The 72,089-nt window shown below is 39.5% G+C and overlaps 2 protein-coding genes and 4 pseudogenes across 7 annotated transcripts; 1 reads left to right on the top strand and 5 right to left on the bottom strand.

Annotated features, from left to right (window-relative positions):
* Positions 1–8,631: 8,631 nt before the first annotated feature.
* On the bottom strand, positions 8,632–10,074 carry LOC121774166 (annotated as a pseudogene).
* A 5,355-nt stretch (positions 10,075–15,429) lies between these two features.
* On the top strand, positions 15,430–17,871 carry LOC121761478 (GTP cyclohydrolase 1-like). Its single transcript, XM_042157126.1, has 2 exons — positions 15,430–15,941; positions 16,520–17,871. Exons 1-2 carry the CDS (start codon positions 15,761–15,763, stop codon positions 17,677–17,679), a joined length of 1,341 nt encoding a protein of 446 aa, XP_042013060.1. The 5' UTR covers positions 15,430–15,760; the 3' UTR covers positions 17,680–17,871.
* Positions 17,872–18,254: 383 nt separating this feature from the next.
* Positions 18,255–22,159, bottom strand: LOC121789031. 6 transcript variants are annotated; one of them, XR_006047968.1, is made up of 4 exons: positions 21,114–21,971; positions 19,666–20,443; positions 18,661–19,496; positions 18,255–18,561 (listed from the first exon to the last, which is right to left on the bottom strand). XR_006047968.1 is itself a non-coding variant. In XM_042187577.1 (4 exons), the coding sequence occupies exons 2-4, from the start codon at positions 21,189–21,191 to the stop codon at positions 18,739–18,741; spliced, it is 1,614 nt and encodes a 537-aa protein (XP_042043511.1). In that variant the 5' UTR covers positions 21,192–21,477; positions 21,993–22,159; the 3' UTR covers positions 18,255–18,738. The 6 variants fall into 6 exon arrangements, 4 of the variants coding, with proteins under 4 accessions (XP_042043511.1, XP_042043515.1, XP_042043517.1 ...); XR_006047966.1 differs by having other exon boundaries at positions 18,255–18,557; XM_042187577.1 differs by adding an exon at positions 21,993–22,159 and having other exon boundaries at positions 18,255–19,496; positions 21,114–21,477.
* Positions 22,160–26,173: 4,014 nt separating this feature from the next.
* On the bottom strand, positions 26,174–29,854 carry LOC121774157 (annotated as a pseudogene).
* Positions 29,855–54,671: 24,817 nt separating this feature from the next.
* LOC121774149 lies at positions 54,672–58,165 on the bottom strand (annotated as a pseudogene).
* An 8,393-nt stretch (positions 58,166–66,558) lies between these two features.
* LOC121774137 lies at positions 66,559–69,260 on the bottom strand (annotated as a pseudogene).
* Between the last annotated feature and the right edge of the window lie 2,829 nt (positions 69,261–72,089).

The following is a 72,089-nucleotide window of genomic DNA, read 5'->3' as shown; positions in this document are numbered from 1 at the left end:
CCTAAACCCTATTGGACAAACAGAACAAGTCCTTAATGTACTATTTTTTACTAAATTTGTTTATTTTTATGGCCAACCACGTTATGGCTATTAGGCATCACTCTTGGTTAAATCTATTGACGTGGTCAATTGTATAATAAGTCAAAATCTAGAATCAAACACTTAGGGCATGTTCGCTATTCAAGAAATGAGCAGAATTGACCCCAATTCTATGCATTTTACCGTGTTCAGTTTGCATTATATATTTCTTGGTGGCCCTAGAAAAAAGTTAGGGCCCGCACTGTTCATCAGAATTACACATGATACATTTCTCTCAAAAAGGGTGGTTTTCAAATCAGTGTTCTTTATTGTAACCAAGAATTGAGTGCAGGATTACTTTTTTACCCATTTCTTTTTCAATTCCCCTTATTCCCCTTTCTCTTTCATAAGGGATTTTTTGTCCTCACACACTCTTGCAACTCTTAAAGCTGCGTTCATTTCTTGCAAAGTGAACACATATGCCCAATTTCAATTCAGTGGGCCATACCCACGTAAATCAGACCATTATTTCTCTTTCATTCCCTAACAAGGAAAGTGAACACGTCCTTAGCCTCTGCCAGTGCAAACTCTTGTGAAATTCATCTTATTTTCTTTTTAGAGAACTGAAAAAATGATATTCGAGAATTATATTGAAAACATGAATGGACACCCCTTGTTTTCAATTGCATGGCCACTGGTCTCATCTCAAACAGTTTCATGCGCCACTGGTCTCATAAAACTGTGCATTAATTAATTATACTAATGTGAAAAAATTGATTGCGCCATTGGTCTCATTTCTCATGAAACTGTGTGATAAGTTTGTTGGTTTCTTTTGCTAGAGAATAATAAAATTAAAACGCGTGTACAAGAATATTGGAAACAAGCCTGTCTGTCACACCATTATTACACCCATAGAATTGAAGAAATTTCCAAATCAAAACAAAATTAAAATTAAGTTATCCTATAATTTTGTAAGCCCAATAAATAATAAAAGCCCCCACAAAAACAATCCACACAAGAAAATGAAGTGTAAAATCTTAGCATCAGGCCAGAAATCAGCCATTTACACACTCCCAAAGCCCAATCAATCGACCGAAGCCCGCATTTCCTTCTCCTCACAGGTATCGAGCGCCAGAGTGGCCATCAAGGGCTCATGCGGGCTGAACAGGGCCCAAATCCAGGCCCGCATCGAGGCGTCCAGCGCAGTAACCGCAGAGTCACTGTACGAAGTGCTGGGAATTGGAGAGAGCGTGAGTTCGGTTTCCGACATAAAAAAACGTACAAGAAAATGGCCAGAAAGTACCATCCGGACGTTTCGGAACCGGAGCGAGTGGACGAGAACAGTCGGAGATTTATTATGGTGAAAGAGGCTTGTAGGAATATTTATTCCTATATGTGACCTATGTAGATATTGGTTTAATATTAAAGATTAAGTTCAAAACATATCAATTGGATTCTAATATAAAAGACGATACCGTGATGGATCGGTTTCGATTAAAGAATTAGAATCGGGTGTATTGATAACCCTCCTCTCCTACCTCTAATTATAATGTTATAATATATATATATATATATATATATATATATATATATATATATATATATATATTATATACTAATAGAATAAGTATATGTATGTATAAATGAGTTGATTATATATGTGTGTTGTCGTACATGCATTAAGTTGACCATAATTATGGCAGTTAATTATGAATTAACTGTAATCATGTATAAGTATTGCATGTATATGAATATATATAGACGTGCATATGTGTAATGTGAGGAATCAGTTTCTAATCAGTTTCAAAAACTGATTCTACCGAATCGATGTGTCGATTTCCATATTAGATCAGTAAAGTTTCCAAATGGAAAGACACCTCCGTTGATCCCTTCACGAAGAGTCACTTCTCGCCTATATAAAGAGATGGTCTGTGCATGAAATAAACATCATCAACAAATGCTTACAGTGTACAGTTAGCATTACACATATTTATACACATATATATACAAAGTGCTCTTGATTCCTTATCCATTAAAGGGATCAAATAGAAGGCTTGAGGTCAAGGAGAGGATAAACATCAATAGCAGCTTAAGGGGAAACATCAAATAGTGGATCCAACCCTACATCAAATTAATAAGCATGGACGGAGGTTGGTGATTCTATCCCCACTTTATAGTATAAATGTTATGGTAGAATTAATTCAAATCTAGAATTAGATTTCATTATCGAAACTGGTAAAGCATCGAAAGATGGCTAACAATTGGTATCAAAGCCAATCTAGATTTGGTTAATTCACCAATTTTTAAGTGTTTCAAAATGAAATATGAATGTCTTTATTTCGTTTTGATGTTATTTGATTCCGCTGCGCATTGGGTGATTGTTTCATGGAATGCTGAAACATGAAAATCGAAGGGAGAATTCAGAATACAGAGAAAACGCCCGACCCGGGCGTTGTCAAAAAATGCGTCGGTTTACAAACGCCCGACCGGGCATTTAGACGGTATACAAACACCCAACCGGGCGAACTCTCTGGAATCATCGATGCTAACGCCCGACCGGGCGTTTAGACGGTATACAAATGCCTGACCGGGCGAACTTTCTGGAATCATCGATGCTAAACACCCGACCGGGCGTTTAGATGGTATAAAAACGCCCGATCGGGCGAACTCTCTGGACTCACCAATAACAATTCCGTACATGTTATTTTTAATCCTTTTAAGTTGCATATTGATGTTATATGACATGTTAATCACCAAAGTGGTCTTGTTATATAATATTATGATTATGGAAAAGGATGTAAATTTATTTATTTATTGATCATGATTAAAGGATGCTAAATGACATGAAAGTTGATTGGTCAATAACTTTATTATCTATATACTTGGAGATCACCCAAAGGTGGATCATTGTATATAAGTTAATAAAACGAAAAGGATTAATCTTGTCTACAGTATCACATGTAGTATGTATACCCAAAGGCAACATGCTTATTTGATATGTGTATGATACAATTGATCATTAAAGTATATTCTAGCATCGATGATAGTATGTGTGTTTAAGTATTGCCCAAAGGTTGCTTGAATGCATGTTGTTTAAAGGTTATTACAGTTATCTGAATCGGTGTTTTAAAGTTCAAAGCACTAATTGTAAGCATGTGTAAATGTTGCAGCTTCGTCTAATATATATGCATCTGCAAACTCTGTCGTAAAGTTCAATGGGCAGAACTATGGTGAATGGTCAGAACAGATCCGGTTTTCACTGGGTGTTATGTCACTTGACCATGCCATACTTACGGAAGATGAGCCTGCAGCCATTACGGAAGAGAGCTCCGAAACGGACAAGTCTCGATATGAGACTTGGGAGCGCTCTAACAGGCTAAGTCTCAATCTTATGAGGATGACGATGGCGGAAAGTTTTAAGCCATCTATGCCTAAGACAGAGAGTGCAAAGGAATTCATAGAAAAGATAAAGGAGTGTTCACAATCGGAATTGACCGACAAGTCAATTATAGGGAGCTTAATGAGTGAACTCACTACAAGAAAGTTTGACTGGTCACAGCCTATTCATGATCATGTAACACACATGTCAAACTTGGCAGCAAGGCTCTCGACCTTGGGAATGGAGGTTCACGAACAGTTCTTGGTTCAATTCATCATAAACTCTCTTCCTATTGAATTTGGCCAGTTCCAGGTGAATTATAACACCATAAAAGATAAATGGGACCTTAAAGAACTAAAGGCCATGTTGGTACAAGAGGAAGGGAGACTAAAGAAGGTGGGTGGCTAAGTTGTGAATCTAATGGGTCATGGAGGAGCAAGCACCAGTAAGGGAAAGACAAGTAAAAGGGACAAACGCAAGGATTCTTCTTATCCTAAAGGTCCCGAAAAGAAGATCCAGAAGGAAAGGAAGTGTTTCTTCTGTAGAGAAATGGGACACTTCAAGAAGGATTGTCCGAAAAGAATTCATGGTTTGATAAGAAAGGTAAACATAACAGTTTCGTTTGCTTTGAATCGAATCTTATTGAAGTGCCTAATAATACTTGGTGGTTAGATTCTGGTGCTACTACTCATGTGTCTCATATTGAACAGGGATTCAATACAATCCGGCCTATAAAAGGAAGTGAACAATACTTGTTCATAGGAAACAGGATGAAGGCACAAATTAAAGGCATCGGGACCTACAGACTGATCTTAGACACAAGATGTCATATAGATCTTAAGGAATGTCTCTATGTACCAGATTGTGCTAGAAATCTTGTATCTGTTAGTAGGTTGGATAGATTAGGTTTTAAAATCAAGTTTGTAAATAGTGTATTCACATTGTACAGAAATGATTACTTCTATGGAAGTGGTACTTTGTTTGATTCACTCTATAGTTTCAATCTTGATGCAAAGTTTTCTGAATCCTTATTTAATATTGAAAGTAGAGGCATAAAACGTGGTATGTCAAGTGAATGTTCGGCTTACTTGTGGCATCAAAGACTAGGTCACATATCCAAAGAAAGGATAATGAGGTTGGTAAAGAATGAAATTCTTCCTCAATTGGATTCTAGTGAACTAGATATGTGCATAGATTGCATAAAGGGAAAACAAACTAAACACATAGTAAAGAATCCAGCCACAAGGAGTTCTCAACTTCTTGAGTTAATTCATACTGATATATGTGGTCCTTTTGATGCACCTTCATGGGATGGTAGAAATTATTTTATCACATTCATTGATGATTTCTCACGATATGGTTATATATATCTATTGCGTGAAAAGGCAGAATCGGTGAATGTCTTGAAGATATTCATAGATGAAGTGGAAAGGCAATTAGATAGAAAAGTAAAAGTTGTGAGATCAGATAGAGGTGGTGAATTCTACGGAAAATTTAATGAGTCCGGACAATGTCTGGGCCCATTTGCAAAGTACCTCGAAAGTAAGGGCATTTGTGCACAATATACAATGCCCGGTACTCCGCAGCAGAATGGTGTAGCGGAAAGGCGGAATCGTACTCTTTTGGATATGGTTAGATGCATGTTAAGTGGATGTAATTTACCTCTTTCGTTGTGGATTTATGCATTAAGGACTGCAACGTATATGCTTAATCGAATTCCTAGTAAGGCAGTTCCAAAGACCCCTTTTGAACTGTGGACAGGAAGGAAACCGAGTTTAAAGCATATACGTATTTGGGGTTGCCCTGCAGAAGTAAAGTTGTATAATTCACATGAAAAGAAATTGGATTTAAAGACGGTCAGTGGATTCTTCATTGGCTATCCAGATAAGTCGAAGGGATATACATTCTATTGTCCTAACCATAGTACGAGGATAGTTGAGACGGGAAATGCTAGATTCATTGAAAACAATGAAACTAGTGGGAGTGATGAACCTCGAAAAGTGGACCTTAATGAAGTTCAAGAAAAGGTTGTTCATCCACCTTTTGTTGCACCTAAGATTGTTGTTCCTATTGAGCAACATGAAGTGCATAACCCACCTGTTGAGATTGAAGATGAATCAGTCATAATTCAAGAACGGAATGATGAACCAATAGAGCCTTTAAGGCGATCAGTAAGGGAACGTCGATCGGCCATATCGGATGACTATGTGGTATATTCCGTTGAAAGTGAATGTGACTTGAGCATTGATAAAGATCCAATCTAGTTCCAACAAGCCATGGAAAGTGACAATTCTGAAAATTGGTTAAATGCAGCAAAGGATGAGATGAAATCTATGAGCGATAACGATGTTTGGGACATAGTAGAATTGCCTAAAGGTTTTAAAGCCATTGGTTGTAAATGGATCTTTAAAACGAAACGTGATTCAAAAGGTGACATTGAAAGGTACAAGGCTCGCCTTGTCGCCAAAGGTTTCACTCAAAAGGATGGCATTGACTACAAAGAAACCTTCTCTCCAGTTTCAAAGAATGATTTTTTAAGAATTGTGTTGGCTTTGGTGGCTCATTATGATTTAGAGCTTCACCAAATGGATGTAAAGACGGCTTTCCTAAATGGAGTACTTGCAGAAGAGGTATACATGAAACAACCCGAAGGATTCATGATAGAAGGACAAGAAGGTTTAGTATGTAAGTTGAGAAAGTCAATATATGGACTCAAACAAGCTTCTAGACAATGGTATATAAAGTTTAATGATATCATTGTTTCATTTGGTTTTGTAGAGATCATCGTTGATAGATGTATCTATATTAAAATCAGTGGGAGCAAGTTTATTATATTGGTCCTATATGTTGATGACATTTTGCTAGCTGCAAATGACATGAGTTTACTACATGATGTAAAGAAGTATCTCTCTTTGAACTTCAAAATGAAGGATATGGGTGAGGCATCTTATGTGATCGGAATAGAAATATTTCGGGATAGATCACAAGGATTATTAAGTTTGTCTCAGAAAAGTTATATCAATAAAGTCTTAGAGAGATATAGAATGGACAAATGCTCCGCAGGAATTGCTCCAATTCAGAAGGGAGATAAATTTAGTAAAATGCAATGTCCGAAAAATGAATTGGAGCGTAAGGAGATGGAAAAGATTCCCTATGCATCAGTGGTTGGGAGTTTGAACTATGTTCAAACATGTACTCGACCAGATATCACCTTTGCGGTTGGTATGTTGGGTCGATATCAAAGTGATCCCGGAATGGACTATTGGAAGGCTGCAAAGAAAGTCCTCAAGTACTTGCAAGACACCAAAGAGCACATGCTTACGTATAGAAAATCCGATCATCTAGAGGTCATTGGATATTCAGATTCAGACTATGCCGGGTGCGTTGATAGTAGAAAGTCAACGTTTGGCTATTTGTTCCTTTTAGCAGAGGGAGCAGTATCATGGAAAAGTGGAAAACAGTCTGTCATTGCTACTTCCACTATGGAGGCCGAATTTGTGGCATGCTTTGAGGCCACTGTTCACGGATTATGGTTGCGGAACTTCATTTCAGGGCTTAGAATTGTCGACTCTATAGCTAGACCGCTGAAAATTTATTGTGATAATTCCGCAGCTGTCTTCTTCTCAAAGAACGATAAGTACTCGAAGGGTGCTAAGCACATGGAGTGGAAATACTTATCGGTTAAAGAAGAAGTGCAGAAACAAAGAGTGTACTTTGAGCATATTAGGACGGATATGATGGTAGCGGATCCGTTAACTAAAGGACTACCACCCAGTATGTTTATTGGCCATGTAGAGCGTATGGGTATTATAGATAAAGCTTTGCTATTTTAGATATGTGCTCATGTATTGTAAAACACTCTTGTGAATTCAATAAAAGTTATGTTTCTGCTTGTTTATATGTTATCATTAAAGTTTGTATACAGTATGGATGTTTAGATAACATATGTTGAATTGAGAATTAAAGTTCATCTCAATGAAAGGTTTATTCATATAAAGTTAGAATTGATTTGTGATACATGAAAGGAATCATGTCGACTAAATGATTGTGTGACCGCCATGATTCAATCAAGTCTAGCTTATAGGTATTTAAAGGATATATGAACTTGATTGTAAAGTGCGCATAAAGGATTATTAAACCATTTAAAGCTACAAAGGTCAAGTGGGAGAATGTAGGAATATTTATTCCTATATGTGACCTATGTAGATATTGGTTTAATATTAAAGATTAAGTTCAAAACATATCAATTGGATTCTAATATAAAAGACGATACTGTGATGGATCGGTTTCGATTAAAGAATTAGAATCGGGTGTATTGATAACCCTCCTCTCCTACCTCTAATTATAATGTTATAATATATATATATATATATATATATATATATATATATATATATATATTATACTAATAGAATAAGTATATGTATGTATAAATGAGTTGATTATATATGTGTGTTGTCGTACATGCATTAAGTTGACCATAATTATGGCAGTTAATTATGAATTAACTGTAATACATGTATAAGTATTGCATGTATATGAATGTATATAGACGTGCATATGTGTAATGTGAGGAATCAGTTTCTAATCAGTTTCAAAAACTGATTCTACCGAATCGATGTGTCGATTTCCATATTAGATCAGTAAAGTTTCCAAATGGAAAGACACCTCCGTTGATCCCTTCACGAAGAGTCACTTCTCGCCTATATAAAGAGATGGTCTGTGCATGAAATAAACATCATCAACAAATGCTTACAGTGTACAGTTAGCATTACACATATTTATACACATATATATACAAAGTGCTCTTGATTCCTTATCCATTAAAGGGATCAAATAGAAGGCTTGAGGTCAAGGAGAGGATAAACATCAATAGCAGCTTAAGGGGAAACATCAAATAGTGGATCCAACCCTACATCAAATTAATAAGCATGGACGGAGGTTGGTGATTCTATCCCCACTTTATAGTATAAATGTTATGGTAGAATTAATTCAAATCTAGAATTAGATTTCATTATCTAAATCGGTAAAGCATCGAAAGATGGCTAACAAGGCTTACGAGACTCTCTCCAATCCGCAGAGGAAAGCTCTCTATGATAGGAATCTCGCCGTAGGCCATGCCCAGCTACTTTTCTTTCCGATTAATTTTCATCTCCTATTTTTTTAATTGCTTTTAAATTGACGATATATTCTGTAATTCTGCTTTTAACTGTGAAATGGAGTTCTTCTTAGTTTCATTGTTTGGATGTAAAACTAACCATGTCGATTCCAGAAAGAACACCGGCTTGAACAGAATAAGTGTAGTTCAGGCGGGTGGACTTGTGAGCATATCAATGCCCTCATAATCTGATATGACAAAGCCCTGCAATGAGCAATCAGAGTAGGTGATTTGAAATTGTTTCATCATGATTTTAGGGAAGTTGATAAAATTTTGATAGTTACCTCAAATTTTAGTATGTCCTTGAGGAAGCCAGTGATGAGATCGCGGTTAGCATGCATCTTCGTTCCGTTCCAGCTCGAGAAAGAGATCATAATTGTGGCAACGCCTTTACTGATGGAATCATAGTAGGCAGGCATGTGGATGCTAAACAGTTCTTTGGCGTCAATGACAGTGTCGCTTTGGTCTATTCCCCTCGTTGTGCCTCCATCTCCCACGAAATGCTTTGCACAAGCTGCAACTTTTTCCCTATGAAATGAGGATGAAGTTTAGTCAGCTAATTTGCAAGATAAATAGTGAGAAGAAGAAAAGGAAACATACTTTCCAGCAATAAATGGAATGCCCCTCTTAGAGTCAGCTGGGGGATCGCCCTGCAAACCGGGGATCATCTCGGTCATGCTCTGAACAATCGTGTGATCCTCGCTGTAGCTCTCGTAGCAACGGCCCCATCTTGGATCCCGGCAGACCTATTAAATTATACAAAAGACCACAAATCAAGAAACACGATAAAACTGAATATATAGAAGCAGTGGATAAGAGAGGGGCAATGCTCAGCTTACAGCTATGCAGGGAGAGAAGGCGTATTGAATTCCGGTGGCCCTAACTTCAAGTGCAGTAGCTGCTCCAATCCTCTTTATAAGTTCAGGATCCCTATTTACAGGTACCAATATTAGTGATGTAATAAAGACTAAAATGGTCGCTTTATAGATGCAATCTTACACACAAATGCAATGCCTTAACTATCTATGTATATATGTATACCTGGTGGCACCAAGGCCAACATTGTGAGGAAAAATGGTAGCTTTATAGGCAGTGTTGTTGCCATGAACAGCATCAATCCCATAAATCATAGGTATCCCAAGCCGCGTTGAAAGAGACGCCTTTTGAATATTATTCACCATTTCCATCCAATCTGCAGGAGAAGCCTTAGGCTTTGGAACACTTCCTCCACCACTCAACACACTCCCTGCACAACAAAATTCCTTCCAATGTTGCAATAAATGAGACAAACAAAAATAAGAACTTGACAAAAATAAAAATGCATCATTATACCTATGAAATATTGCTTCATTACTTCGGGGGCGGCTACATTCCTTTCAAGTTGTATCATTTGTCCAATCTTCTCTTCAAGAGCCATTCTTTGCATCAAATCATTGATTCTTACATTTAAAGGTTGTTTGGGGTCTTTGTATTTGAGGTACTCTGCTTCTGAAAACATACTCATTTTGTTCATCCCCATAGCTGCTGTTGTTTCCATTGAAAATTGCTAGAAAAGAACTACACTTGCAACATACAAGAATACAGTAGCTTACAGTGTGTGTAAGGGCTGAAATATCTTTTCAATGGAAGCTATGGTTATATATATAGTTTGTAAAGAAGAGCTGAAATACTAAACTTTTATGGAGTATTTACAATATACATGGCTATTACATAATTTATAATATTACATTACACGTGAGTAAATTTAACTAATAGGAGTTAATTCTAGTAATAAATAAAAATAACCAAAATATCTTCAAATCTTATTAGAGTGATACAATTAAAATATCTTAAAATCTTACACTGTAGTACATACATATTTCTATCACAATTATGATTTAGAATATATTACATGTGAGTATTCAAAATATTACTTCATTTATTTCCTATTTCCTAAAAATAAGAACTTTTGAGATGACACAGATGTTAATATATGCCAGTTTTACTTCAAATATTTAATATTGAAGTAGTTGTATGAGGCGTGGTCTTTTCACAAAATTATTTTGATACTCCACTATCAAATCAAGTTTTCAGTTTAGTCCTTAATTGGAATTTTCTTTTTGTTGGTAATTTTTAGTTTTTTCCTTTAATTTTTTTCAATTTAATTATAAAAAACTTTTTCTACAATTATTTATAATTATTTTATAAGGAAAAATTAATAGTAAAAACCCTTTAGGCTTAGAAAGGTAGGTCTTGGGGAGAATTAGAACTCAATGCATCTGTCGCACGAACTCAGCTGACCGTTGACGTTGTCTCAGCGGGTTGTTGACTTGCTACTGGACTCTCAGCATTGAGCTAAGTGGACCGCTGACTACATCTCGGCGGACTGCTTGGTGGGAGGTCGACTCTGGCTTAATTTTTGCAATGGGCAACTGAACCTCCATCGACTGCTGGCACGCTCAGCGGCCACTAGCTTTGGGTTAGCAGAGTGCTGACATGGTCTGAATCCTCCGAGTTTCAATTTCAACCTTTTCTTGCATTTTCTTAGTCTATTTTGCACATTTCTTACAAAGACGTCAAAATACAAAATTGTACCAATAGTGCAATTAAAAAGGATACATTTTTACATAATTGACATTCAAAACCAACCAAATCTATGACTTAAAAATATGCAAAAACCTCAAACTTAACTATTTGTTTGTTCTCAAACAGACACATGAGAGAAACAAAACACGAAACACGGATGCTAAAGACTAGATTTCCTTGTTTCCCCGGAAACATGGATAAATAAATTGAGCATAACAGAACACAAATAAAATCAAGTAAGGTTATTAGTACAGTTTCATTATCAGCTCGTTGATCACCTTGAAAACATGCACTCACAATCCCAAGTGTTTTGAAATGAATACATGCTCTCAAAGTGTATAAAGTAATAAATAGAGACTCTCAGATCATTAATCATATAAATTTGTCATAAGCTTGCTCCAAATTTAATCCCTCGTCATACTTGTTGTGATTAAGTATTAAAATTTCATAATATTTTTGTTATTTTTGTGATATAAGTTACTCCCTCTGTCCCTTAAATTTTATCATAATTTGATCGGGTACGAGTTTTAAGAAATGTAACAGAAAGTGAGTTGAAAAAGTTAGTAGACAGTGGGTCCTACTTTTAAAGTAATAGTTTTATAATAAAATGTTAGTATGAATGAGTTAGTGAAATGTGGTGTCCATTACCAAAAATAGTAAAAAGTGAAATGTGACAAAATTTGTGGGACGGGCGAAAATAGAAAAATGTGATAAATTTTCCGGGACGTATTTGGTATACGAAAAATATTTAATAGTGGTTAAAATCCTAAAGCAACAGTAGAACTAAAAGTACTTTTACTCGGCCCCAATTAACTTCATGATACAAACTCTCTAGTGATTAGCCGTTTTTATTTTATTTTTATTTTGATTTTTATTTTTGTTTTTATTTTTGAGCGCCAACAAAAGTGTTATAGCATCCACATCTGTGCTCTTGCCAACGAGTATGGATGTGGGCCCGACCCCACTTTTTCTGCCTGCTCTTAGGTATGAGCACAACACCCACATCCGTGCTCTTCCGCAAGGACGAGCACAAGGGTCCCACCATTCCATTATTCAATTTAAATAAAAACATTTCCACAAAATTAAAATGCATTAAAAATACTCGGAATAATATTACAAAATACATTAAAAATTAAAAATTACATAATTAAAATCCTAAAAAATAAAAATTACATAATTAAAATCCTAAAAATTAAAAATTACATAATTAAACTCCTAAAAATTAAAAATTACATAATTAAATTCATAAAATTTAAAAACCCACTACTCGTGGCCGAATTTCGCCTACATGTGTTTGATTAGGTCTTCTTGTAGCTCAACGTGGATTCGAGTATCGTGCATTGTGTGCCTTGTTTCGATTCTCTCACCCACTGTCGTATGCACACCTCGGCGTGGGGGAGACCTCGCGCTTGAGCTTCCGGCTTCATCCTCGTCGTAAAAGCTAGCCGCCCTCGGTCCTTCGTCGGCTATAATCATGTTGTGTAAGATAATACACGTGTACATGATTTTGGTGATATTTTTCACGTACCACAGCCTAGACGGGGCCTTAACAATGTTGAATCGGGGTTTTGAAGGACCCCAAAGGCTCTTTCGACGTCTTTCCGCGCGGACTCTTGACGCTGCGCAAAAAGAACCCGTCTCGAGTCTTGCGGGTTGCTGAGCGTCTTCACGAAAGTCGACCACCTTGGGTAGATACCATCGGCGAGATAGTAACCCATGTGGTATACATTTCCGTTGACGGTGAAGTCGATCGCCGGTGCTACACCATTCAACACATCATTGAAGAGGGGTGAAGAATAGAGCACGTTCAAGTCGTTGTTGGATCCGGCAACACCGAAATATGCATGTCAAATCCATATGCGGTAGTCGGCGACCGCTTCAAGGATAAGTGTTGGGCCGCCGCCTTTGTGGCCGCTTATGTGTTGCCCCCTCCAAGCAGTCGGGCAATTCTTCAACCTCCAATGCATGCAGTCAATGCTGCCAAGCATACCGGGAAAGCCATGGACTGTTTCGTGAAGAGGAAGCAACCGTTGGCAATCATCGGTGGTGGGTGCAGGAAGGAATTCATCACCGAAAGCTGAACGAACCCCCTCGTAAAAATTTTTAAGACAAAGGATTCCAGTGAACTCATCGACATGCAAATACTCGTTGAAGAGGTCGGTCGTTTGCCCAGTAGCGAGTTGTCGGATGGCACAGGTACACTTCTGCAACGCCAAGAGACTTTGCTGACCGGCTGCATTTGGACCTGTTTGGAAGTATTCAACACGGGCGGACAATGTGTTGACAATACGCATAAACAAGCGCTTTGAAATGCGAAAACGGCGCCTAAAGTAATCTTACGGAAACCGCGGCTGGTCGGAAAAATATTCGGCAACGAGCCTTTCGTGGGCTCCCTCCCGGTCACGATGAATGTAGCGGCGAGTTGATCTAGTTGGTTGAGGAGGAGGGGCGGGGGTATTCGCTGCGACATATGCTTCATAAGCGGCACGATGTTGTTCGTAGTATTCTTGTTCTTCGTGCTCCGCTTCCGCAATGAGATGGGTGAAATCCATTTGAGGTTTTGAATGAGAGATGAAGGTGTAGATAAGTTGTACGAAAAATATGAATGAGAGATGATTTGATGTGAAAAATGGATGATGAATGTGTGTATTTATAGATGATTTTGGGGGAAAAAATTTAAAAAAATACAGAAAAATGGGCAAAAAAATGGCCATTTTTGGGAATTGTGATTTTTTTTTTTATTTCTTGGTATTATTTTAGATTTTTTTAAAAAATAAATAAATGATTTTCCAACGGATATGCCGTTGGCCAATCAGAACGCGCCACGTCGCCTACTCGCTGGCACGGACGTGCTCGATGCATCGAGCAGCGCCGTGCCAGCGGCGCGAGCGCAGCGACAGCGTCTCCGTGCCGTTGGCACGGATGGACGGACGACTGCATGCTCGCCGATGTGGATGCTCTTACACTTCACCAACCTAAATCCAGCGGCGGTGGTACAAAGCAACGTCACCATCAAATCTATGAAGCCTTTTCATTTTCGGAGAAAAGGGTAAAACAGGATACTCCCTACGCCCACATTCCAACGCTTAACCGCAACCCTACAATTTTTTTGTTATTTTTATATAGAGTTAAGGCCAAAATTGGTCCTAAACATATGATCATTTTACGATTTTGGTCCTAAACTTTATCTTTTGGATTTTTTGGTCCTATACATTTCAAATCGGATCACATTTGGTCCTGAACTAACAGTTCCGTTAAAAACTAACGGTCAACGAGTTTAATCTCGATTTTGACCAAATTGGATTTTTAATTCTGATTTTTTACTCCCTAATTAATTCCCTAATTATTTTAGTAAATATTCATTTAAAATATCAGAAATAAATTAATAGATTAGGGCTCCCACAGCAAATCCACCAGCATTCCGTCCACAAAAATCGTCTGATTCCCCTGAAATTCCACTACACCTTCCTCACCTTCATCACCGTCTTCTTATCCATGCACACCCACAAAATCGGATTCTGCTCCATCTCCCCTCCGCCGCACCAGATCGAGACATCGTGCGCGCCGCCGCCCTCGCTGAATCTCGCCTTTGTCGAGTACACCGCGCTCTCGGAGAAATGCTCCTGCCGCGACACCAGCGCGAATTTATTTTTTTGGTCAGAAACAAGTGTAGTTGAGAAATTAGGCTTTCCATGGCTTCAGAGTTGCGGGCATAGGAGTCGGAGTTCTAGTCAAGCGTATCGGGCAGTACACTGCTAGAGCAAAAGTATCGGGACGGGCAGAGGGGCAAATTCTGCCTCCACCGCCGTGAAATTGATCGGCTCGAAGCCGGTAACTGAATTCTTCTAGCTAAAGTGTCGTAGCATTTCTGATCTCTCTCTCAACACTTGTTTCTGATCTCCATAACTAGGGTTTGAGAGGAAGAGGAAGGAAGGAGATGAAAGATGAGAGGAAGGAAAAGATGAAAGAAAAGGAGCGATGTGAGGAAGATGAAATAAGCTCTAATCTATTATTTATTTCTGATATTTTAAATGAATATTCACTAAAATAATTAGGGAATTAATTAGGAAGTAAAAAATCAGAATTAAAAGTCTAATTTGATCAAAATCGGGATTAAACCCGTTGACCGTTAGTTTTTAACGGAACTATTAGTCCAGGACCAAATGTGATCCGATTTAAAATTTATCGGACCAAAAAATCCAAAAGATAAAGTATAGGACAAAAATCGTAAAATGATCGTATGTTCGGGAACAATTTTGGCCTTTAATCTTTTATATATCCCTTCTAAATATATACACACGACACACACAGTGCTTTCAACAATTCGCAAGCACATATCCCTCATCACCACCACCTCTTCTTCATCCCCTCTCCGTGATTGCCCTCCACTTCTCTCCCTCTCTCTGATTTCTGTAGGTGGGTTTTTTGTTTGAACGTTTTCTTTTGTAATTATCTCTACCCTTTCTCGGATTTGCTCCATTTCTGTTGTGGTCACTGTTCTGATCTGGGGTGCGCTAAAGTTTGAATCTTGGTGCTCAAAAGCTGCATCTTTGGGTTGAATCTGAACTGTTGTGTCTTGGATCTCGAGTTTTGAGGTGGGTTTGGGGTATTTGTCTTCATATTCGCTGTGTTAACTGTCAATGGGCGTTTTAGATGAATGCCATTACAACGTGGGAGTAGAGAATAGAGTGAGTGTTGGGTCTGTGGCCATTGAGGATGCTGTGAGAGTGTTGTTGCTGGGCTTGGGTGAGGATATCAATCGCGAAGGTCTTCGTAAGACGCCTCTTCGTGTGGCCAAGGCCCTCAGAGATGGGACTCGAGGTCAATCAATCTTCATTGCTCTTTTGCATCTATTGTTTTCTAACGGTTTCTTAGATTCTGGTATTTGTGTTTTCCTTTGTAACTGTGGAACATTGAAAGAACTGGATTTTGATGTAGAAGAATGAGCTTTCAAACTGTTTTACTAGCAGTTGGAAGCATGCGTTTTGCACTAGAGGTGTTGGTGGGAGTAGAACTCATATTTTTTTAGTATAGGAGATTGTAATAAGATTATTGATTCCAGGATGAAATTCAAGTTTATTTTTATGTGTGGCTAATAACAAATCCCTGGTCATATCTTGGCTTGGATGTGATCCATCAAGTTAATTTGCCTTGGAAAATCAAATTGAGATACAATAATTACAATACATACGGTTTGTTTGATCTGAGGTTGCTTTTATATGGAATATCTGCAGTCCTCATTGTCTCCAGCTGATTTTGATGCACATCTCTTACACTTTTGATCTGTTGATCTTGAAAACTCATCTTGAAGATGTGACCATTGTTATTGGATTCGAACACAATCTACCGTGTGTGTTTCTTGTTTTTAACACAATCCTCGCTTTCTGATTCATGTCCAGGCTATCTTCAGAACGTGAAGGACATTGTCAGCGGCGCTTTGTTTCCCGAGTCTGGGTTGGAAAGCAGTGTTGGTTCTGCTGGCGGAGCAGGCGGGCTTGTCATTGTACGGGATCTTGATCTCTTCTCGTATTGTGAGTCTTGCTTGCTTCCGTTCCAGATCAAGTGCCATGTAGGTTACATCCCATCTGGCCAGCGTGTTGTGGGGCTGAGCAAGCTTTCTCGGGTTGCTGAAGTCTTCGCCAAGCGCCTTCAAGATCCACAGCGACTGGCCAATGAAATCTGCGCAGCTCTGCAGCACAGTATCAAGCCAACGGGCGTTGCTGTCGTTCTCCAGTGCTCCCACATCCATTTCCCGAACTTCCAGACTGCCCTATTCGACCCGAATCACCAAGGATGTGTGAAGTTATCGGTTATGTCAGGATCAGGAGCGTTTGACGACGAGAAGGCCAGTATCTGGACCGATTTCCTTGGCCTTCTCAGATTCAGAGGCCTAACTGCAGATGACGCCCATTCCAGAGGCTCGCTCGACAAATCCTGGTGCCCTTCTCGCACCATCTGCAAGATGGCTGCATCAGACCCGCCTCTGCTTGCCGCAGTTTCCTCAATCCTGTATGCCCTGGGCGAGGACCCGTTGAGAGAGGATCTGGTGGACACCCCTGCTCGATTCGTCAACTGGCTGATGAACTTCAAGAACTCAAATGTGGACATGAAGCTCAATGGGTTCGTACGAGGTAGCAAGAGGGAATCGTCTCTAGCACCACCCAGAGATTTCAGCCACATCTGCTCCGAGCTGAACCTGCTGTTCTGGTCACAATGCGAGCACCATCTGCTCCCGTTCCACGGCGTTGTGCACATAGGGTATTACAGCTCGAGCCGTGTCATCAGTAACGTGGGGAAATCGCTTCTGCAGTCAGTGGTGCAGTTCTATGGGTTCAAACTGCAGGTGCAGGAGAGGCTAACCAGACAAGTGGCCGAGGTAGCTTCTTCGATCTTAGGTGAAGACGTGATCGTGGTCGTTGAAGCTAGTCATACTTGTATGATATCTCGAGGGATCGAGAAGCTAGGAAGCAGCACTGCCACCATTGCTGTACTAGGTCGATTCTCCACTGATCCCACAGCGAGGGCCAAATTTTTGCAGATAATTCCGAGTTCAGCTTGATTGTGTTCTTGATTTGCATTAGGAAAGTGTTTTTAGTCTATATACCATTTTTCCGTTTTTCTTGATAGCAATTCTCTCTCTCTCTTTCTAAGCAATCTGTATCTCTCTTTACTCCCAGCCTGTAGCAAGAATTTGGCTGCTAAAATGTTTTTGGCATTCATTAAGTTTCGTATATTGAGAAATCTACTTTAATGGAGTGTCACGAGTTTTAACATTGACTCGAATTATTGGATTAAAATGGTGCAAATTTGCTACCAAATGTTGTACTCCATAATATAACATCAATCAAAACACTACGCCGTATCCACTTCACAAAATGTGGACTAATGAATATTCAGGTAGACCGTAGATCACTGAATATTTCCTCGTACTGAGTGAGGATGTTATTAGAAGCAATGTTATTGTGATTTATTACTTGATTCTTTTTTAGTTTTAACAGTTGTATTCTCTTTTTCCATTTTAACGATTTAATTTCGGTATGTCAAGAATATTACGGTAAATATTTTCTTTTCCTCATTTTTCATCAATGATTTTCTATACTATACTACTTTATTCCGGTTGTGAACCGAAAAAACTTAAGAAAATCAAGGCTAAAACCTAGTATTAGCACAACAATCAACAAGCGATCATCACACACATGTTTTCTAACCATATTGATAAATTATAGTACATGTAAGTAGTATTATGTATTGGCCCTACTAATTGCCGGCGGCCTGGGTAGGTAGCTCCGGTTTCCTCACGGTCCAGCTGGCACAACTCCACCACTGCATCCATCGATAGCTCCTCTTAACTCGCTTCTGCCAAGAATTCACAGCAAATAGAGCTCCTCCCATAACCAAGATTCAAGAACATGAGAGTTTAGAAATGGGCACTTGGATCTGTCTATGCAGATGTAGCATGTCAGAAATGGCAAGACTGCTTCCCAGTCTTCACCTAACATTAGCAGTTAACAGCACAGCAGAAACCATGAACGCAACTCACCCAAAATCCGGTGCAGTGCAGATGCTCTCTCTTCGACAATTTGAGGTGATCAAAAGAAGCAAATTTTCTTGATCCCATCTAGTAAGGAGTGACATATGGCAACGCGGGCACATCTGAAGACTTCAAATGTATGGCTTCTGACCAGACATGTTTCGTCTCCGGGGATGCTAATTTGGGCCTCTTTGTTTCTGAATGTTGGCGGTCAAACAACCATTCTTGATCATGGCTTTGTGGCCATTCTACCTCAGGAACAGTTAGTATCTGGCTCAAGTAGTTCACGTCAGGGTGAGGAGGCTTCGTGTTGGTGGTGGTGGTGACCTTCAGCTTTCTTGATGAAGAGTGTTTCTTACCTTCTAAAGAACCACTAATACTCGACTCATTTGTATGCATCCTCATATGGCTAGCATCTAGCGCTTGCACAGCCATTTTTCCTCCAATCTCCACTTGTGGATGTGAGGATGGAACTTTTTGGTCAAAACTGCTATTGATCTGCTTGGCCATTGCAACGTTCTTGCTAGTCTGGCATGGTTCCATCTTTCTTTGAATACGGACAATGTGAGGGGAGATAACGCCATTACTCACAACATGAGAATTAATATGAACCCTACCATTCTCGGTTTTTCTGTTATATGCTGCGGCCTGGCAAGGTCCAATATTCCTTACGTTATCAATCACCGATTGAGGGGATGAAAGCTTGCCATTCACCTTCTTCTCATCTGTAATAACAGCTCTTTTACCCACCACGCCTATGTTAATAGTATTTTGACAAGGACGAATACTAGTTCCGGTTTGATCAACTTGATCAGACGCGATGAGACGAACTCCACTGTCTTTGGCTAAGAGAGCATAAAATATATTAGGTAAAAGCACAACAAACATCCTATAGAAACAAACTTTAAAGAATATTTATGTAAAGCAATCAGGAAAGTTATTTCCGTACCTATCAATCACTGCAAAAACACAAAGAAAGAAACTTTCGCATGTCCAAAAGAGAAAAGAACTCACCATGTAAGAAGCCATTCAACTCCTTCAGCTTTGGAAGCTTTCCCTGGCAGTCAATGTTCTCCTTCAGAAGATCTGAGGGAAAATGTAGAAGATTAACATCACTTGTATTTTCCTTGACCTTGCAATTCATAAACCCAGTTAACTCTCTTTTATACTCCTCTTTTCCTTTCTTGCCCTTTACTTTCTCATTCTTATTTCGATCTGCATTCATGCTAGTACCCCCTTCACCTGTGCCAATCCTGTATCCGTATTCATTTCTTTCCTTTCCCTCCTCAACCTTAATTTGATTTTCTCCATAACTATTCCTGCCATTTTCCAAACTTCTTGAATCAACTTGGAAACTTTGACAATCAGCCATTCTGCTGCAATCTCTCAGATCCTTAATACCCAACCTGACATTACCATTCTCTTGCACCTTATCTGACAAGTTGGTCTTTTGCCTTTCCAAAATTGTGACTTTCTGAACCATTTGGACACCCATTGATCCGTCATTTTTAACTCTATTTCCCAATTTGACGGCAGTTCTCTCGCCCTGGATTCTATCCGTTGGTTCACTATCTGGAACAGGCATATGATCATTTTGGCTCTCCAAGGGCCCTACACTCTTTTCTTTATCTTTATTCTTATCCTTCTTGTCTCTGTGTTTCTCCCGCTTTCGTTTCTTATCCTTCTTGTCTTTGTGTTTCTCTGCGCCTCTCTCCTTTTTCTTTCTTTCACCGTTTTCTTTCTTATCATTCTTCCCCCTCTCATCCTTGTGCTTCTTGTGCTTTTGTTTCCCCTGTGAGGATTTACGTGATAGCACTTTAGAGAAAACAGCAAGTAGCTTATAATGAAACAAGAACTGAAATCGAAAGGCGATTTTTATATAACTTCAAAGGAGGAGTCCAATGATTTCTAACTAACTCATTCTATATATTTTAGTGTTTGAAGAGCAGTTGGAAAAAAAATCCCAAGATACAGGAAAAATTCATGAAATATTTAAATAAGGTCTAACACATTTCGCAAAACATCTAACCATTATGTTTCATGGAACTTTCAACAGAATAAGAACAAATATATAGACAGAACAGACAGATAGGGAAGCAAAAGAACGAAGGAAATCCCCCAACCGGGAAATTACTTAGTGCCGAATAAACTTGCATCTTTTTAGTTCGCTATAGTTACCATCTTAAATGCTTCACCATAAATCATCCCAACTATTATCCTAAATTTGCTCAAACTATACAAGTTCATAGCTGTCTAATCTATTCTACTGATCTGTGAATCAATCATGCCAACTAGCTTACTCTAGATTCAATAGTCACAACACTATCCTCACATTGTTTCAAAAGAAACTTCAATGATTCAATCACCGCATCTCAACAAAGCAACATCATTCAAAAGTTGAAATCCAAATAATTTGTTCAACATACAGCTACTTGATCAGATCATCCACACAAACTACAAACCTTTATGATCGCATCCACATCATCGGGTCTACCCTTCAACTCATATCCAGGCGGCGGAAAGGGAAAACAGCGAGACATTGCAATTGACGAGAAAGGAGATCCTGTGACTTATACAAGTACAGATTTCCTATTTTCTGGCCAGAACTTGCCAATGCAGGAGCTGACCAGATTGAACTATGCTGCCGAAGCACCATGTCCTTAAACTCATTTCCCGTATCCCGTCACACCCTCACTGTCAAACATCCAAAACTCAGCAACAGATATTGCTGGACAAGGAAACAAGACAGCGCATATACTTAAAATAATCATTATGATCAACTGATTTCAACTCCAATAACAATGCCAGTTCACATAAGAAGATCACCTGAAAAAAATGTCCCAAGCTTCAACCAACTATAGCATAACATAAATGCATCAGAAACCTTCCCATGACGCAAAACTCTATTAATTCCGCCATAACTATCCAAAATCACAAATAACAAAGACGTTGTAGCACTCAAATGTAGACTCTCTAATTCCAACCCTAGAATTCCATCTCAATCAATAATATTTTTGCGACCAAACAGAGCTATATAACCATCAAAATTCAAAAGCAACCAAATTACATTAAAAATCCAAACAATGTTGACATTCACCTTGATATTTTTGGGAACGATAATCAGGCACTAAATGCAGATCAAATCAGTACATATAATAAAAGAAATACTTCAACAAACTGATTGAAAAAGAAGATAGGACAGCTGTTGATTGGCTGTACATTTGTACAAAAAAGGTGACGATTAGCCACATTGAAAACTAGAAATATGAATCGAGAGTTGGTTTAAACTTGTGTTAAAAAAAGAGAGAGAAATCAGAGGAAGGAATTCTCTCATCCCATACCTATCGTTCTCTGCGAAATTGTTTGTGTATAAATAAATAAGCATAATAAATTTGTGGTGATTTCTGCTACTAATTGTGTTCACTTCGTGATCCTGGCAGGATTTTCAATTTTTAAACTCTTTTTTTTTCGTTTTTCTGAGAGAGGAAAGGAAACCCCAAAGAAAAGAAGAAAAATGAGATGGGGCGAGGCTTGTATTTATAGCGGAAGAAGGGTCATAAAATGATGTGAGAGAAAGAGGCATGAGAGAGAAACGTGTTTCGAGGAGTATAAAATGGAAACAACAATTTAAGATGGGATGGCTTTCGCTTTCAAATTCAATCGGCTGATCTAATTGAATAATTGATGGAGTTCTTTTGTTCACTTAATTTATTAATTATTCATTTTTTAATCTCTGTTAAAAAAAGAGTAGTACTCCGTAATGGAATATTCTTATTTTTTTTACTACTTTTAGTAATGGATCTAACTGCATTTCACTCATATTTCACTCATATTTCATTATAAAATAAATTATAGTAGAATTATCAAAAGTTTCACGGATTTAGCCTTATAGAGAAATCTATTTCACCGACTAGAATATATACAAATAAAATTATTTAATTGTATTTGCATATTTTTAAAGTAGAAATAAATGGAAAAAAAAAGAAATAAAGGAAAAAAGGACTTGATGTCAACTTAAATTTAAAATTTAAGTTGAGGTGTCTGCGTATCCCTAATGCTCATTTACATTAGGGAATCAAAGTCCACGTAGTTCTCTTACCTTACATACCTATTTGGGTTGGCCGACGGTTGACGGTTGGCCTACGATTCATCCCCGGTGAATTCTTCTTGTGATTCCTCCTGGCGATCATCCCAATCATTTTCTTGTTCTCTGACGTCAGCTTTGGCCCAATCATCAAGTAACATCACGGCTTCCATATTTTTCGCTGAGAGCTTACTTCTTGATTCATCCAACACACGTGATCCAACACTGAAATCGGACTCGACGGCGACAGTGGAAGCCGGAACCGAAAAAATCTCCTTGGCCATTGACGCAAGTATGAGAAAATCTTTCTCGCGTGTTCCCCACCAATCGAGGACGTCGATTTGGGCGGGAGGAGTAGGACCTTCATCACCAAAGGAAAAGAGTGAATCGAAATATAAATCTAACTCACTTACCATACCTGAGGACGACCTTTCGCCGGTGTTGTAGCTGTATAGATTGGCTAATTGGGATTGCGCATCGGGGTCATCATAACCGGTTTGAAATGCGAAGCCAAAGTTATGTTGTTGAGGAGGGGTAGGTCTTCTGACTTGGTGGGTACTGTTATACTTGGTTTCATATTCGGTGTAGCGAGCACGCAAGTTAAACTCGAAGGTTTGTTGGATAATTGACCGGTTCGGGAGGTTTATTTGAAATGTTTCGGTTAGGTTTACTCCCCATTGGTCATTGGTATCCGCTTGCAATGCTTGAAGTGGAACAAAATCAATAGAACTCAAATTGTTATAATAAAAATCTAAAATCCTAGAGGTGTACCGGCTAATTTCCATTTTGGATCCAAGACCTTTGCAAACAAAAACACCGTTGGAATCTCACTGAACTACTTAAGCCATTTTTCAATCATATAATATAAAACACACATCAATTCAGGAGAAGAAGAAGCATTTTTCATCGCAGTTTTAAAACCAAGTGATATAAACATGCAATGCTCTAAAACACGAACAAGAGTGCAATAATAAACACCCGATAATTCAACAGTCGCATTTTTGAAATATTTGAACAATTTAAATAAAGCCACGCTATGATCCCAACAACTATGCGACAGATATAAATCAGAAATGGGATAGGTTCTAAAAAAATCACACAAAGAATCTTTATGCGTCAAAGTAGAATTCAGACAATCATATGTCGAATTCCATCTATGAGACACATCCATGGTAAAATTTGTATATCTTACCTTCTTTTGATGGCAATACTTCTTCCAAGCTTTGTCAATAGGCGGCTTTTGATGGATTAATCTAACTGCAGTTCTAATAGGACTAACATGCTTTTGCCATAATTCAAGCGCATCTTGTACACATAAATTCAAAATATGACATATGCATCTTTGATGAAAATACTTACCACCAATAACCGGAGCACAAGCCGCAATCAAGTCATTAATACTTGCAGTGTTAGCAGTTGCATTATCAAAACCAACAGAAAATATCTTATTGCATAATTGAAATTCATTCAAAACTTGAATAATTAAATAAACAATTTCGGGTGCAGTATGTGGTGTCTCAAATTCTCTAAACCCAATCAAATGCTTGTTCAAAGTCCAACTATTGTCCACAAAGTGAACCGTAATGCCCATGTATGAATGTCTATTAAAACAATCAGTCCATACATCTGAGCAAATGTTCACTTTGTGTCCCAAGTTGAGTAAATACCGTGATAATTCAACTTTTTTCTCCAAACATTGTCGAACGGTAGATAGTTGAACGGTCATTCGACCTACTCTTTTGACAGCTACGTTCAAACCACTTTGCATAATAACCTCAAATTTTTTGTCATCATAAACATTAAAAGGAAAATGCTTCATTGCAGTCCATCTAGTCATAACGTCAGCAAAATTTTTAGGATCATATTTAAAAAGAGGCGTACCTGACGAACCTGAGCCACCGGGTTGGAAGTTTAGTTGGGTTTGGGTAGAGGCAGTGCCACATTCTACCGGATGCTTTGTCACCAAATGACGACGGAGGGTGCCATATCCCCCACCACTCGCAAATTTGTAGACTTTATCACAATAGTTACAATATGCATGAAACGCCGATGTCTCTTCTTGAGAGAGCGGATCATTATGACTTGGAATTACCACCGGGACCTTCTTGTAGTGTTTAACAAAAATATCAGATTTCAATGCTTTTTTAGTGGGCCGAGGGGGAGGCATGTCCTCATTTCCGCCTGTGCTAGACGGAATATGAGAATGAGATCTATCATCATTGTTGTCCGAGTCCGACGATATAGACACGTCGTCCTGTTCATCTTGTTGTTGGGAAGTACCACTGCCCCTCCCCCCACCTTGATGCATTTCAGCGAGTAGCATGGATATCCTATGATCTTCTTCTATCTATAAATATTATATAAGTTGAAGTTTTAATTAGGACCAAATTTTTAAAAAAAAACTCAATCTTATGAAATTATGAATTGTAAAAATAATTTTATTTTTTAGAACTTACTTGCATGCATTCAGCCGCCACTCGGGAAACCTCTTCCATAACTTCTCGACGACTAGGTCGCTTTGATCTTTGGGGACGACTACTTTGATCTTGGGCAATTCCTTTGCCCCGATCACCACATCCCGGTAAATGAAAGTAGTATGTAATATAGAGTATTGAATAAATGGTAAATTACGAACACAAGAATAAATATAGTAGTAAACAACGTGAGCAATTAGAGAGAATGAGGATAGAGAATAGAGAAATTGATATGGAGAAGGAAATCCTTGTTAACACAAGAATGGGGTGAGTAAAAATGATGGGGGAAGTGGGGTATTTATAGGAGTAAAATTGGAAGAAATAAAAAAAATTCAAATTTCAAATTTCGGCCGGTTTACCTCCTGAACCGGCGGTTCAGTCCACTGTTTCTGATGGAAACCGCCGGTTTACACTGACCGGTTTTCAGGCCTATACACTGCCACCTGAAAAAGGTGCTGAACCATCGGAAACCGGCGGTTCAAACTGGAGGTTTACGTTAGAAACCGCCGGTTTCTGATGTAAACCGCCGATTTTTCTGCACACCTAGCCTGAAAACCTATGCTCTAGCCGGAATCCTACCGTTAGAACCGCTGAAGCACCGGTTCAAACCAACGAACCATCGGTTTTGAACCACCGGTTATGGTTCACGCTTTTTTTGAACCTGAACCGGACTGCTTGAACCGCCGAACCGCCGGTTCCGCTTCTGGTTCTGGTTTGTGAACCACCGGTTAACTGGTGGTCCGGTTCGGTTTGTGCATGTCTAGGTATTAGGCAGGAAGCTTCAGAAAACATCGGCTGATAGACGCAAGAGATATAACCATAATCCTTATAAATATTGATAATTGGTAAGTCTGGTAAGTTGCATGCCTACGGGTCGGGTTTCGGGTAGAAAAATTTTTAAATTTCAGGGTCGGGTACCCGCAAAATCGGGTGCAGATACCTGCGGGTACCTGTTTCGACACCCCTAACTCCAAGCATGCTTGGAGTCAATAACCGTCTTAAGCTTCCCTTCCTTCATCAATCCCACAAGAAACTTCAAACCTTCATCATCATTCGGAGTCAGCATAAAAGTGAACAACTTCTTCTTCGAGAACGTCAGTTTCTTCACCGCGGAAGCCCACATAGTTCCACCACTCGGAATCAAATCGATTATGATGCCGTTTTCGGCCAGTTTGGCTCGAACACCGACCACGCAACCGTGGGCGCGCAATGCACCACCGCGTCGTACTTCCTCCCAGAGGGGCTCCTGAGCGAGGCCGCCCCCTCGCCCACGGCCTTGTAGTGGATGAGCACGTGCGCGTTCCCTAGCTTTGCTAGCTGGACGGCGTATTGCCCGACCCCGCCCGAATCGGCGGTCACCAGAATGTTCTTCTGAGGGCCACTGCCGGGCTGGTCGAGCTTGAGGTCGGCGTATTGCGTGAGGGATATGAGGGCAGTGAGGCCGGCGATGGGGAGGCCTGCCCCCTCGGCAGCGGACACCTCCGCCGGCCTCAGAACCGTCACTTTTTCCTTTGCCACGCAATACTCGGATAGGCCTCCAGCAGTCTGTTTTGATAAAACATTATTAGTAATTAATCAAAGGGAAATTAATTTAATTATATTTGTGAGCACTTACGTAAACACTCAAAACAGTAATGACTTTATCACCAGGCTTGAATTTTTGGACTCCGGATCCAACCTCGACTACCTCTCCGGCCACATCGTTACCTGATTGATTACCCAAAATATTGAAAATTAGTGTAACTAATTAGTACTCCCTTCGTCCCTCTATAGTAGATACATTTCTTTTCGGCACGAGATTTAAGAAAAATTGTTTTAAATGAGTTAAATAAAAAGAGAATAAAGTAGAAAGGAAAAAAAGGTAGAGAGATGAAGATAGAGTAAAATACTTTTTGTCAAAAAAATAAATGACTCAACTGTTGGAAATATTGCATCCTTTTAGACGGGCAAACTCTTGCTATTACAAAAGAACCAAAAACTGGAAGGTAAGTAAAACAAAGTAAATACAATAAAAGGAACAAGATACAAACTATAATATTCTTTAAGTCGAGTCGAGGTATCCCTCTCTCCGCAAGACGAAATACGCCCCGGCTAGTGCTCACGGATTGGCGTAATGTCCCCAAAGATGAAACGACTTTCCTCCTATCGAGTTGAAGCACCTCAGACTCGTAGGCTCCGGCGAACTTGAATTGGATGCGAGAACCGAGCAATGCGATGCTCCTAAGATGCGAACTAGAATGCTTGAGCTAGAGAGAAGAGGGAATGATTGTTGGTTGTGTGTTCTCCTCCTAAAACTCCATCTATTTATAGGATATGTGAGCCTACATGAAGAGTCATGGCATTAAGGCATCACATAATGTATTTGGAGAAGAAAGGCCAAAGGCCTAGCCTTTTCAAATTTTACACGTTTTCAACATCAACTATAGTGGGACAACCCAAAAAGACATACGACTCAGCTAGAACGGAGGGAGTACTAATTTTTGTGACAATCTGAATTAATAAATAACATACCGGGAATGGGAGGGTGGGAGACTGTGGAGAGAAGGGGGCGAACCAGCAATCTCAAATTGTAGATCTTCCAATCCAGTGGATTTATGCTAGCTGCTTCCACTTTGATCACAATTTCACCTTTTTCGTGCTTTTGGAATTAGAACTTCAACATGCTGCAAATCAACATAGATACAAATTCACTACCACATTAAAAGCATAATTAATTCTGCTGGTTAGAGATGAGATGGGAGCATCCACAGTGCGGCGGAATGCATTATCGTCCGTCACTGTAGCCATGTGGACGATTTCTGATGCATCGTCCGCGGACAATGGCGTCGGAACACGCATCGTCCTCGGTATCGTCCGCCCCACTGCGGGTCACGCGGACGATACCGCGGACGATGCAACGCGTTTTCCTTTTTTTATTATTTTTTCGAAATTTTCATCTATTTAAACCCCTATTTCTCTTCCATTTCCCACACCAATAATTCCCTCTCATTTCTCACTTACCCCACACACCAATATTTCACTCCCAATCTTTCTCACTGAAAAAAAATGAGACTCGGCGACGACTGGAGTACCTCGGAGGGCATTACTCGGGCCTTATTCGATTGCGTTCATGAGGCTGCGGCGGAATGCTTGGCCGAAATGGAGTGCGAAGCGGCGGAGTAGACCTAGGCGGCGGAGCTGGCCCAGACGGTGCGGATCCCACGTCCTATTCGACGTCAGACGTTTGTCCGCCGCGAGCACGACGTAGCTAACCAACGTCTGTTCGCAGACTATTTTGACGAGCAACCACGGTGGGGCCCGACGGTTTTTCACCGCCGTTTTAGAATGTGGCGAGATCTTTTTCTCAGCATTGTCCAAACGTTGGAGGCACGTGATGAATACTTCCAGTATCGAGAAGATGGCATCGGCAGACCCGGACTTACGCCGTTGCAGAAGTGCAAGGTTGCGCTCCGGCAGTTGGCCTACGGCACCACGGCGAACATGTTCGACGAGTACCTTCACGTCGGGGAGACAACTGGCCGCGAGTGCCTGAAGAATTTTTTTAGGGGAGTTGTGGAGGCTTATAGCAATACCTATTTGCGAAAGCCGATTGTTGAGGATTGCCAGGCCCTGCTGAAGATGCACGAGACGGCGCACGGCTTTCCTGGAATGCTAGGGAGCATCGATTGTATGCACTAGGAGTGGAATAACTACCTGACGGCATGGATAGGCCAATTTACCAGTGGATACAAGGCAGCCACCCGACGATGATCCTCGAAGCCGTCGCTAATCATCGGCTCTGGATCTGGCATGCTTATTTCGGTGTAGTGGGGTCGAACAACGACATCAACGTCCTCAACTCATCCAACCTCTTCACCGAGCAATGCAATGGCAACGGCTCGGCCATCGACTTCACTGCCAACGGAGGCCAATATCATATGGGGTACTACTTGGCCGATGGCATATATCTGAGGTGGCCTGTTTTTTTGAAGACGACCAGCTGCCCAATAGGTGAGAAGAGAGTTTTATTCGCGTGAAAGCAGGAGGTTGTGCGGAAGGATGTGGAGCGGACATTTGGTGTGCTCCAAGCGCGGTGGGCAATAGTGAAGGGTCCGGCGCGGTTCTGGTACAAGGACGTCATCGCCAATGTCATGTATGCGTGCATCATCTTGAATAACATGATAGTCGAACACGAAGGTGGAAGAGTCACCGATTGGGGCGATGATGAAGGTGAATCTAGCTCCAGCACGACGGCCCACCCCACGTTCGAGGATTACCGATGGGCTTCAATGAGGTTCTATCTGGACAGGCCTCAATGCGCAACCAACAAGATCATGCTCAGCTCATGAACGACATAATTGAAGAAGTTTGGGACTGTAACCGCCGTTGAGAATTTGTAGTTTTTTTATTTCGTAGTGTAATGTTTGAATTTTAATGAAATGGAGTTTTTTTCAAAATTTTATAGTGTTTTAAATATTCAAATAAATAAAATGCTTAGGGCGGCCTATAGGGTATCCCACTGCAGGTGGAAAGGTAGGAGGATGAAATGCTGATGTGGCGGACTATAGGGCACCCCAGTGTTGATGCCCTGAAGATTTACCTTCAAACCGACTGCTCCGTCGACGAATCCACCGTAAACAAGTGCGTGCATAAGCCTCCTAGCCATGTCTCAACAAATTTAAAAATTACTCTTAACAAACTATAGAAGCCAATATTTTAATGGAATGACTAAAAAAGATGACTTGATTTTATGAAGAATGATTAATTTGGTCTGACTGGGTGAAATGACGGAAATGCTCTCTTTGAAGCCTTGGTGGCAAATTCGACAGCACTAATTGCGATGCGTATGTTTTAGTGGTTGTGAGCAATTTCACTTTTCCAGAAAAGTCTCAAGTTGACGGATTGATTATTCAACAATGTGTGTGGAAAATTCCTACGAGATTATTATTCAGGCAACATCAATATCTTTTGGTCGATTTATTTTGTTTGAAGAATGATGTCTTCAACCATAATCAACCCAAACACCTCTGCTAAATACTAGTACAGCTAATTTAATGCAAGTTACTCCATAATAGGACTCCCCACGAGACTTTTTTCTCGAGCCATCTCATAACTTCAGCCAACCCTACATCTTTAAGTCCCTTCTACCCCATGGCCGTAGGTATGGTAATGTCCTGTACGATAAACAAAAGTTTTCAAGGTTTTGGCTCGTGAGCTTCATACTTTCTTCAAGCGATCCACTCACCCCATTCTCTCCTTTTAGGGTACTCTTTTTTCCTCTTAGAGATTTTTCCAATTTGGGTTTTGCCTCAAGAGGTTTTAATAAGGACCGCCCTCTACCGATGGAGGGTCTTTGTTGTGGTTTCAGGATAGACCCGGACTATTCCACATAGGTATGCCTATGTTTCTGTGTAAACTTTCCATGGCAAGGACGTTTGATTAAGTCATTAGGGTGGCTAGGGTCCTCTACTTAACCTCTGGGTTTTCATGTTTGCTATTGTAATCTGGCTTAGTACAAGCCCTTGGGTATGCCCAAGTTCGTGTGTATTTCGCTACTTCTCCCTCCCCGGCTCGCTAGCCTAGGCTAGTTGGCTGTATCCCTCGGGTATGCCCGAGTATTGGTTGTTTGTTTCCCTCTTTTATAACATTCATTGATTCATAAAAAAAACGGACTTCATATACATTAATTTATTTACCACTTATAGTCTTATACCATTAATAAAGTGGACCCCATAATCCACTAATATTAATTTTTCTATCCCTATCTCTTACTTTACCACTTTTTTCTTTCATTCTCTTTTACCTTACTAATTTTTCTCTCCATCTCTCTTACTTTACCAAATTGTGCATTAAAACCTGTGCCGTTTAAAATGTTTCTATTTTTAGAAAACGGAGGGAGTATCAATTAAGTGTACAAGACGTAAAGATTTGGAAGTAGAATTTCCGAAATGTTGTAGATTTATATTACAAATAATATGATTGAATTTTTACGCCATCGCAAAAAATTAAATGTTTTTGTTCAGATGAAAGTATAGAAAATAAGTCTATGTTATTGCGAATAATAGATTTAGACATTAGATTGTAAAGAACAACACAAGATTCTCCATCTTTGTATCATCCCATTCCCCACAAATCATCAATCCATTATAAAAATGTGCAAGCCCAAAAGCATTAAAACCATTTAAAAGCCCAATCCGGGTCCGCATTTAATACCTAAGCTGTTTCTTTTTCATTTAGAGCCGTGAATTGCCCGAACCAAAATAATTTTGAATAGATTGTATAAGAGCATCCACTACGCTGTCTCTATATCGTCCCTTAAACCGTTCTTTAACTACTATTTGACCACTATTTGAGGGCCCCACTGTCCTTTTTTCCTCCATCCTTTAACTAAGGGACGGAACCTGCAACGCTCCGTCCCTTAACCGTCCCTTATTCCGTCCCTTAATTACTATTCATTCAATTTCATTTTTTATTTTTTTTACAACCCAATTAAATTTAAACAAATACAATTCATTAAAATTAAAACAACATTACAACTTAAACTTTAAAAAAAAGAAAAAAAGATATAATTAAAATTCTAAAAAAATAAAAATGACATAATTTAATCTTCTCCGCCAAAGTTTTCTCAAATGTGCTCAATTAGATCCTCTTGGAGTTGGGTGTGGGCACTAGAGTCGCGTGTCCTTGCCCGAATAGCCAACCGTTCTTGTATAGACGGATGCGCTCCACTTCGCGGCGGACTACTTGCGGTTGAGCTTCCGGGGGATTCGGGGTCGAACCAATTTCCCGCATCGGGTCCTTCGTCTCGGACAATCATGTTGTGCAAGATTATGCACGTATACATGATGTCGACCATGCTCTCCATGAACCACGAACGAGCCGGGGCTTTGATGATGTTGAAGCGCGCTTGGAGAACCCCGAACGCCCTCTCCACATCCTTGCGCGCAGCCTCCTGCTTCTGCGCAAAAAGAGCCTGCTTTGGATTCGCAGGCCTGCTTCACGTCTTCACGAAGGTCGGCCACTTCGGGTAGATGCCGTCGACGAGATAGTACCCCATTTTATACAGCCGGTTGTTGGCGACGAAGTTGATGGCCGGCGCTTTTGTTAGAATTGGTATACTGAAAAGCATATTTCGAGCATGTTGCACGGATAGAATTGCTTGTATACTATAAACTCTACAATCTACTTTTATCCCAAGGCGAGAAGAAGTAATTTTGTCGCATTGATGTTTGCTTGTGCATTTATAAGATGTATCTCAAACATTTAAATGTATAAGAAGCAAATAAGCCTAATTCTTCTGCATAGTAGACTGGTCGTGAACGACGTTCACATAAGGTGACGCAGTCGGTCCTTTGTAGAAGAGAAATAGAATTTCACAACCTAGATAGGCTTTGGCTACCTATCGTGAAAGGTTGCAGTTTCAGTCCGCATGTTTCCTTACCTTAGGAAATAAACGACACTGGTGTGGTATAGCACTGAAGGATCTAACAGTTGAGATAAGTCTTTCTTGCTATTTACTGAAAGACGAGGTCTCGGTGATTGTTATTTCTTAATCATTGTTGATATAACATTGAGCATACGATATTGATTATGCGCTACTTTGATTTATCAAATGGTGCGAATTTTTCGCAATCCAAGAATCCTGATATCTTGGGTAGTGGTGATTAATGTCTAGAGGTGCTAGTATTGTTATTGCAATGAATCGTGTGCTGGGTGAGTCCAGTTTGATAATATCCTCAAGAGGTGTTCGAAAAAGGTTTTATTATTCAGAAACCCGCCGGTTGGAATTTATTCCAGAATAATAAATAAAGATTTTGAACTAGAGAACTCTTGGAAAAAGATATTAATTAATTAAAGTCAAATAGCAGGCTTAAATTAATTAATGGATATTTATATCTTAAACACGGGAAATAATAAATTAAAGAGGTAAAGCCCGGATTACTCGTAATTTGGGATTGGACGGGCAGTCAATATTATTATACTATAGTGGATGATAATAATATTCAGTTTGGATTTAAATTAAATTGGGGCTCAATTTAATTAGTAAAAGTCCAACAGGTTTGGCCCAAGTCCAACCTCCATGGATCCCTAATCTGGCCCATTATAACTCAATATAAAAGGAGATTATAAAGGAGATTATGAGAAAATTAATCATTAATTTTCGTGCTCCCCTGTGGAAGTGGACGAAAAATTGGTTTTTGAGAAAACTGATATTTTGTCTTCTTTCTAATCAAGCCCTTTTCGATTCTGACAAGCTTTGCCCACCCAAAGGTCATTATCTGAGTTCGGGATACAAATTAGAAGGTTCGTGGTTGAGTACGAAGAACATCACGTGGAGAAGGCGCAAGCAATCGTCGATTCTTTGGAGAATCAGATCGGTAATTCTAATCTGTAGGAAATTCATGTTTTAGGTTTTAATTCCTTTTACATGATTTATGTGCGTTCTTGGATGCAATTATGTGTTTAACATGTAGTTAATTAATCCCATAATCGGTCAAATAGATCCGTAGATCTGATTTATTTGTGAATGCATGACTTCCGCTTTGCAAGGGGCTCCAAACCCCAGCAATTGGTATCAGAGCCAATTTTTGGCTCTGATTATGTGGATTAATTTCATGTTATGTGAATTGCTTAAATGCATGACCAGATGTGTTTTCGTTGTTGGATTATGTGTTACAACACGTAAACTTTGAATATCCTAGTACTGCGTGAACTCGTGATCTCACCTAATTGCATGACTTGTAAGATTGATTACGGTGAATCTTGTAATGTGATTTGTTTTTGCAATCATTGCGTTGAGTCAATGATTTCTTTAATCCTAAATGGATTCGGTGCCGTAAATCATTTCGAGTCAATACACTTTTGAGGGGATTTCATACGCTGCTCGCTGGAGTTCAAGGAGCTGTCACCATAGCTGCGACGGAGACGACGTAGCAATTGACGGTTGCAATCTGTTCCAAGAAACTGCATCAGCGGTGGGGTTCGAGTGGGAGCCCTTCGTGGGCAGTATCCCGGTCTCGAGGTGGACAACGCTGAAGCAGTAGAAGCTCTGCGTGCACCGGGCAGCAGCCGCTGCGAAGGCGATGTCGACACAGCGGCACCGGCAGCGACAGGTGTGACGACGCTGCAGCGCTGGCGGCTACAGAAACGCTGCAGTAACAGCCTCGAACTAGGCAAGATCTGGACTAGGGCAGTTTGAGCACAGGCTGGGGAGTTCCGTTTCAGCCGAGAGCTGCTCAAGGGGTGCGGATTGAGTGGAGACGTGCTGCGACAGTTTCGGCCTCTAAGATGCCATTTTTCCAAAATCAGTTTTGGATATATTTCAAGATTTTATTTAGTATGTGATTTGAATATCTCTATAAATGGATTATCTAAAATTTAATTTTTAATTAAATTATGGATTAATTGGATATTTATCCTTATTTTATGGATTTAGATAGATTAAATTCTACTAGATAAATCCTATATAAATTAGGATAGTTATAATTAATTTTATTTTGTCTTATGGATTTATATAGATTTAATTCTATGTAAATAAATCCTAGATAGACTAGATAAATTAATTAAATTTGGATTATATCCTTATTTTATGGATTTGGATAGATTTGATTCTATCTAGATAAATCCTAGTTAAATTTGGATGAATAATTAAATTTATTTATGTCATATGGATTTAGATAGATTTTATTCTATCTTGTTGAATCCTTGATTGACTAAGATAAATATTAATTAAGTTTATCCATTTATTGTAGATATTGATAGATCTATATCTATCTAGAATATATCTTAGTAGATTTGGATAATTAAAATCCATGTTTATGTGGATATTTATAAAATTAATTCTATTTAGAAAATATCCTAGTAGATTTAGATAATTAAATGTATCTCTATCTTATAGATATTGATAGATTTATATCTATCTATAATATATCTTAGGAGATTTAAATAATTGTTAATCCAGTATTGTAATTATCTTTTGGATTTAAGATAGATTTAGTTATATCTAGTTAAATCCTAGATGAATTAATTATTATTAATTCTAGTTTATCGTAATTTTATGGATATAAATAGATTTATTTCTATTTAGAAAATATCCTAGATAAATTTGGATAAAGATAATACAAGATAATCCTAATCTAATTGGATTTTGATAAAATTAATTTTATCTAGTATGAATCCTAATAGATATGATAATTCTAGTTTCTTATTATAAATAATCTAAGATTGTTTAAATCTTAGAATGATTGGATTTTATCTTCGTCTTATGGATTTGGAGAAACTTGTTTTTATCCTGAAATATCCTGGTATGATTTAGATAATGATAATCCAAGGTCAATTTTATCTTGAATATTAGGATTTGATTTTATCCATGTAAAATCTAGAATAATCCTAAGAGGATTTAGATATATTCTATTCTATCTAGATAAATCCTAAATTAATTTGGATAGCCATTGTCCAAATAAATCGTATCAAATCCGAAATTCCTATTTTGGATTAGATAAGGAAATAATTATTTAAATAAATCTCCCTAGATTTATTAAATAATTTCAATAATTATCCAGTGTGATTAATCACCATGAATTAAATGGATTTATCTACTTATTTGGTGTTAATATGTTTTACGTGGATTATCTGTCTTATCTACTTATGTGATAATTATGCAAAAATCATGTTTAAAATGACTAAGCGACAATTACAACAGTGCGTTGTATATGGTCTCCATAAATTGGTCTATATATGAAGCAGTTTCTAATATTATCGCGACTCACCTTAGTGGGAGCAATAATCCTACGAAATAGCAAGTTCATAAGATTAGACTTCTTAATGGTAAATTGTTTAAACTGGAAGCATGTTTCTAATATTATCGCGACCCACCCTACTGGGAGCCATAATCCTACGAAATTGCAAGTTCGTATGTTTAAGCATATTTATAAGATAGCTATGGAATTTTGTTAGTGGCGTACGACCTTCCCTAGAAGGAGTATCAAAACAGAAATGAAATTCCTAGATACAAATATTTATGGTAAATGCTTAGGCAATATTTTGCGGCCATGCCACCTTAGTGGTCTCTGGACTATCCGTCGGTATTGTGACCAGGAAATTGTTGGAATCCAAATTTGTATGACCTCCTTAGAGGCGTACTTATTTTGGTTTTCACGGTTGCGAGATACATAAATTGTTTTGTGGTTGTTTGCGATTATGTATTAAGCATAGTATGTGATAAATAGTTTTATTTCTTCTCAGCCAAATTCTTAATAATGTCTGCGAACCTTAAAGAAATCAAACTCGAAGGCCAAAATTATGTAGACTGGAAATATTAAATGGATAAGATTCTCATTGCTGAAAACTTAAAGTTTGTACTCACTAATTCATGTCCTCCATTTCCTCGACAAAATTCTACAAAGAAAGTTTGAGAATGCATTTTATGCATGTACTCGATAAGTTCTTTGAGGAAGAAGGTCAAACTACTTTCTTTTAAGTAGTGAGACAAGTCTTGGTTTATATCGATGATAAAGGAATATCCAATGAGGACGTTGTCCAGATTCTGTTGAAACATCCAAGAGAGTTAGAATATTTTGAGGAATCTTCTGATTCAGTTACTCAAATAGTTTCTACACTCAGTTCATCGCCAAATATAATAGGAAGTGATTATATGAAGGTTGTTACTTAATAGTTGGAAACCTTCTAGATGATATTCACTTTATTACTAATAGAGGAAGATAACATGATAGATGACAAATTCGTTAAAGCTGCATCTTTCCTATGTCTTAGTTCAATCGAACAGAAGACTAGTAATGGAAAGAGGGAAAAGCCGAATTGTCATCAATGTCTGCTGAAAACAAGAAAGACAAGAAAAATTTTGGTGAATGCAAAGAGAAGATGCATTGTGAGTCGGATTGACCTCTTCCACAGAAGGTCAATGACTTAGATAACAATGCAATTTCTAAAAGAGAGATCTAGATCCAGTTGGGCAGTTGTTGCAGTGGGAGCTATTTATTTATGCTCACTTTATTGTTTTATTTTGATGTTAGAGATTTTGTTTTATTGGTACAGTCTTGTTTAGAATGAATTTATATTCAGTTTCTAAACTTGTTAATGATTAAACGATGTTCGATGTCATTTGATAATGTGTGCATTGTTGAGAAATGTGGATCGAATATCTATCATAGTACCATAGAAAAACAAATTATACATCATAGTACCTAAACTATATAAATGCAACAAGATTGAGTTTAACACGGCGGTTTAACTTTTTAAATAATGAACGATAAAGTATTTATGGCACTTAAAAATAAGGCCAAGAAAGTACTTAGTAATTGTTCAAACTGATTTTGTCTAACTCAATTGACTATCGAGATTTTAACATTTGTTTGTTAAATAGCTTGAAAGTCAAGTACGTCTGGTTGATGCACAATAAGTTAGAATCTTTTGGTGGTTCAAGGGATTCAGAATACTTATAGAGGTGCGACATAGAAAGACTAGCAAGTCTTAATGGTTTATACCATAGGAGACGAGAAATGAGTTAAGATCAGTATTGGGAGCTAAATCCTAGTTGACTACTCCAAGCATTCTTCTAAAGAATGGGATAGTCATATAAGAAGATATCGAAGTCTCTCGAAGACAAGTTCGATAAGTGAACAGTTTTACTCAATAACACCTTATCATTGATGGGATATACGTTGGAAACAACGAGTTATACCTTAAAGAAACTACCATAACATCATACCTTCTACAACACACGAGTTGTGGACTAGAGGTAAGTTTAGTCCAGCACATCTCAAGGTGTGGAGTTATTCCAAGACATGTTTTGGAAAAGGTATCCAAGTAATTGGAGTTGTGTACTGAGGTATGTTTTAAGGTTGTCTCAAATGATAGAAAAGGTACAAGTTCTATAATCTTCACGGCAAGATATGTGTTTGTTTACACGAATGCTAGATTCTTTGATGAAGATTATGAGGAGAACTACAAGCCTAACAAACATGATAATTCTCAAGATAATGAGAATATCTATTTTCCATCTTAACCAAGAAGTCATACCATTAGAAACTTATGCACTAAGAAAATCAACGTTTGTACCTAAGATTGTAAGAGTCGTGTCGTAGTGGGAGCGTTCTTTGCGAACATAACAAGTTCATGGGTCTAAAAGAGTCTTAAGACTCAGTCTTAGATCAACTTGAACATAATCCCTGTAACTATAAGGACGCAATGACTTATTCAGATAATCATTCTTGATAAGATGATAGATTCTGAATAACAATCTTAAATAGACAAGAATGTTTGCAAGACTTGCGATACTACCCATAGACTATTTCAGTCAGAGGGAGCTAGTGGACCTGCAAGTGTAAGCATGGATCTCAAAAGCCTAGAATAATGGCAAAGGGTTATACCCAGAGGGAATTATAATCTCGCCTGACATTTTTTTCCTAAGTCGATCTGTGTATTGTCTATTGTAGCCTACATAAATTAGGATGTATGTACTATGATTGTCAAGACAGTTTTCTTTAAGTAGAAGTCTTGAGGATCTTAATGGTTATGTAATACAGGGCAAGAAAGTTGAAAGTGCACTATATTTGGTATTCTTGGTACTCTACGATGATGACATCTATAAAAGTTGATAAACAACTAAGAGGGTTATCTAGCGTAGGAAACTGGTCGTCTAACCAGTTTATGGATGATGGATTTAAGATAATCTAGTTACATTCTAAGCATCTGTGTCATTAGATTGCTAGAAAAAGAATGTATGTTTTCTTAAAGAATCCTACATCTACACAATACTTAGACACTTTAGCATTGAAAATTCCAAGAAAAAGTTTTTCTTTTTCTAGACGAAATTATTTTGTCTCTAGTCAAGTGTTTTTCGACATTGAATGAGATCAAGAAGAATGAGAAAAGTTCCATAATTGGAAGTCTCATATATGCTATGATGTGTATTAAGTTAGATATTAGCTATGCCGTTGGCATAGAAGCATGATATCATTTTAACCATGGCCAAGGACATTGGATTGGGTAAAGAATATACTATAGTACTTGAAGAAGACTAAACGGTATGCTCTAGTTTACCCGACATCCATGTTATATCCTTTAGGTTACATCGACTCGATTTTATAATTGATTGATGATCGAGTTATCCTCTGGCTATGTGTTAACGTTAGGAGTTGAAAACTGAGTCATGAAGGAGTGTGATTACATCACAGACTCTATCATGAAAATTACAAGTGTGGTTTCATCAGAAACTACTAAGTTAGTTGTTAATCTCAGTAACTTCCTAATAGCTTTGACCGTGATTCCGAGTATGTGTATGAGTATTATATTTTGTTATAATTACTCCAGTCAAATGTCTAACTCGAGGGAAACACGATCTGATAAAGCTAAGCAATCACATAGAGATGAAGTATGAAATTAATTAAGGATTAAGTGCGCAACAAGACATTATGGTTTCCAAGATATCATCAGAGAACAAACCTGACAGAACTTTTCACAAAAAGCCTATTTGGCAACATGTTTTACACATGAGGTGAAAAGTACGGTAGTTCGATGTATCATGGCCCGAGACCTGCTTAGAGTATAAGTGGGAGAGTTTTGGCAGTGGGTATACTCGAAAGCATGATTTTGAGTATAAGTGGGAGATTGTTAGAATTGGTATACTGAAAAGCATATTTCGAGCATGTTGCACGGATAGAATTGCTTGTATACAATAAACTCTACAATCCACTTTTATCCCAAGGCGAGAAGAAGTAATTTTGTCGCATTGATGTTTGCTTGTGCATTTATAAGATGTATCTCAAACATTTAAATGTATAAGAAGCAAATAAGCCTAATTCTTCTGCATAGTAGACTGGTCGTGAACGACGTTCACAGAAGGTGACGCAGTTGGTCCTTTGTAGAAGAGAAATAGAATTTCACAACCTAGATAGGCATTGGCTACCTATCGTGAAAGGTTGCAGTTTCAGTCCGCATGTTTCCTTACCTTAGGAAATAAACGACACTGGTGTGGTATAGCACTGAAGGATCTAACAGTTGAGATAAGTCTTTCTTGCTATTTACTGAAAGACGAGGTCTCGGTGATTATTATTTCTTAATCATTGTTGATATAACATTGAGCATACGATATTGATTATGCACTACTTTGATTTATCAAATGGTGCGGATTTTTCGCAATCCAAGAATCCTGATATCTTGGGTAGTGGTGATTAATGTCTAGAGGTGCTAGTATTGTTATTGCAATGAATCGTGTGCTGGGTGAGTCCAGTTTGATAATATCCTCAAGAGGTGTTCGAAAAAAGTTTTATTATTCAGAAACCCGGCCGTTTGGAATTTATTCCAGAATAATAAATAAAGATTTTGAACTAGACAACTCTTGGAAAAGATATTAATTAATTAAAGTCAAATAGCAGGCTTAAATTAATTAATGGATATTTATATCTTAAACACGGGAAATAATAAATTAAAGAGGTAAAGCCCGGATTACTCGTAATTTGGGATTGGACGGGCAGTCAATATTATTATACTATAGTGGATGATAATAATATTCTGTTTGGATTTAAATTAAATTGGGGCTCAATTTAATTAGTAAAAGTCCAACAGGTTTGGCCCAAGTCCAACCTCCATGGATCCCTAATCTGGCCCATTATAACTCAATATAAAAGGAGATTATAAAGGAGATTATGAGAAAATTAATCATTAATTTTCGTGCTCCCCTGTGGGAGTGGACGAAAAATCGGTTTTTGAGAAAACTGATATTCAGTCTTCTTTCTAATCAAGCCCTTTTAGATTCTGACAAACTTTGCCCACCCAAAGGTCATTATCTGAGTTCGGGATACAGATTAGAAGGTTCGTGGTTGAGTACGAAGAACATCACGTGGAGAAGGCGCAAGCAATCGTCGATTCTTTGGAGAATCAGATCGGTAATTCTAATCCGTAGGAAATTCATGTTTTAGGTTTTAATTCCTTTTACATGATTTATGTGCGTTTTTGGATGCAATTCTGTGTTTAACATGTAGTTAATTAATCCCATAATCGGTCAAATAGATCCGTAGATCTGATTTATTTGTGAATGCATGACTTCCGCTGTGCAAGGGGCTCCAAACCCCAGTAGCTTTACCATCCAAAACTTCGGTAAAGAGATCGGACTGGTGGAGCATGTTTACGTCGTTGTTCGAGCCAGGGACCCCGAAGTACGCGTGCCAGATCCAAAGCCGGTAGTCGGCAACGGCCTCGAGTACAACGGTTGGGTGGGTGCCTTTGTGGCCGCTCGTGTAGGACCCCCTCCAAGCCACCGGGCAATTCTTCCATTGCCAGTGCATGCAATCGACACTGCCAAGCATCCCGGGGAATTCGTGCACTTGTTCGTGCAGGTTGAGGAGGAACTGACAATCGTCCGTGCTTGGCCTCCGGAGAAATTCGTCACTGAAGGCTTGCCCGGACGCCTCTGCAGAAGTTGAGCAAGCACATGCGCCCAGTGGTGTCTCCGATGTGGAGGTATTCATCGAATATGTCGGCCGTTTGTCTAGTCGCAAGCTGACGGATGGCTGCAGTACATTTCTGCAGCGTCGTGTGGCTGGGACGGCCGACCGCGTCGAACCCTTCTCGGAAGAACTCTTCCCGGGCCGGCAAAGTATTCGCTATGTGGAGAAATAGCGGTTTACCTCATCCGGAAACGGCGACGGAAGTAGGTATCTCCCCAAATCGGGTTATCGCAGAAGTAGTCGCGTACTAACCGTGCGGCGACTTCCTCTCGGTTCCGATTGATGTACTTCCGGGAGCGTCGTGGGGGTGGCGCGGCTTTCTCCGCCTCTCGTCGTTGATCTTCTTCAAGTGATTGTTCCATTAATTGACGCATTTGCTCAAAAGGATCCATTTGTTTGAGTTGATTTAAGATGGAAATTGGAGTGATAGAGAGGATTTGAGAGGAATAGATGTGTGTTTGTGTGTGAAATGAGTATGAAATAGGATTATTTATAGAGTAAATAAATAAAAAAAATTAAAAAAAAATAAAAAAATTAACGGTAACATTACAGTTTGAAAATTAATTTTTTAAAAAAAAATGAATTATTGCATCATCCCATGACGACGCCCACTCGCGGGGGAGCGTCGTGGGGGTGGCGCGGCTTCCTCCGCCTCTCGTCGTCGATCTTCTTCAAGTGATTGTTCCATTATTTGACGCATCTGCTCAAAAGGATCCATTTGTTTGAGTTGATTTAAGATGGAAATTGGAGTGATAGAGAGGATTTGAGAGGAATAGATGTGTGTTTGTGTGTGAAATGAGTATGAAATAGGATTATTTATAGAGTAAATAAATAGAAAAAATTAAAAAATAAAAATAAAAAATTAACGGTAACATTACCGTTTGAAAAATAATTTGTTTAAAAAAATGAATTATTGCATCATCCATGACGACGCCCCACTCGCGGGCCAGTGAGTGGGCGTCACGCATGCATCGGGGGCGCGCCACGTCGCCCGGCTCGTGATGGCCGGCGCGTCCCTTGTCTCGCGGATACGGGCTACGGGAATGGGCTGGGGACGGGCCTTACGGGACGGGACGAACGTTGCAAACGCGTCCCGGGGCGGAACGCGAGCCACGCGCGGGACGCCTAGTGGATGCTGTAAATCTTATGCAACTTTCATTCACTGGTTTCTCATTTCAAGTCAAAGAATGCATTTAATAAAGCTGATAACTTGTTTCATAAGGCATATTATTACGTGATGGGCAAATGAAACAGTCTCAATCATGGAACCATTCCAACAACCAAAGTGTTTGACATCCAATACAAACGCGTTTTCCTCCCATTTATGCATGTTCATCAAAAAATATGAGTTAACAATCGCTAGAACGAGAAAGTTGACTTTGTGTGCACCAACAATACTTCAAGTAACTTTGTACACAATAAAAAAAAAAATCACTAATCCAACTATTCTGATTGAAGAAACAAAAATGAAGAATTGTCCCTAAAAAACATTCTCAGCCAACATAAGCCACAGCCTGACTGCAGTTGTTGACGAAATCTGCGAGAATCTTGCCAAGCATCTCTGTGAACGCGTCCAACACCTCCGGTACATCTTTTCAACGCATCTTCAAACGAACGGTTTTTCGACTTCTCCAACAGCCCGGCCCCGGCTGCAGCCAGCCCAGACGAAGAGGAAAACAGGCCTTCCTTGACAAGATCGAAGAAGGAGGAGAAGACAGAGACGACTGCATCGACTATGAGGTTCATCAACATCTCCATGCATTTCGTGATCAGCTCCTTGACTTGATCTAGAAGGCGCTGGCTGCTCTCGCCTTGGACTTTCATAGCTTGGATCATCTGCACGACCACGTGGGCTGCTCCGTTGAAGATGAGGCGCGTCAGCAGGCTTGAGAGGGCGGTCACGAGGGAGAAGATGAGCTTGAGGAGGAACACAGCCATTGATGATAGGAGGAGAGGGAGTTTCTTGAAATGAGCGTTGAATTTTGAGTTTAGGTGATGATATGTATGTATTTTTAGAGGGGTAGTTGTTGTCCTCACATATTAACAACTCAAAGTCATCAAGGAAATTAATTTCCTAAGTGGAGAATCTATTAACAAAAATTGAGGTTGATGAATGACTGGCAGAAAACTATGTTAATAATAATAATACTAGCATAGCAGATTCTAGAATTAATGAGGTAGATAAAAGTAAGATATGAATCTATTGTTTAACGTGTAGCATAAAATATAAATATATACATCACCTCAATGTATGAAAGCATCCTCTCCTACTCAAAAAAGGAGCACAGAAAGCGCTGCAGTCAGCTGTCATCGAGCATATATACATCGCTCACAAAGTTCTCTGCATTCCAGCAAAAGTCTCTTCAGGAGGTAGTAAGTGAAAGATTAATGGGCTAGATTAGATTAATAGGAAATAATTCTATTGGACTTGGTCCAATGTTACATTTATTCTATTATATATATACTCTATTGTAGAGAATAGGAGAAACAGAAAAACCTAATTCTCTAAGAGAGAAAAGCGGCGCTACGTTCACAAGATATTTCCTAGCTTTCTCTATAGAACGATTGTATCGAGGAATTGTTCCTGCATCGGATCAGAATACACGTGGACCTCAATAGTAGTGGATTCAACTTGCAGGACACAATCTTTGAAGAAAAATATGATTATTAATCTAGATCTGTTATTCTTGTCTGCAAATTTCCGCTGCGCTCATTAGATGAATACAAGAATTCCTAACAGTAAGCGCGTCATCTTTTTTAAGCATTCCCGTCTGGCTCATGCCTTTCATTCTTAAGAAGTTTGTCCTTATCCTAAAAACAAAACAGGAAAAGTGTCTTGTGGCGAGTATGGTGATTGATTGGTGTTGCGACTAGGGACTATCTAGTTACTACATGTCAATATGTCATCAACAACACTCCATTTATTTCTATCGAATTTATGTATCGTCAAGTGGAGCCAAGCTTTCTTTCCAACATAAATTTCCCCGATGCCATTGCATTGCTCTCGGATTGATATATTCTCGCTTAAGATAAAACCATTTTCACATACTCCATTTGTGTAGAAGCATTTCAAATTCACATATTGTTTTTTTTTTTTGGTTTAAAGTTTACATTATTCTTTCTCTTCATATCTCTTACTAATAACACAGTTTTCTTAAATCTCGTATGTACTACACAGGACCGAGGAAGTACGGATTATTATTTTGTCCTGTGCCAGATCTACTTTTCCAATAGTAGTGATGGGTTATTGAGCTCATTTTTGTGGCTTGGAAATAGAGAGTTCTACATGAAATCCCAGAAGAAGAAGGGCAAGCCGCAGGTGATGCATAGCAGCATAGATATGGACTTATTCAAAGTTAAAAACAATACTCTAGTACTATAATTCAAGGATCAGATAAAAAAAATAGTACTTCAAACTTCAAAGTTAGGTAAAGGTAAATTGGTAATATGTGATGGATACATTCACCGAAATTCTGTGTTTTAACTGTCTGCTGTTTAATTTGCCGTGTTACAATCATTACTACCAAAATCCTGAAATATCGACGTTGAACTAAAGCTAATTGATGGCTATTTTAACCATGAAATTATAACTATCTACATTACCAACATCCTGTAAGTTAGAAATGGAACAATAATATCTAAGTGGGGGATCATATGAAACTGTTGTTTGGGGAGGGGAGGATATTTTTGTAGACGCGTAGGAAAAGATACGATTTTCATATACAATAGACATCGTATGAGCAAATTCATCCAAGGAAAATTGTTTCATTTTCAATTGAAAATTACAAAGAATTGTACATCATCCGCCAATTACTACATTAAAAGAAGGATTAAATATCGAGGATTCTTACTTAGAAAAATTAGTCCCTCAACTCGCCCAAAACTATAATTAACACCCAATTAACAAATATACTCTATTGTTTAAACTGGAAGCATGTTTCTAATATTATCGCGACCCACCCTACTGGGAGCCATAATCCTACGAAATTGCAAGTTCGTATGTTAAGGCATATTTATAAGATAGCTATGGAATTTTGTTAGTGGCGTACGACCTTCCCTAGAAGGAGTATCAAAACAGAAATGAAATTCCTAGATACAAATATTTATGGTAAATGCTTAGGCAATATTTTGCGGCCATGCCACCTTAGTGGTCCTCTGGACTATCCGTCGGTATTGTGACCAGGAAATTGTTGGAATCCAAATTTGTAATGACCTCCTTAGAGGCGTACTTATTTTGGTTTTCACGGTTGCGAGATACATAAATTGTTTTGTGGTTGTTTGCGATTATGTATTAAGCATAGTATGTGATAAATAGTTTTATTTCTTCTCAGCCAAATTCTTAATAATGTCTGCGAACCTTAAAGAAATCAAACTCGAAGGCCAAAATTATGTAGACTGGAAATATTAAATGGATAAGATTCTCATTGCTGAAAACTTAAAGTTTGGTACTCACTAATTCATGTCCTCCATTCCTCGACAAAATTCTACAAAGAAAGTTTGAGAATGCATTTTATGCATGTACTCGATAAGTTCTTTGAGGAAGAAGGTCAAACTACTTTCTTTTAAGTAGTGAGACAAGTCTTGGTTTATACCGATGATAAAGGAATATCCAATGAGGACGTTGTCCAGATTCTGTTGAAACATCCAAGAGAGTTAGAATATTTTGAGGAAGCTTCTGATTCAGTTACTCAAATAGTTTCTACACTCAGTTCATCGCAAATATAATAGGAAGTGATTATATGAAGGTTGTTACTTAATAGTTGGAAACCTTCTAGATGATATTCACTTTATTACTAATAGAGGAAGATAACATGATAGATGACAAATTCGTTAAAGCTGCATCTTTCCTATGTCTTAGTTCAATCGAACAGAAGACTAGTAATGGAAAGAGGGAAAAGCCGAATTGTCATCAATGTCTGCTGAAAACAAGAAAGACAAGAAAAATTTTGGTGAATGCAAAGAGAAGATGCATTGTGAGTCGGATTGACCTCTTCCACAGAAGGTCAATGACTTAGATAACAATGCAATTTCTAAAAGAGAGATCTAGATCCAGTTGGGCAGTTGTTGCAGTGGGAGCTATTTATTTATGCTCACTTTATTGTTTTATTTTGATGTTAGAGATTTTGTTTTACTGGTACAGTCTTGTTTAGAATGAATTATATTCAGTTTCTAAACTTGTTAATGATTAAACGATGTTCGATGTCATTTGATAATGTGTGCATTGTTGAGAAATGTGGATCGAATATCTATCATAGTACCATAGAAAAACAAATTATACATCATAGTACCTAAACTATATAAATGCAACAAGATTGAGTTTAACACGGCGGTTTAAACTTTTTAAATAATGAACGATAAAGTATTTATGGCACTTAAAAATAAGGCCAAGAAAATACTTAGTAATTGTTCAAACTAATTTTGTCTAACTCAAGTGACTATCAAGATTTTAACATCTTGTTTGTTAAATAGCTTAAAGGTCAAGTAAGTCTGGTTGATGCACTATAAGTTAGAATCTTTTGGTGGTTCAAGGGATTCAGAATACTTATAGAGGTGCGACATAGAAAGACTAGCAAGTCTTAATGGTTTATACCATAGGAGACGAGAAATGAGTTAAGATCAGTATTGGGAGCTAAATCCTAGTTGACTACTCCAAGCATTCTTCTAAAGAATGGGATAGTCATATAAGAAGATATCGAAGTCTCTCGAAGACAAGTTCGATAAGTGAACAGTTTTACTCAATAACACCTTATCATTGATGGGATATACGTTGGAAACAACGAGTTATACCTTAAAGAAACTACCATAACATCATACCTTCTACAACACACGAGTTGTGGACTAGAGGTAAGTTTAGTCCAGCACATCTCAAGGTGTGGAGTTATTCCAAGACATGTTTTGGAAAAGGTATCCAAGTAATTGGAGTTGTGTACTGAGGTATGTTTTAAGGTTGTCTCAAATGATAGAAAAGGTACAAGTTCTATAATCTTCACGCAAGATATGTGTTTGTTTACACGAATGCTAGATTTCTTTGATGAAGATTATGAGGAGAACTACAAGCCTAACAAACATGATAATTCTCAAGATAATGAGAATATCTATTTTCCATCTTAACCAAGAAGTCATACCATTAGAAACTTATGCACTAAGAAAATCAACGTTTGTACCTAAGATTGTAAGAGTCGTGTCGTAGTGGGAGCGTTCTTTGCGAACATAACAAGTTCATGGGTCTAAAAGAGTCTTAAGACTCAGTCTTAGATCAACTTGAACATAATCCCTGTAACTATAAGGACGCAATGACTTATTCAGATAATCATTCTTGATAAGATGATAGATTCTGAATAACAATCTTAAATAGACAAGAATGTTTGCAAGACTTGCGATACTACCCATAGACTATTTCAGTCAGAGGGAGCTAGTGGACCTGCAAGTGTAAGCATGGATCTCAAAAGCCTAGAATAATGGCAAAGGGTTATACCCAGAGGGAATTATAATCTCGCCTGACATTTTTTTCCTAAGTCGATCTGTGTATTGTCTATTGTAGCCTACATAAATTAGGATGTATGTACTATGATTGTCAAGGCAGTTTTCTTTAAGTAGAAGCCTTGAGGAGATCATCTGCATGGAACATCTTAATGGTTATGTAATACAGGGCAAGAAAGTTGAAAGTGCACTATATTTGGTATTCTTGGTACTCTACGATGATGACATCTATAAAAGTTGATAAACAACTAAGAGGGTTATCTAGCGTAGGAAACTGGTCGTCTAACCAGTTTATGGATGATGGATTTAAGATAATCTAGTTACATTCTAAGCATCTGTGTCATTAGATTGCTAGAAAAAGAATGTATGTTTTCTTAAAGAATCCTACATCTACACAATACTTAGACACTTTAGCATTGAAAATTCCAAGAAAAAGTTTTTCTTTTTCTAGACGAAATTATTTTGTCTCTAGTCAAGTGTTTTTCGACATTGAATGAGATCAAGAAGAATGAGAAAAGTTCCATAATTGGAAGTCTCATATATGCTATGATGTGTATTAAGTTAGATATTAGCTATGCCGTTGGCATAGAAGCATGATATCATTTTAAACCATGGCCAAGGACATTGGATTGGGTAAAGAATATACTATAGTACTTGAAGAAGACTAAACGGTATGCTCTAGTTTACCAGACATCCATGTTATGTCCTTTAGGTTACATCGACTCGATTTTATAATTGATTGATGATCGAGTTATCCTCTGGCTATGTGTTAACGTTAGGAGTTGAAAACTGAGTCATGAAGGAGTGTGATTACATCACAGACTCTATCATGAAAATTACAAGTGTGGTTTCATCAGAAACTACTAAGTTAGTTGTTAATCTCAGTAACTTCCTAATAGCTTTGACCGTGATTCCGAGTATGTGTATGAGTATTATATTTTGTTATAATTACTCCAGTCAAATGTCTAACTCGAGGGAAACACGATCTGATAAAGCTAAGCAATCACATAGAGATGAAGTATGAAATTAATTAAGGATTAAGTGCGCAACAAGACATTATGGTTTCCAAGATATCATCAGAGAACAACCTGACAGAACTTTTCACAAAAAGCCTATTTGGCAACATGTTTTACACATGAGGTGAAAAGTACGGTAGTTCGATGTATCATGGCCCGAGACCTGCTTAGAGTATAAGTGGGAGAGTTTTGGCAGTGGGTATACTCGAAAGCATGATTTTGAGTATAAGTGGGAGATTGTTAGAATTGGTATACTGAAAAGCATATTTCGAGCATGTTGCACGGATAGAATTGCTTGTATACAATAAACTCTACAATCCACTTTTATCCCAAGGCGAGAAGAAGTAATTTTGTCGCATTGATGTTTGCTTGTGCATTTATAAGATGTATCTCAAACATTTAAATGTATAAGAAGCAAATAAGCCTAATTCTTCTGCATAGTAGACTGGTCGTGAACGACGTTCACAGAAGGTGACGCAGTTGGTCCTTTGTAGAAGAGAAATAGAATTTCACAACCTAGATAGGCATTGGCTACCTATCGTGAAAGGTTGCAGTTTCAGTCCGCATGTTTCCTTACCTTAGGAAATAAACGACACTGGTGTGGTATAGCACTGAAGGATCTAACAGTTGAGATAAGTCTTTCTTGCTATTTACTGAAAGACGAGGTCTCGGTGATTATTATTTCTTAATCATTGTTGATATAACATTGAGCATACGATATTGATTATGCACTACTTTGATTTATCAAATGGTGCGGATTTTTCGCAATCCAAGAATCCTGATATCTTGGGTAGTGGTGATTAATGTCTAGAGGTGCTAGTATTGTTATTGCAATGAATCGTGTGCTGGGTGAGTCCAGTTTGATAATATCCTCAAGAGGTGTTCGAAAAAAGTTTTATTATTCAGAAACCCGGCCGTTTGGAATTTATTCCAGAATAATAAATAAAGATTTTGAACTAGACAACTCTTGGAAAAAGATATTAATTAATTAAAGTCAAATAGCAGGCTTAAATTAATTAATGGATATTTATATCTTAAACACGGGAAATAATAAATTAAAGAGGTAAAGCCCGGATTACTCGTAATTTGGGATTGGACGGGCAGTCAATATTATTATACTATAGTGGATGATAATAATATTCTGTTTGGATTTAAATTAAATTGGGGCTCAATTTAATTAGTAAAAGTCCAACAGGTTTGGCCCAAGTCCAACCTCCATGGATCCCTAATCTGGCCCATTATAACTCAATATAAAAGGAGATTATAAAGGAGATTATGAGAAAATTAATCATTAATTTTCGTGCTCCCCTGTGGGAGTGGACGAAAAATCGGTTTTTGAGAAAACTGATATTCAGTCTTCTTTCTAATCAAGCCCTTTTAGATTCTGACAAACTTTGCCCACCCAAAGGTCATTATCTGAGTTCGGGATACAGATTAGAAGGTTCGTGGTTGAGTACGAAGAACATCACGTGGAGAAGGCGCAAGCAATCGTCGATTCTTTGGAGAATCAGATCGGTAATTCTAATCCGTAGGAAATTCATGTTTTAGGTTTTAATTCCTTTTACATGATTTATGTGCGTTTTTGGATGCAATTCTGTGTTTAACATGTAGTTAATTAATCCCATAATCGGTCAAATAGATCCGTAGATCTGATTTATTTGTGAATGCATGACTTCCGCTGTGCAAGGGGCTCCAAACCCCAGTAGCTTTACCATCCAAAACTTCGGTAAGAGATCGGACTGGTGGAGCATGTTTACGTCGTTGTTCGAGCCAGGGACCCCGAAGTACGCGTGCCAGATCCAAAGCCGGTAGTCGGCAACGGCCTCGAGTACAACGGTTGGGTGGGTGCCTTTGTGGCCGCTCGTGTAGGACCCCCTCCAAGCCACCGGGCAATTCTTCCATTGCCAGTGCATGCAATCGACACTGCCAAGCATCCCGGGGAATTCGTGCACTTGTTCGTGCAGGTTGAGGAGGAACTGACAATCGTCCGTGCTTGGCCTCCGGAGAAATTCGTCACTGAAGGCTGCCCGGACGCCTCTGCAGAAGTTGAGCAAGCACATGCGCCCAGTGGTGTCTCCGATGTGGAGGTATTCATCGAATATGTCGGCCGTTTGTCTAGTCGCAAGCTGACGGATGGCTGCAGTACATTTCTGCAGCGTCGTGTGGCTGGGACGGCCGACCGCGTCGAACCCTTCTCGGAAGAACTCTTCCCGGGCCGGCAAAGTATTCGCTATGTGGAGAAATAGCGGTTTACTCATCCGGAAACGGCGACGGAAGTAGGTATCTCCCCAAATCGGGTTATCGCAGAAGTAGTCGCGTACTAACCGTGCGGCGACTTCCTCTCGGTTCCGATTGATGTACTTCCGGGAGCGTCGTGGGGGTGGCGCGGCTTTCTCCGCCTCTCGTCGTTGATCTTCTTCAAGTGATTGTTCCATTAATTGACGCATTTGCTCAAAAGGATCCATTTGTTTGAGTTGATTTAAGATAGAAATTGGAGTGATAGAGAGGATTTGAGAGGAATAGATGTGTGTTTGTGTGTGAAATGAGTATGAAATAGGATTATTTATAGAGTAAATAAATAGAAAAAAATTAAAAAATAAAAATAAAAAATTAACGGTAACATTACCGTTTGAAAAATAATTTTTTTTAAAAAAATGAATTATTGCATCATCCATGACGACGCCCACTCGCGGGCCAGTGAGTGGGCGTCACGCATGCATCGGGGGCGCGCCACGTCGCCCGGGCTCGTGATGGGCCGGCGCGTCCCTTGTCTCGCGGATACGGGCTACGGGATGGGCTGGGGACGGGCTACGGGACGGGACGAACGTTGCAACGCGTCCCGGGGCGGAACGCGAGCCACGCGCGGGACGCCTAGTGGATGCTGTAAATCTTATGCAACTTTCATTCACTGGTTTCTCATTTCAAGTCAAAGAATGCATTTAATAAAGCTGATAACTTGTTTCATAAGGCATATTATTACGTGATGGGCAAATGAAACAGTCTCAATCATGGAACCATTCCAACAACCAAAGTGTTTGACATCCAATACAACGCGTTTTCTCCCATTTATGCATGTTCATCCAAAAAATATGAGTTAACAATCGCTAGAACGAGAAAGTTGACTTTGTGTGCACCAACAATACTTCAAGTAACTTTGTACACAATAAAAAAAAAAATCACTAATCCAACTATTCTGATTGAAGAAACAAAAATGAAGAATTGTCCCTAAAAAACATTCTCAGCAACATAAGCCACAGCCTGACTGCAGTTGTTGACGAAATCTGCGAGAATCTTGCCAAGCATCTCTGTGAACGCGTCCAACACCTCCGGTACATCTTTCAACGCATCTTCAAACGACGTTTTCGACTTCTCCAACAGCCCGGCCACGGCTGCAGCCAGCCCAGACGAAGAGGAAAACAGGCCTTCCTTGACAAGATCGAAGAAGGAGGAGAAGACAGAGACGACTGCATCGACTATGAGGTTCATCAACATCTCCATGCATTTCGTGATCAGCTCCTTGACTTGATCTAGAAGGCGCTGGCTGCTCTCGCCTTGGACTTTCATAGCTTGGATCATCTGCACGACCACGTGGGCTGCTCCGTTGAAGATGAGGCGCGTCAGCAGGCTTGAGAGGGCGGTCACGAGGGAGAAGATGAGCTTGAGGAGGAACACAGCCATTGATGATAGGAGGAGAGGGAGTTTCTTGAAATGAGCGTTGAATTTTGAGTTTAGGTGATGATATGTATGTATTTTTAGAGGGGTAGTTGTTGTCCTCACATATTAACAACTCAAAGTCATCAAGGAAATTAATTTCCTAAGTGGAGAATCTATTCTTAACAAAAATTGAGGTTGATGAATGACTGGCAGAAAACTATGTTAATAATAATAATACTAGCATAGCAGATTCTAGAATTAATGAGGTAGATAAAAGTAAGATATGAATCTATTGTTTAACGTGTAGCATAAAATATAAATATATACATCACCTCAATGTATGAAAGCATCCTCTCCTACTCAAAAAAGGAGCACAGAAAGCGCTGCAGTCAGCTGTCATCGAGCATATATACATCGCTCACAAAGTTCTCTGCATTCCAGCAAAAGTCTCTTCAGGAGGTAGTAAGTGAAAGATTAATGGGCTAGATTAGATTAATAGGAAATAATTCTATTGGACTTGGTCCAATGTTACATTTATTCTATTATATATATACTCTATTGTAGAGAATAGGAGAAACAGAAAAACCTAATTCTCTAAGAGAGAAAAGCGGCGCTACGTTCACAAGATATTTCCTAGCTTTCTCTATAGAACGATTGTATCGAGGAATTGTTCCTGCATCGGATCAGAATACACGTGGACCTCAATAGTAGTGGATTCAACTTGCAGGACACAATCTTTGAAGAAAAATATGATTATTAATCTAGATCTGTTATTCTTGTCTGCAATTTCCGCTGCGCTCATTAGATGAATACAAGAATTCCTAACAGTAAGCGCGTCATCTTTTTTAAGCATTCCCGTCTGGCTCATGCCTTTCATTCTTAAGAAGTTTGTCCTTATCCTAAAAACAAAACAGGAAAAGTGTCTTGTGGCGAGTATGGTGATTGATTGGTGTTGCGACTAGGGACTATCTAGTTACTACATGTCAATATGTCATCAACAACACTCCATTTATTTCTATCGAATTTATGTATCGTCAAGTGGAGCCAAGCTTTCTTTCCAACATAAATTTCCCCCGATGCCATTGCATTGCTCTCGGATTGATATATTCTCGCTTAAGATAAAACCATTTTCACATACTCCATTTGTGTAGAAGCATTTCAAATTCACATATTGTTTTTTTTTTTTTGGTTTAAAGTTTACATTATTCTTTCTCTTCATATCTCTTACTAATAACACAGTTTTCTTAAATCTCGTATGTACTACACACAGGACCGAGGAAGTACGGATTATTATTTTGTCCTGTGCCAGATCTACTTTTCCAATAGTAGTGATGGGTTATTGAGCTCATTTTTGTGGCTTGGAAATAGAGAGTTCTACATGAAATCCCAGAAGAAGAAGGGCAAGGCCGCAGGTGATGCATAGCAGCATAGATATGGACTTATTCAAAGTTTAAAAACAATACTCTAGTACTATAATTCAAGGATCAGATAAAAAAAAATAGTACTTCAAACTTCAAAGTTAGGTAAAGGTAAATTGGTAATATGTGATGGATACATTCACCGAAATTCTGTGTTTTAACTGTCTGCTGTTTAATTTGCCGTGTTCACAATCATTACTACCAAATCCTGAAATATCGACGTTGAACTAAAGCTAATTGATGGCTATTTTAACCATGAAATTATAACTATCTACATTACCAACATCCTGTAAGTTAGAAATGGAACAATAATATCTAAGTGGGGGATCATATGAAACTGTTGTTTGGGGATGGGAGGATATTTTTGTAGACGCGTAGGAAAAGATACGATTTTCATATACAATAGACATCGTATGAGCAAATGTTCATCCAAGTGAAAATGTTTCATTTTCAATTGAAAAATTACAAATAATTGTACATCATCCGCCAATTACTACATTAAAGAATGGATAAATATCGAGATCTTACTTAGAAAAATAGTCCCTCAACTCGCCCAAAACTATAATTACACCCAATTAACAATATACTCTATAAATGACTCCAACTATTCCCGCTATCCACAAGTACTATTCTCATAACCCCATTTTCAAACCTAAAATAAGGCATATAGTAACGAACCTGTACCCAATTCTGGGATGAATATTTATACATCGAAACACAATGCTTCATACTTCTGCACGTTGAGCAAATGTTTGATAAATGCACCCGCCTCCGAAAGACAGGTTCATCGCCACAGCACAGATCAAAATACAACACTTATCTTCGAGGTGTTAAAGAAGGTTTGGTAAAATTAGCTCACTTGCTCTCCAATCAAATCAAGACCAACGACGAGAAAAGCGATCCCTTGAAACAAGAGGAAATAGAAGTGAATTCCTTGGGCAGACATCAAGCTTCTCACCGAGGCAGCAAGTAAGATAACTGCGAGGGCGAGTTCCTTCCTGTATAGACGATTTCCTTTTTTTCTTCCCATTTTTCTTTGTCATCTCAGCTAGACTCGAGTCAGAGGAGGACTTATGCAGAGTGGTGGGTTCGTTTTCCCAACTTGAGGGGAAAGAAAGTGTATAGAAGGAAAATGCTAATGAATTGCACTAGAGCCTCGTCTTCGTGTGAGAGGTGTACTCCAATATAATTTTGTATGGCTCTTCTCCATGTATAATTGGCTGATTTAGTCCTTGAAGCATTTATCTAACAAATGAATAAAATATCCACAACATGGGAGACTGATCGGATAGCTTTAGAGGAATGAGTTCGTAGCCAAAAAGGTTAACTACTTAAGAGTTAATAAAGTTCAATTATGCCTCCTCTTATACTATGTAAATGTTCCAAATAACTGTTTCAGCTATCTAAACCTAAAAATGGGTAGAGCGATACAGAATGAGAGAACATCCAAAATAATTCACCATTTCCTTTCTTTCCCATTAATTTAGCATGGATGTTTCAGTTTATCATATGGAAGACGAGGCTGGATAGAACTACAAACCTTGAAACACAAACGGAATAATTGCATGGGTCCTGAATGCCACCGATATTGCTGTTTCTTGTATGCTTCATACGACTCAGGAAGTTCGCAGAGGCACTGCAGAAGAAATGAGCATGCACAATTACAATTTACAACAGCTTCTAGTGCAATAACAACTATTGATTATTCTTGTGAAGGCAAAATAAACCTGAACATCATTTAGATAAATGAATCTCCAACCACACAAGTGGGCCCGAACAGCAATATCCATGTCTTCAACACTTGTTCTATCTAACCAGCCACCACAGTCTTCTAGGGCTTTAATTCTCCAAACACCAGCAGTGCCATTAAAACCAAAAAAGTTGATGAATCACCCATTAACCTGTTGTTCTACTTCAAAATGGAAGGCCAGATTTATGTGCTGTAATCTTGTAAGCAGATTCTCATCCTTGTTGACAAAACCCCACCTGGTTTGTACCAGTGCGAGGTCGTCTTTGCCCTTCATAATCCATGACTAATGAGAGCTCATTTAACAGGCTTGAACTACTAAAATCATGTGCATGCTGCCTCATTATTTGCAAACAGAAATGTAGTTCAGCGCAGATTACAAAGCACGATGGATATCTCGGAATGTGTGGCAAACACATTGCAAAGGAGGATAAAAGTATGTTCCTAAAATATCACGCCTTCAAAGATAGTTACCCTATGCATTATGATTTTTTTACCAGCATTACATAGCTCTTAAGTAGATAACATGCAGTTACTTCATGACGCAATATTGAAACAAATTTAACGCTATAGATATTTCTAACTCTTTCCTTGCTACACTAGTTTTTGAATTCATTTAACAAGAGGCGAAAAGATTACCTTAAAGTACGGAATAGTTTTCTTCAGAAAATCTGGTCCCGGCTGAAAATCCGCATCAAAGATGGCTACAAACTCATAATTTTTCACATAATCACAACTCATTGCAGATCTAAGGTTCCCTGCTTTGTAGCCTGTACGAATGAGACGATGTCTATAAATTATGTGCACGCCTCTTTGTTGCCATTTCTGGCCAATCCTGGACACATACTGCTCCAATAGATTGTTGGTATACCTAAGCTCTCTAATCAAACTTAACAAACAGGCATTTACTACTAACAGACGCATAAGTTGATAAACAATGTATATTTACTTCAACAAGTAAGACTCCTAAATTAATTAAACAAAATGACTAAATTTTCAGTAGGGATATGAAACCTACAGCTTCTTACCTCCCTCTCATTGCACATTGGAATCTGCACCATTACCATCGGATAGCTCTCCAAACCCGTGCCCTCCTTCTCATCACCTACGCTATAATCCGTCTCTGCTACAGGTCTCAATCCTCTAATCTTAATGTAGAAACAACCGAGCACCAAAACGAATCTGTCGACAGACTGTATCATAAACACAACAATGCACGCATTCGTCAAGTTCTGCAGCATCGGCGCCAGATAATAAGCCCTAATCTTCAACCACTTGGCATAAACATACTCCACTGAGTACTCAATTTCAGATTCCAAGCTAGGAGGACTGAAATGCCATCCTTTGAAGTACGCAACCAGCTCGAACGAGAGGAGGAAGACGGTCAGCACCAGGAAGAGCTTGATGACCTTATAAAGCTTCGATTCCGTCCGATTCGCCGCAGGCGCGGAGGCGATGCGCCGACGCTCCGTGCGGACGAGCGTGATGCAGTCGCTCATGAGGAACGCGAACGAGTGCGCGATTTAGTGCAGCTTGAGGAGGTAAATCCACGACAGCTGCCGCGCGCTGCGCGAGCGGTCCTTCCCGGCGGCGGGTGACGCGGGGCCGTGGATGTCGACGGATTGGAATCTGGAGACTTCGGAGGCGGAGGAAGGCAGCAAGTGGTCGACGGCGGTTTCCTTGGCGAGCTGCTTGTTCCACCATTCCTGAAACTCGTAGTTCGGTGGACGAGACTTGTAGATGCAAGCTTGCGTGTACGTATAGATCGGTGGAGAGGATCTGCTCGTGGATTGTATCAATGGCGGATCACCGCACGCAGTGTGTGGTGCTGGTGTGTGTGAATTTGGGACTGGGAGATGGCCAAATTCCACAAAACTACCTCCTGGGAGCTAGTATCCGCCATTTGTACCCGAAAAAAAAATTTTCCGGAAAGGGGAAAGACGCGAGAGCCTTTTGCGTGTTTAAATGATACACGCATGAGAGGAATGCGTGTTTAATGATACATGCATTAGGCAAATGCGTCTTTGCCTTGGACACAAAAAGCCCACGCTGCTTCTGCCTGTCATTCGCCGAACACGAAAACCCAGTCCACGCTGCATTTCTTTCTCTCTCCGATTAAAATGCTAGTACGAAGGAATGTCCTGCTTTCGCCTGCTGCAGCATTCCCGCCGCCTCTAACTCCACATAGCTAAGCATGATGGAGTACGTACTAAACAAGCCCAACAGCAGTAAAGCCCATCAGCCTAAAGCCCAAGAAAGAGTATCAGTTCGGCGTTACCAAAGAGTTCGGCCCCAGCCTATAGCTCGGTAAAAGCCGACCAATCAAGCTCTACAAAGCTGCTCGGCAATAGTTCAGCAGTTCGGTCTCAGCATCGGCAAAAGCTGCTCGGCAATACCGAACTGGGAGCCACGACCTCCACTACACGATCTATCTAGTGGTGGACCCATGCAGGCTCTCATGACCTCCACGACATCCACGACATAATTACTGATGATGTAAGCCACTGCCTAGTCAGTGGCCATGCAGGATCTCATGACCTCCATGACCTCCACGACTTAGGGTGGTGATGCAAGCCACGATCTCAGTTCAATATATAAATAGAACTTAGATCTGATAGACCAGGATTTACTAACTCTAGAGATAAAAAGATCATATAGCAAGTCTGTGTTGTAAGCTGTAATCCCAGATCAAGCAATACAATCTTGCCCTCCCTTCTTCCCGTGGACGTAGATTTACTTCAGTAAATCGAACCACGTAAATTCTTTGTGTCGTAATCTTTATCTTCTACCAGCATTTACAAACATCAGAAATTCGCGGATTCATCACTTGCGCCGTCTGTGGGAAACCAGAGAACCAAATCTGTGATAAAGCGAATTTTTGATCCTTTTTCCACCACTAAAAAAAATGCATACCAGATCACATAACACCCGTGCCTCCGTCCGTGATAACCATGAGGAAGCTAATCCAGCAGCCCATAGGCCTGGAAAGCAGCCTCGTGAGAAATCTGTCTCCAGTTCTCACGAAGAAGGAACAAGCCACTCCAGGAGAGATCGCACCGAGTCTTCCCAGCAGCCCGATTTAAATGAAGCTGTCAAGCTGTTCTTGGCCGAGAAGCAGGAGGAGTTCTTAACCTTCCTGCAGAAGAGCCAACAGCCGGAGAAGACAACGGCGGATTCTCCCTCCTCATCCAGACATGAAAGTCACTACCGCAGTAGTGACGTGTCTTCCAGGAGAAAGAATCCTCAACCCCGACATGTTCCTGTTCCTCCTCGGTACCGGAACCACAGGAGAACTCCATCTCCTCCGTACCGAAGAGATGTCGGGTTCGCCATGTACGGAGCATTAAAGACTCCGTTCTCGGACGATATCACCCGAACTCCTTTGCCGCGGAACTACCGGACACCGTCAATGACTTATGACGGGCTAGTGGATCCTCATGACTTCTTGGGATGCTATCAATATAATATGGCGAACCAGGGTCTCAATGAGGTCCATATGTGCAAGCTGTTCCCCGAGCTGCTCATCGGGAACGCCAGAAGGTGGTTCGACAGCCTTCCTCAAGGCAGCATTAGATCCTACCGAGATCTAATGGATGCTTTCCATAGGAGGTTCTTTCAGAAAGCGGAAGCCCGAATTACTTCGGCTCAGCTGCTTTCTATACGTCAAGGTCGCGACGAAAAGATCAGCGACTTCCTGACGAGATTCCATAAGGAATGCCTACAAGTAGATAATCTCAATGATCTACTTGTCATTTCGGCATTCCAAAATGGAATCCTGCCCGGAGCTCTCTACAGAAAGCTCGTGGAGTGCGGTCCGCAAACAGCTCAAGAAATGTGGGACATTGCGGACCAGTTTTCCCGTGCGGATGAGGCAGACCGTCGAAAACGGTCTTTAGACAGCTCATCCCGAGAAGAAAAAAAGAAGCCCGATCAAAGCGGCCAGGTGCTTCCTCGCCGAACTCCTTTTGAAAGAATTCAAAGGGCACCGGTACAAGGCAGATTGGGGCCACGTCTCAATCCTGAGAAGCCGCCCGCTCAGTTCGTACCATTAAACAAGTCAAGAACGGAAATTTTCGAACTACATTCCGATATGTTCGAAAAACCAAAGCGGATGACGAAATCAGCCGCGCGGCGACCTCAGGATCAATATTGCTCCTTCCATCAAGCCCACGGTCACGATACCGAGGAGTGCCGAAATTTGGCTGCAGGTATTGATGTTCTTGTGAAAACAGGAACGTTAAAAAAATACCAAAGCAAGCAGCCGAAAAAGAACAAAAAGCAGAGAGGTGCGAACTGCAATCCTCAGGATCCGAAAAGGCATGAAGATCCCGAAGACGACGACGAGCCGCAATATGATGGAGTAATCCAGACTATTGATGCTCTCCCTGCCGGGAAGACTAAGTCGTCCCTAAAAGCAGAACGCAGAGGTTCCAATCAAGAGGAGCCGACACATAAAAGGCTGAAGAAAGACGAAGTGATTACATTTTCAGATGCCGATCCCGTCCCAGCCATCTCTCCTCACCAAGACGCTATTGTCATTCAAGCCGGAGTGGCAAACAAACTGATCCACAGAGTATTTGTGGATACAGGAGCGTCAGTCAGCGTTCTTTTTAAAGAATGTTTCGATAAAATGGAAGTGGATCCAGCTCGGCTCAGTCCGGCTCCACTTCCTCTGAAAAGTTTCGCCCAGGAGGACACCCGCCCTGAAGGTATTATCAGCCTTCCGATCACGGTGGGAAAAGCGCCTACAAGCTCCAATACGATGATCGAGTTCTTTGTGGTGAAAGCTCGGTCCCCGTACAACATCATCCTGGGGAGAGACTGGCTCAACACAGTTCGGGCCGTTTGCTCTACTTATCACCTCACCATCAAGATCCCCACTAAAGGTGGGATAGCGGTCATCCGAGGTGATCAAAAGAGAGCAAAAGAATGTCTGCAGATTGCGCTTAAAAGTGCCGAGCAATCAGTTCGGCACCATCAAGCATAGCAATCACAGCAACCGGAGTCAGAGGCAAGCGAGATGACCGAAGTCACTTCAGAGCCGAACTCAATGACCGTTCAGTTATACGAAGATGATCCATCCAGAACGGTCAAGATCGGCTTCACAGGAACGCCTCTACTCCGGGAAAAGACCATTCAGCTCCTCAAGGAGTACAAAGATGTCTTTGCATGGTCTTCGTTGGACATGACCGGAGTGCCCCCCGAGGTAATCACTCATCGGTTAAATATTGATCCTTCAATCCGGCCAGTAAAACAGAAGCAAAGACTCTTTGCGGCAGAAAGAAGCCAAGTCATCCATGACGAAGTCCGCCAATTACTAAAAGCGGATGTACTATTCGAGGTGAAATATCCTTCTTGGGTGGCCAATCCTATGATGATCAAGAAAAAAGGAGGAGGATGGCGGATGTGCATAGATTTTACCGATCTAAACAAGCACTGTCCTAAAGATTGCTATCCCCTTCCGAATATAGATAAAAAAGTAGAAGCTTTGATCGGCTTCGAAATTTTCTGTTTTCTTGATTTATACAAAGGATATCACCAAGTGTTGATGGATGAGAGTGACGCTCCGAAAACAGCTTTCATTACCGATTTCGGCATTTTCGCTTATAAAAAGATGCCATTCGGTTTAAAGAATGCCGGAGCCACTTATCAAAGGATGGTAGACAAGCTTTTCCGGCACCTAATCGGAAAACAGGTTGAAGTGTATGTCGACGACATAGTTGTCAAAAGCAAAAGCACTTCGGAGTACGAAGACAACCTCAAATCCACTCTCGACGTGCTCCGAAAAGCCAACCTCAAACTCAACCCCCAAAAATGTACCTTTTTGGTAGATTCGGGAAAATTTCTGGGTTGTTGGGTTTCAAAGGACGGACTCAAGGCAAATCCCTCAAAAGTTCAGGTTATTCAGAACATGGCGATGCCGAAGTCCATACACGATGTGCAAAGACTAACTGGATGTCTAGCCGCATTGAATAGATTCCTTTCCCAAGCAGCCGAAAAGCAACTGCCATTCTTCAAAGTGTTAAAAAAGGCACCAAAGTTTGAGTGGGGAGCCGAGCAGAAAAAGGCTTTTGACGAGCTCAAAAGTTATTTAGCCGAGCTTCCAATTCTCTCTGCTCCAACAGATGCCGAAGTGATTTTCTTATACTTAGCGGCATCCGATCAAACCATTAGCGCGGTGCTTGTACGAGAAGAAGGCCTAAAGCAGTTTCCCATCTACTTTACAAGCCGAGCATTAAGAGGTCCAGAAACAAGGTATCAACCTCTGGAAAAAATTGCTCTGGCGTTAGTAAATGCAGCAAGGAGACTGCGGCCATACTTCTATGCTCACAAGGTATGCGTCTTAACCGATCTGCCTCTTCGGCAAGTTTTGACCAAGCCAGAAGCATCAGGCAGAATCGCCAAATGGGCCATAGAGCTGGGAGAACACTCAATCGAGTACCTACCTCGGAAAGCCATCAAGGGACAAGCCTTGGCAGATTTTCTTGCAGAGGCCAAGTTCGATCAAGCAATCCCTGTCATTGCCGAACAGAAAAATTCTGCCAATGCCGAACTAGCACAGCCCTTGGAATCCGAAGTAGAGCCGCCGGACTGCTGGAGCGGATTCGTAGATGGAGCTTCGAATAAAACGGGAAGTGGAGCTGGTATTCTGCTTATCGCTCCCGATGGACACGAGGTAACCTATTCACTTCGGTTCTCATTCCCAACCACTAATAACGAAGCCGAATACGAAGCCCTCCTTGCCGGACTCCAGTTAGCGCAAAGTCTGCTCGTCAAATCTCTCAAAGTCCATTGTGATTCACAAGTCATAGTAAATCACATGTTGGGTACAAGTGAAGCTCGTGACGAGAGAATGAAGAAGTATTTGGACAAAGCGCAAAGCATCAGCCGAAGTTTCTCCTATTTTCGGATAATCCGCATTCCCAGAGCGGAAAATAGCCGAGCAGATACCTTAAGTAAGTTGGCCTCAGATCCGAGCTCAAAGGCGGAAGAATTAATGCATCGAAGCATTGATGAAGCCGAGGTACATTCAGTATCCAGCTCGCCGAACTGGATGACGCCGATCTTGCAGTATCTGGATCAAGGACAATTGCCCGAGGATAAGAGAGAAGCTCGGAAGATCACGTGCCGAGCACTTCGGTACGAACTTCATGAAGGAGTCCTCTTTAGAAAGTCTTACCTCCAGCCGTTATTGCGGTGCGTAGGACCAGAAGAGACGGACTACATCCTCAGAGAAGTTCATGAAGGATCGTGCGGTAGCCACATCGGAGCCAGAGCTTTAGCTAAAAAAGTTCTGAGATGGGGATATTATTGGCCAACCATGGTACAAGAGGCAGTGCAGCTCGTCAAGACATGCCCGAAGTGCCAAATTCATGCAAATATCCCAAGGATGCCGCAGACCGATCTATACACTATGCAAAGCCCTTGGCCTTTCATGCAATGGGGCATAGACATAGTGGGACCACTACCACAAGCTCCTCGGCAAATGAAATTCCTTATCGTTGCCGTGGACTACTTCACGAAGTGGGTGGAGGCTGAACCATTAGCTACGATAACGAGCTCAAGGGCATTGAACTTCGTCTGGAAGAACATAGTGTGCCGATTTGGCATACCCCACATCCTCATCTCGGATAACGGGACTCAGTTCACCGACAAGACGTTCAAGAATTGGTGCCAAGAGCTGAATATTCAACAGCGGTTCACTTCGGTCTCTCGTCCACAAGCAAACGGACAAACGGAGGTAACAAATCGTATCCTGGTGAAAGGGTTAAAAGCTCGGTTAGAACAAGCCAAAGGACAATGGGTAGAAAATCTCCCTCAAGTCCTATGGTCCTACCGAACCACACTCACAACCTCCAACGGTGAAACTCCGTACAGTCTTGTGTACGGCACTGAAGCCGTGATTCCGGTGGAGATCGGCATACCCAGTCCCCGAACTCTAAATTTCTCAGCAGAAATGAATGACGACGGACTGAGAGCCGAGCTAGATCTTGCCGAAGAAAGAAGAGAATTGGCATGCATAAAAGCAGCTAAGTACAAGGAGCAAGTAGCCCGGTATTATAACCAAAGGGTGAAAAAGCTGCAATTTCAAGTGGGAGATCTCGTCTTGAGAAACAACGAAGTAAGCCGAGCAGAAAAGCTAGGCAAACTCGAACCCACATGGGAAGGTCCGTATCGGGTGTCAGAAGTCCTCGGCAAAGGGTCTTACAAATTGGCTCACATGTCAGGAGAACAGGTACCCCGAACATGGCACATTTCCAACCTCAAGAAGTTCCATTTGTAAGAGACAGTCCGGTCAGTCAGTCAGTCTTGAGTCCTGTTCGGTCAATGTGCTTTCTTTGGTTTGCTTGGTCTTTTTGTCTATGTGCGTTTTGTCTATGTGCGTTTTGTCTGTCTATGTGCGTGTCGTCTCTTACAAATGTTGCTGAGGTATCTTGTTCTTCGAAGGCTGATCCCCTTTTTAGAACATATATAAGCTAACGATTGTGAGTCAAAGCTTCTAAAGAGGATACAAGACCACAATTCAGCTTAAACAAGCAGTTCGTCTGAAACGAGCTGCAATAAGCCAACGATTGTGAGTCAAAGCTTCTAAAGAGGATACAAGACCGCAATTCAGCTTAAGAATCAAGCACTTCGTCTGAAACGAACTGCAACGAAAGTCCGATTCTCGCGATAAAACTTGCCTGAATTAGGACAAGGGAAAGTCCGATCCACGCGATAAAACTCGCCGAATTAGGACAAGGGAAAGTCCGATCCCCAAATTAGGACAACGGAAAGTCCGATCCGAGCGATAAAACTCGCCAAATTAGGACACAAGACGAGTCCGGTCAAAGATGTTTATTTCATCAGACCAAAGACGAGTCCGGTCAAAGATGTTTATTTCATCAGACCAAAGACGAGTCCGGTCAAAGAAGAGTTCACTTCATAAGACCGAGGACAAACATCAACTTACCCCGTACCTTTATCCAGAATGCCGAAGTAATTCACTTCGCTTTTCGGGGGGGGTAGTGATGGAGTACGTACTAAACAAGCCCAACAGCAGTAAAGCCCATCAGCCTAAAGCCCAAGAAAGAGTATCAGTTCGGCGTTACCAAAGAGTTCGGCCCCAGCCTATAGCTCGGTAAAAGCCGACCAATCAAGCTCTACAAAGCTGCTCGGCAATAGTTCAGCAGTTCGGTCTCAGCATCGGCAAAAGCTGCTCGGCAATACCGAACTGGGAGCCACGACCTCCACTACACGATCTATCTAGTGGTGGACCCATGCAGGCTCTCATGACCTCCACGACATCCACGACATAATTACTGATGATGTAAGCCACTGCCTAGTCAGTGGCCATGCAGGATCTCATGACCTCCATGACCTCCACGACTTAGGGTGGTGATGCAAGCCACGATCTCAGTTCAATATATAAATAGAACTTAGATCTGATAGACCAGGATTTACTAACTCTAGAGATAAAAAGATCATATAGCAAGTCTGTGTTGTAAGCTGTAATCCCAGATCAAGCAATACAATCTTGCCCTCCCTTCTTCCCGTGGACGTAGATTTACTTCAGTAAATCGAACCACGTAAATTCTTTGTGTCGTAATCTTTATCTTCTACCAGCATTTACAAACATCAGAAATTCGCGGATTCATCAAAGCACAACAAGAAAATTGTTTTGAGATTGTTTACATCAAACTTCATCGATGATTTTGACATAGTGCTACTTCAAACTAAGAAGCTAGATGTCGGATTAACTTTGATTTTCGCCTGCTGGAGACGGTGGGAGCGAGGGGCGTCGCGCAGAGTGAGAGAGCAGAAGCAGTTGATGGATCAGTATTGAAGGCATAGACGCATCAGAGTGATGCGTGTATTAATAATACACGCATGAGAAAGATGCGTGTTTCATTTAAAACACACAAGAGCCTCTCGCATCTTTCCCCTCTCCGGAATATTTTTTTTTCGGGTACAAACGGCTGATACTAGCTCCCAGGAGGTAGTTTTGTAGAATTTGGCCGAGATCCGAAGACAGGGAGAGATGAGCAGAAGAACGGTTTTTCACCAAGTTGTAGTATTTTTCTTTTTTTACAATTTTATTTTAACTCTATTTCCTTTTCAGTTTTTATTACTACTGCGACGGTGGCCATTTTTAGGCGTTCCCACCGCCGGCAGAACAAGTTACACTGCGATTCCCATTCCCATTCCCATTCTTGATTTCTCCTAGTTTGTAGCTATGATATTGGTAGATTAAACTATTTCAGCTACATTATTAATTATTTGATAGTATAAATTATTTATTTCTAAAGCTTATGATTAATGATGAATCTGATATAATAAACTCTTATATTATAGATAAATAATCTTGTCTCCATAGTCTGATTATTTGTCTCCATCAATTTTAAAACTTGACAAATCTATTTCTTACGCAAATACCCTCATATTAACATATTTTTTACATAAATATCCTTTGTTTGTAGTTCTCTAAATCCGTATAATTCATTTTAAATTTCATGAAAAATTATTTTACATTATTTTAATGACCGTAGCATACATTAGCACTACTAGAAAATTAGCTTGTAATGGCACTTAAAATTGTCACTAGAAAATTACTGTGCTGACACTTCATCTATAATGGCATTTGATGCAAGTGCAGCACCGGGTACCTGTAGTAAGAGGTTAGGTGTAAGAACAGATTGTGTATTACTGCACTTTAAGAGTGCCATGAAACATGGTGTGTAATGTCACTTGAAAATGCCACAATATATACTCTTAAACTACATTAACTTCTGAACGAAAATTTACAAAATACCCCAATAAATATTTATTATTACAATTTAACCCTAACTTTATTATATATTTTATTCTTCAAATATTTATTAATTATGTTTCAATCATTCAAATACTAATTATTTACATTTTTCTTTCAATCTACAAAATTTATCAAATTATTTTTTATTATTCAACAAAATTTAATAAACTAACTCATTCAAATAATATGGCAAAATGTAATAATATCCAAAGTATCAAATCATATTACACCAAATCTAATGTGTTTAAACACACAAACTAAACACAAGTGTTGGTCATCTTTTACTTCTGTAAAAACAATACTAGTACTAAAAATGATGTCCTAATCACTGTGTTTCCTTCGTCGGCCTTCTCTTTTCCAGCTATATCATCCCTTGCAGCCTGGAAAAGATATTGCTGCACAAGCGGCAAACCAACCTGCATAAATGCATGAATTTCATCAATATGTCAAAATTATTGTGACCATTCAAATAAAAAACAGATTAAAGAATGTGAATTCATATTCCCCCCAAAAAGGTAGGGCAATATGTATTTCCTTCCCTCCATAATCTTTCGACTTCCCATACAACTTTTAATTCGATCAAACAAAATATAATAGTAATATATTTTTAGCCCTGATATTTTTGAGTTAACTACTTATGCATTACATTGCACAACACATTAATTCAAGAAATAATAATAGATATTGCCATGAAAGGCATGCAAGGCATGAGTTTCAGAAACTTATCAACTAAAATACAGGAAAATGCAAATGTAACTGAAAATGAAGCCCCAATCAATACAACTGCAAGCGTGAACAGAGATATTTGAGGTGGGGTCAAATAGGTTCAGCAGGAGTGACAAAAACTGGCTACGTCTTTAATAATACATGGGGTGGGGCACCACATAAACCTTCTCTTCTAAATAACATTCTCTTCAAGAACTTACCACTATTATTTAATCTCCAATGGCATGAACACATAAAAGTTGTGAAAAATTGGAAATTGTTTATTCATTTTGCCTAATGATATTCTAAAAGGACTTTTGCCAACACACACCCAACATTCATTCTCAGGTTATGACATATGAAATAGGTTGCTGAAAATGAAATGATGAAAGTACTTAATTAAACTTTACCAAATACATTCCTTCCATCGGAGCATGCACGACTCCTTTTAGAAGTGCTACCAGTAACCAAAATGCATCTTCTTCACTCATTTAAAGAAGCAAGAGACCTGCGATAAATCCCATGCCCTACATTAAACACAATTTGTATACGGTGAGAAACAAAAACTGGTAGATATGTTGATAAGCTGAAAATAATACCAACCTGTACATATCCAACATCTCTGTCATATACAGAGTAAGCTTTTAAAACATTATAAAGAGATCTTTGACCTGGACCATGCCTCTTCTGGAAGAAAACATGTGAAGGAAATGTACGAGAAATATCTCGGATAATATCTAGTTCAGAAGCAGACGTCTCATATATGACTAGTTGCTGCAGAGAAAATAAACAAATCAGTATGATTGGATAGTTAATATAAAGACTTGCTTAAATAACATTCATCAGTTCACAACAAAGAGGCATGGAGAAAATTGTAATCCAACAGAACCAAGTTCATTAAAAATAATAAAGAGACATGGAAAAATAGTATAGTTCCAGGCTGTCCAGCATTCAAGCATCATAAAGAAGATGACAATTCTAAAACTTTCACGTGAAGTAAATCAAACTACAATGAGGTGTTCAAAATGCACAAACATTGAGAAATTAAGATTAAGAAGCACAAGACGTCGCCCAATGCTTCAGATCGATTGGGTGATCCAGCCACCATTTATATAAAGGAGCTACTATGTAACTATAAACAACCAGATATCCTTCTCTACACAAGTTGACAGAGTACGTGTATGTCATGCCATGAATTAAATGGATTGTTCATAACTAAAAGTATTTGAGGGATGGATAGTTTATTAGACGGGACAAAAATATCTCAGACAGTAATGGATTATCAGGTATAACTGCACGTTTCTAGCAAATTAGCAATTATGTGAAATCCTAAATTTATTTCTCATACGTCAACTAATGGCACTGGTTCAAGGGAGCACTCATATAAATAAAACAGCTAACATCCACTTCTCCACTCCAATCACCCCGTGCCATTCCGACTGTTGATTTGGTCACACCCTATGATGGTAAACTCGGATGCAGATCACTGACAACACCTACTTGTGTTACATTCGATATCATACAACTAATTCAAGGGTATCACATAACATCTTAAGGGTTTTTAACTTTATATTCTCTTAAAAATTCCATGTATAATTGGCATAAAAGGTCACATAGTTTAACCTCATAAACACCTGGATTCATGAGCAAGAGGTCACGACTTCCAGATATCAGTTGCCAGACAAGTCCTCTTAGTCAATCAGGAATTCCTTTCCTTATTCTCCTTTTGACAACATGGGTTTTCCTTCGAACATAATGGTTCCAATCACTTCCTCCAACCCCTATCATCTTTCTCCATTTCTCAGACAGTAATAGATTATCAGGTATAACTGCGACAAAGCAATACTAAACCTGAGGCAGATTCAAAAAAATTAGGTTTCAAAAAAATAAGCACAAAACATTTCTTCACAACTGCTGCTTCACTTATAGCAAATAAGGAACATGTGCGGATTTCCACCTAATTTTACTTCAATTCGAATTGGAGAAGAATTTGAATACAAACCCTAACTTCAATTCGAATCTTAAATTGGATGAATAAGAGGTGTGGGAAGGTTACTTACGTAGAGGATAGACAAGACTATTCAAGAGATCCGAAGTCCAGCGATGGCGGCGGCAAAATCGGCAGGACAGCCGCTATACAGAGATGAATGTATGTGTCCGTGTGTAGGGGGAGAGAAGTGTTGAGACAGAGAGGGAGACAAGGAAGAGCTTCCACGTTCGGTGGAGGGCGGTGGTCGGCGGAGGTGCGGCGTCGCCGGCGGAGGTTGTGTGTGCGCGTGTGTCACGGTGTGTGTATGTGAATGGCAGTTTGGGTGTGATTAAGTGTTTTATTAATGTTAAAAAAAAATTATTGTAAAATTTTACACTGAATAGAAGTGCAAGGAAATGAATTTTAATATGACATTTATGTTGAAGTGCAGTAACAATATATTATATAAGTGCTGTGAAAAGCTAGTGTGTAGATAGTACATCTATGCTGGCACTTTTTATAAAGTGTGATAAAAAAAGTGTAGTGAGAAGCAATTTTTCTAGTAGTGGGCTATGAATAGTCTTTATATAAATTAGTTTATTGACTTATTTAATTAAATGGCGGAGTACTATTTTTTAAGGAGATATACTCGTATGCAAAAGAGTCTCAAGATTTGTTTCACATATGTTGGGCTATGATCTATGTAAGATTAGTTCAAGTCTTCAACTGATCATCCGAAAATTTTTAAAATCACCAACAACTTCATAACTCATTCATTATTGCATTCTTTAAACCTTCGGATCCCTTGGCTAATAAAATGTGTTTTCATATACCAATGCAAAGTACTCCTTTCGTATGCGAATATGAGTCTTGTTTTATCATTTCAGTCCGCCGTGAATAGGAGTCACGATTCTCTTTATTATATTTAGAAATGAGCAATGAAGACTTAAGAGTTGAGAGAATGGAGTATTGGAGAAGGAGACTGTGTAACGGAGATGAAGGCTAAAACACATCGTTTTATCTAATTCTAAAAATAACCCTAATTATTATAAAAATTAATTAAAAGGATTATATTGTCTTTTACTTATTTTATTCTATTATTTTGGAATCCTATCAAACAACATAAAAAATAAAACAAATATTTCCTATAGTCTACCAAACGTGTAGAATAGATTATTAATCAAATTTATTAAGATAATTTGTATATAAAGATAATTTAACTTAGGATTGTTTCACTAATTTACCAAACTATGTAAGATGAAATTAAACTAATTCATTGAAACAATATATTTTAAATCCAAAATTAATATGAAAATTCAATATATAAAACTGAAATCGACACACAACAATATTGTAAGAATGGGAGTGCTCATTCAGTTGCAAGAAGGGAAGAAGGAAGCTAGAAGAACTAGCCGTTGGAAAATAGCAGTTAGTTTGTTAGAATGTAACAGTTAGCTTTGTTGCTTTCTTGATTCTTGTAGTTAGTTAGTTAGTAGCAGTTGCTACTTGGTTGTAGAGCTTTAAATAGCTCAATACCGATTGTATGTAGAGTTAGTGTGTTCATTCAATAAAGAGTTTTCCAGTTTTCTCTCCAAGATTTCATCTTATCTACTCTAAGTGTGAGTGTGTGTGTTTCTGCTAAGTGTGAGTTATCATACAACTGTGAGTGTGTGTGATCTACTCTAGGGTGAGAAAGTCTTGTGTATTAATCCTAACAAGTGGCGCCGTCTGTGGGAAGGATTTAAGTCTGATTTGCAGAAGCTCAAACGGTTTCAGAGATGGCAGCAAGACTTGATGCAAAAAAATTCACAGGCAATAATGATTATGGCCTGTGGAAGATGAAGATGAAGGCGGTTTTGATTCAACAAGGCCTAGCTGCAGTCCTTGCAAAACCAGAGGAGAAAGGAAAGGCTACAATGCTTGATGATAAAGCTCAGGCAAAGATGGAGGAGATGCAACTCAAGGCACACTCCGCAGTGATTTTGTGCCTTGGAGACAAGGTTTTGAGGGATGTCCAAGAAGCCAAGACTGCGGTGGAGATCTTGGACAGGCTGGATGAAGTCTACTAGGCCAAATCTTTGGCTAACCGACTGTACCTCAAGAAAAGGCTCTATGCCTATAGTTTTTCTAGAGAGAAATCCATCATTGAGCAGCTAGAGGAGTTTAACAAGATCATTGATGATCTGGGATCTGTTGATGTCAAGATCTCAGATGAAGACAAGGCCATTCTCACATTGAATGCCTTGCCTAGCTAGCTCCTATGATCAGCTGAGTGATGTCATAATCTATGGCAGAGATAAGCCTATTACCTATGCAGAAGTCTATTCAGCCTTGATGGCCAAAGAACTCCAGAAGACTATCACCAGAGGTTCTGCAAGCTCCAATGTTCAAGCTGCAGAGGCCTTGAATGTGAAGAAGTTCAAAAAGCAGAATTTCAAGAAGAAATTTGAGGGCTCAAAACCCTCAAGCATTGATGCTCATAAGGAAACCAGGGTATGTTTTTGGTGCAAGAAACCTGGGCACTTGAAGAAAGATTGTCATGCATGGAAGAGAAAGCTAGCATCTGAGGGCCACAACCAATCTGATTTTGTGGAGGGTGCTGACCCCCCTGCTCAACTTATGAATATTAGTGACAATGGGGTCAGTCACAGGTG

This window comes from Salvia splendens, chromosome 2 (assembly GCF_004379255.2).
Source record: "Salvia splendens isolate huo1 chromosome 2, SspV2, whole genome shotgun sequence".
Classification (NCBI taxonomy): Eukaryota; Viridiplantae; Streptophyta; class Magnoliopsida; order Lamiales; family Lamiaceae; genus Salvia; species Salvia splendens.
The sequence above is the reverse complement of the archived record's forward strand: the minus strand, read 5'-3'. Positions and strand labels throughout refer to the sequence as shown.

Coding starts and splice junctions, on each gene's coding strand:
- LOC121761478 (XM_042157126.1), top strand. CDS start 15,761: ATGGGCGTTTTAGATGAATGCCATTACAACGTGGGAGTAGAGAATAGA. Junction 15,942..16,519: donor CCTCAGAGATGGGACTCGAG/GTCAATCAATCT, acceptor ATTCATGTCCAG/GCTATCTTCAGAACGTGAAG.
- LOC121789031 (XM_042187577.1), bottom strand. CDS start 21,191: ATGTCTCGCTGTTTTCCCTTTCCGCCGCCTGGATATGAGTTGAAGGGT. Junction 20,444..21,113: donor ATGTGGATGCGATCATAAAG/GTTTGTAGTTTG, acceptor AAATCCTCACAG/GGGAAACAAAAGCACAAGAA. Junction 19,497..19,665: donor GTTGAATGGCTTCTTACATG/GTGAGTTCTTTT, acceptor ATGCTCTCTTAG/CCAAAGACAGTGGAGTTCGT.